Source organism: Pyrus communis, chromosome 7 (genome assembly GCF_041283825.1).
Source record: "Pyrus communis isolate YQ-2024b chromosome 7, ASM4128382v1, whole genome shotgun sequence".
Classification (NCBI taxonomy): domain Eukaryota; kingdom Viridiplantae; phylum Streptophyta; class Magnoliopsida; order Rosales; family Rosaceae; genus Pyrus; species Pyrus communis.
This window is the reverse complement of record NC_142571.1, coordinates 20,491,347-20,546,336: the sequence shown is the minus strand read 5'-3', so window position 1 is coordinate 20,546,336 and position 54,990 is coordinate 20,491,347. Positions and strand designations below refer to the sequence as shown.

At 35.9% G+C, this 54,990-nt stretch overlaps 5 protein-coding genes, 1 long non-coding RNA gene and 1 pseudogene across 11 annotated transcripts in view; 3 read left to right on the top strand and 4 right to left on the bottom strand.

The window, feature by feature from the left end:
* Nucleotides 1-13,152: 13,152 nt before the first annotated feature.
* On the bottom strand, nt 13,153-14,631 carry LOC148695872 (uncharacterized; annotated as a pseudogene).
* A 3,548-nt stretch (nt 14,632-18,179) lies between these two features.
* On the top strand, nt 18,180-21,624 carry LOC137734466 (uncharacterized). Of its 2 annotated transcripts, XM_068473728.2 has the most exons (4): nt 18,235-18,372; nt 18,748-18,917; nt 19,817-20,747; nt 20,899-21,624. In XM_068473728.2, the coding sequence occupies exons 3-4, from the start codon at nt 19,864-19,866 to the stop codon at nt 21,365-21,367; spliced, it is 1,353 nt and encodes a 450-aa protein (XP_068329829.2). In that variant the 5' UTR covers nt 18,235-18,372; nt 18,748-18,917; nt 19,817-19,863; the 3' UTR covers nt 21,368-21,624. The 2 variants fall into 2 exon arrangements, with proteins under 2 accessions (XP_068329828.2, XP_068329829.2); XM_068473727.2 differs by lacking the exon at nt 18,748-18,917 and having other exon boundaries at nt 18,180-18,372.
* Nucleotides 21,625-23,559: 1,935 nt separating this feature from the next.
* LOC137734646 (uncharacterized) lies at nt 23,560-26,123 on the top strand. The gene is made up of 3 exons (XM_068473899.2): nt 23,560-23,812; nt 25,123-25,205; nt 25,826-26,123. Exons 1-3 carry the CDS (start codon nt 23,734-23,736, stop codon nt 25,853-25,855), a joined length of 192 nt encoding a protein of 63 aa, XP_068330000.1. The 5' UTR covers nt 23,560-23,733; the 3' UTR covers nt 25,856-26,123.
* Nucleotides 26,124-26,428: 305 nt separating this feature from the next.
* On the bottom strand, nt 26,429-28,581 carry LOC137734645 (uncharacterized protein At4g00950). The gene is made up of 2 exons (XM_068473898.2): nt 27,766-28,581; nt 26,429-26,900 (listed from the first exon to the last, which is right to left on the bottom strand). Exons 1-2 carry the CDS (start codon nt 28,384-28,386, stop codon nt 26,823-26,825), a joined length of 699 nt encoding a protein of 232 aa, XP_068329999.2. The 5' UTR covers nt 28,387-28,581; the 3' UTR covers nt 26,429-26,822.
* Nucleotides 28,582-35,856: 7,275 nt separating this feature from the next.
* Nucleotides 35,857-40,397, bottom strand: LOC137733790 (auxin response factor 18). Of its 3 annotated transcripts, none has more exons than XM_068472975.2 (14): nt 39,909-40,397; nt 39,526-39,641; nt 39,313-39,408; nt 39,120-39,176; nt 38,668-38,820; nt 38,477-38,561; nt 38,209-38,299; nt 37,959-38,123; nt 37,752-37,865; nt 37,592-37,664; nt 37,361-37,508; nt 36,651-37,258; nt 36,371-36,558; nt 35,857-36,289 (listed from the first exon to the last, which is right to left on the bottom strand). In XM_068472975.2, the coding sequence occupies exons 1-14, from the start codon at nt 39,952-39,954 to the stop codon at nt 36,148-36,150; spliced, it is 2,082 nt and encodes a 693-aa protein (XP_068329076.2). In that variant the 5' UTR covers nt 39,955-40,397; the 3' UTR covers nt 35,857-36,147. The 3 variants fall into 3 exon arrangements, with proteins under 3 accessions (XP_068329076.2, XP_068329077.2, XP_088552613.1); XM_068472976.2 differs by having other exon boundaries at nt 38,668-38,817; nt 39,909-40,365; XM_088696487.1 differs by having other exon boundaries at nt 36,651-37,255; nt 39,909-40,340.
* A 1,909-nt stretch (nt 40,398-42,306) lies between these two features.
* LOC148695871 (uncharacterized) lies at nt 42,307-44,459 on the top strand. The gene is made up of 2 exons (XR_015963878.1): nt 42,307-42,493; nt 42,577-44,459. It is a non-coding gene; the product is annotated as an uncharacterized LOC148695871 (long non-coding RNA).
* A 10,487-nt stretch (nt 44,460-54,946) lies between these two features.
* Nucleotides 54,947-54,990, bottom strand: part of LOC137734064 (exportin-2) — a 5,135-nt gene continuing 5,091 nt past the window's right edge. For all 3 annotated transcript variants that reach the window (XR_015964014.1, XM_068473324.2, XM_068473325.2), the window contains one exon: nt 54,947-54,990. This exon is cut by the window's right edge. The gene's annotated coding sequence lies outside the window, so the exon portion shown is untranslated.

The window sequence follows — 54,990 nt, the reverse complement described above, 5'->3', positions numbered from 1 at the left end:
CAATATACTCCGAGTAGGGCTTCTGGTAGGTGATCCTAAATAGCGGACGAGCTTGTGGTTAAGTATTTTGGACCATTATCCTTCTCAGCTCGGCCAACTCATTTCTGAGTTGCTGGTAAGCCACATTATTATGTGAGGTGTAAAGAGGTCCCCGCTTTGGGCTACACTCATTGCCCGAGAAAGCCTCATTCTGTGGCTCTAGATGCCTCCACTTAGACTTTCATCCCTTATTAGCCAATGAGGGTGGCCTATAAAGGGGAGGTTTGCCCGAAGTTGTGGGCATACCCTTTCCACTGGACTCTCCAACTTGTTGAGTCATTCCATACTTCCGTCCATCTTGCCCAATCTATCCTACAATCTAATGGGAATAGTAGAAGATCGGGCAAACTTATTCCTTGGATTTATTCCTCCCCTGGATAACTGGTTCTAGGCTCTTCCTTCTTCTTCCACCATCATTTTTTTTCCTCAAGCAAAGGAAATAGGGGAATCATTGGTTCTTTCTCAAGACTTGTCTCTCTCATCATTTCCCTGGCATGACCATCTTATGAGGTGGAATATTCCAACTATAATCTCCTCTGCAGACTCCCTGTTAGTGAACAAAGTCTGTTGACTTCCCTTCTAGTCTCCAGAAATATATTTTCCATGTTTTTCAATACTTGCACCATAGTAGCTTGCAAGTCCTCATTTTTAACTTTTCTGCCTGACTTCTTAGATGAAGTCGGGCTTTCCAAAATCGCATGGCCTCGTAGGGATGGAAAATCTTCCAGGTAATCTGTCATGTCTAGTCTTTTTAGACAACGTGGTTGCCCGTACTTTACGTTCCACCTGAAAGTCCGTTCCTTCCTTCTTCTAGGTATACAAAATTATCACGATCCCACCAAGCGTGCCAAAACTATGTTCACGGCAAAGGATTTCCCCTTTGTCACAGCTTCCCTAGGACGTTGGCACTTGGTGTTAGTTGTTGATCAAGTCTCGCTGCCTGGTGTGCTTGTCGGGTAAGGTTGAACTTCTTGTAGCCACTTTTCTTTGAGTTTATAAAGGTTGTAAGCTAAAAGGGATGTATGGTAAACAGGTTTTACACGAGGGAATCGATACTACAACACTAAAGCAAGGTAGCAGAGCTTTTACACTAGACAAAAGATGGCTTTTCTAAGGGAATTATTACTAAAAGAACTTAATCTGGGCGATTTTCAGCTTTTCTGGGTGCAAATCTGACTTGAGAGCAGAGTTTGCATGTTGTTTGTTTGATTAGTTAAGTGTCCTTATCTCTGTTGTCTCTTTCTCCTTTTATAGGCAATTTGGCCCGACTATCTTGGCTTTGTTCTTGGCCGAAAGTCCTCAAGGGTGAGTCATCTTGGCATTACTTGTAATGCCACTAGAAAGTTCTTTTTGGCTGATAGTGAGTTGGTCTCTATCATTTGTCACTTAGGTCATAGACACATGACCTATACCTTAGCTAAGAAGACTTCATTTTGCATCAGGCTTCATGGCTGGGCTTCAGGCAAGTTCGACTTATTTTGGCGTCTTTGGGCTTCCTCAAATACTTAAGCCTAATGTTTAAATATTAAACTAAACAATTTTGAATTGACAGCAGGACTTGAATGAATGAATGTCTAATAACAGCAGGTGTGTAAACTATTTGCAGCAAAAAGGTTTTATATTTCTTGTTTGGTAGTTAAGAAATTGAGGTGACATGTTGAGATTCTGAATTGGCCTCTAGACTTTGGGTGTATAGGGGATGCAATACTTGTAGAATCTACAAAGGTGGAGGCAATTAGATGGATGAGCTCAGGGGATGCAATTATTTCAGGTGGTTTTGTGGAAAAGCAATGGCAGGTTTTGGGAAATTGCTTAGAAGTTTAAAGCAGAGCTGCCACAAAGTATGGTCGCCTCAACTTGGTCTCTCGATGTACCTTTCGCAACTACAGCTTACCAGAGTAAATGCCAAACTGAGGGATTGTCAACTAATAACAATAGGGCTAGCAAATATGGGTTGGTATGTCAAAGTGATGGAAAGTCTAGATGTTTAAATCTGAGCTACATCATCCTCATGCTATCTCAATGATTCAATGGAGGCATAAAAGGCTAACATTTTTGCAACCAAGCACTCAAAGGTTTGGTGGAGTAGTCCAGGTAAATCCTTTGTTCATGCAATAAATGTTGTGACTTAGTTAGATATAGTAAGTGATTTCTGTTATGTCGTAAGATAGAGTGTCAGCTGGCCACCTATACTAAGGTGACGCCATATTTCATGCCGCAGGCTGGTGTCACGGATATAAAACTCGTTTCACATGGTTTTCTTTCGTGTGGTGGAGACGGCACTATAAAGCTAGTTCAGCTCAAATATCACCAACGTTAGACATATTAAGGATGAAAGTGTAAATATCTCCTCAAGAGATAAAACTTAGAGACTTAGTAATTGCTACAATTTTGTTAGGATAGTTAGTCATTGTTGAACTAAGTTAAGACAGTTTGTTAGACTTGGCTTACATGTATATATACTCAAATGTAATCTTATTATGATTAATGAAATGCAAAATACATTTCTAATATGGTATCACCGCCTTTTTTGGTCTAACAACCGCCTTTCTTTCTCAATCCAAACGTTTTAGCTTCCCGCTCTGATATTCTTCCCCGATTATCCTCCTCTTTGCTTGCTGATTTCAAACCGTAGCCATAGGGACTAGTGCGACTGGTGCATCTCCGTCATCTGATGTGGATTCTCATGTTCGTCTCTCTCCTCCGGTGATTCCAAGCTCTAATTCATCTGCCTCTTCTGCAATTACCTCAATCACGATTCAGAATATTGGATCTCTAGTTCCGATTAAGCTCACTAGTATAAATTATCTGACTTGGAGTGCTCTTTTTGCTCCGATCTTCCATCGATATAATCTCACTAGTTTGATCGATGGATCCATAGCGGCACTGCCTAAATTTCTTCTTGATGCCTCAGGCAATCGTACTACAACCTTGAATCCAGAATTTGTGACTTGGTTCGAGAATGATCAGAACATTCTCATCTAGTTAAATTCAACGCTCTCGGAGTCTTTTCTTCATTACACCGTTGGTGTTACATCTGCTCGTGCACTTTAGGCTAAATTGGAATCACGTTTTGCCACTGCCTCTCAGTCGCATATTCATGAGCTCTGATCTCGTCTTCGCAATCTTTCCAAAGGTGAATCCACTGCTACTTAATATCTCCAGAAAATTGAAGGAATTGATGATGCACTTGCCAGTGCTGGCGCACCAGTTGATGATTCTGATCTCATATTTGTCACTCTCCATAGCTTGCCTCCTGAATTTGATTCGTTTGTGGATGCGATACAATTTCGACTTGGATCTACAACGATTGATGAACTTCTTGGCCTGTTGATCATCAAAGAGATTCAACTCAATCATCGTAAGAAATCATCTTCTACAACACCTTTTCAAGCTTATTCATCGTCCGCTGGTATTCTGCCTACACCGCCACACCCAAACCTTAATTCTCAAGCCTTCACTGCTCAGAATTTCTCAAATTCCACAAACAATAGTTGTGGCATGGATCACAATTCCAAGAATTATTCTCAAAATCGAGGCAATTTTCATTCCAACAACAATCATAATCAGCAGCAAAATTCATATCACAACAACAATCAGAGGTAAAACTACAATCATAATCGTGGAGGTCGAAACACTTTTCAATTTTCTAGCAAGAAAGTTTTTGGTCAAATCTGCAGACAATTTGATCATAAAGCTTGGGACTATCTTTATCCCATGAATGCCAATTACAATGCTCCATCTTCTCACTCTACAATGGTGGCAAACACCTCCAATTCTGCTCCTACTTGGATTATCGACTCAGGTGCTACTTCTCACATGACCAACTCATATGGCAATCTTCAGAATCCAGAAGCCTATAGAGGACCTAAACAAGTTTACATTGGTGATGGAAAAGGTTTATCCATCTCTCATTCTGGATCTTCTATTTTGCCTACCGCACATTATAATTTTCAATTAAATAATGTGCTTCAGGTCCCTGCTCTTAAGCAAAATCTATTGTCTGCAAATCAATTTTTGGTTAATAACTGGTGCTCAATGCATCTTTATCCTTTTCACTTCACTGTGAAGGATCTTTCTTCGGGGATGATGCTTTTTAAAAGTCCTGTCAGAGAAGGTTTCTATCATTTTCATCCCTCTTCATCTCATACTGTGCATCCTAAAGCTTTGACTGCAACTGTTAAAGCTTCCAATAAAGTGTGGCATCAAAAGTTGGGCCACTCCTCTGTGAAGATTTTACATAAATTGGCTGCAACCTCATGTATCTCAATTTCTCATAGTAAAAATAAGTCTTTTTGCTCAGATTGTGCATTAGGAAAGTGTTCTAGACTTCCTTTTGTATCTGTTACTTGCTCTACAAGTAAACCTTACAACTTATTCACACAGATGTTTGGGGGCCAGCATATGTGTCTTCTCTCAATGACTCTAGATATTATGTACTTTTGTGGATGATTACACCAAGTATACTTGGTTTTTCCCTTTGAGATACAAATCTGAGGTCTTCTCTACATTTGTTCAATTCAAGAATATTGTTGAAAGCTTTCTGTGTACTAAAATAATTGCTCTACGATCTGACTCTAGTGGTAAGTTCATGAATAGTTCTTTCTCTCAATTTCTTATTGACAATGGCATTCAACATCAACTTAGTTGTCCTCATACACCTGAGCAAAATGGGTGTGCAGAACGGAAACATAGGCACTTAGTTGAAACTGCCAGGACTTTGTTGGCCCTTTCTAGTGTTCCTTATTTCTATTGGGTTGATGCATTTGCAACTGCAATTTATCTGATCAATCGATTACCTACTGCCTACAAATCTTCACCTTGGGAGTTATTATTTCAAAGGTTGCCAAATTACAGTACTATTCGAGTTTTTGGATGTGCTTGCTTCCTTTGGTTACAACCATATTCTCCTTCAAAGCTACATCCGAAGAGCAAGTTATGTGTTTTCATGGGATATAGCTTGCATCATAAAGGCTATAAATGTCTTGACCCTGTAACCAAGAGAGTTTACACATCCCAGCATGTTCTTTTTTATGAAACAAGTTTCCCTTTTTCATAATTTTTTAGTTCATGTCCCTTCCACACCTCATAACTCTCCTCGTCAGCCAATCCCATCATTTCTCACCTTTACCACTCCCACTTCACCTCTACCTACAACCTCTGCCTTATCACCCCCACCTACAACTTCTGCCTTATCCAGTTCTTAGCAGCCTACTTCCCTCCCCACAGAATTACAGACTTTATCACCCCTTACTTCAACCTTACCACCTCTCTTACTTTCCCTCTAATCATCACCCAATGTAGACAAGATCAAAGTCTAAGATATTCAAACCCAAGGCTTTCACAGCCACAAAGCATCCGCTTTCAGATCATATTTCTTCATATTATACTCTTCACACATATTTGCAAGCGTCTAAACATCCTCACTGGCACCAAGCAATGGAAGAGGAATATAATGCTCTTCTCAGCACAAGTACATGGTCTTTAGTTCCCTCCACATCATCTCATAATATTGTCGACTGCAAGTGGGTATTCAGAATCAAAAGAAAGCCAAATGGGTCTATTGATAGATACAAGGGCCAATTAGTTGCTAAAGGTTTCAATCAACAAAAGGGCTTGGACTATTCTGAGACTTTTAGTCCAGTGGCACAACCAGTTACCATTCGACTACTTATCACTCTTGCTTGTCAATTTGATTAGTTTCTTAACCAACTTGATGTTTGCAATGCTTTTCTGCATGGTACACTTACAGAATCTGTCTTTATGCAACAACCTCCTGGTTTTGAGGATTCATCCAAGCCGAATCATGTTTGTCATCTTCACAAGTCTCTCTATGGTTTGAAACAAGCTCCTCGAGCTTGGTATGAAAAATTGAATGGTGCTCTGGTTTCTTTGGGGTTTATTGGTTCCTAAAATGATCATTCCCTGTTTATCAAAAGGGTTCCGCATTTGGTCTTCAAACTGGTCTATGTAGATGAAATTTTAGTCACTGGACCCTCTTCTGCAGAATGTCAAAAGGTGATTACACAATTGAGTAGTTTGTTCCCTGTTAAAGATCTTGGTCCTTTGCATTATTTCCTAGGCATTGAGGTCAAGAGATCATCATCTGGGATCTTTATTAATCAGACCAAATACATTCTTGATCTTTTGTCAAAGTCTCACATGGATGGAGCAAAACCCTATTCAACACCCCTTAGTACAAAAAAGCTTGATCATAAGTCTCTACGTCTTAACAATGTTACAGAATACAGGTCCTTGGTAGGTGCCTTACAATATCTCACTTGGACTCAACCTGATTTGAGTTTTGATGTTAATCTTGTTTGTCAATACATGCATAGTCCCCTAGTCTCTCATTTTCAAGCTGTTAAAACGATCCTTCGGTACTTAAAAGGTTCTATTGATATGGGTTTATGGTTCTCTAAAAGCTCTGTTCCTTTGGCAATTCAAGCATTCTCTGATGCTGACTGGGTATAATGCTCTTTAGACAGGCAATCCACTGGTGGTTTCTGTATTTTCCACGGGAGTTCCATTATCAGTTGGAGTGCTAAAAAGCAACCAACTGTGGCAAGATCATCCACTAAAGCGGAATACATGTCCCTTGCTAATACTGCCGCAAAGTTGTCCTAGATTTCCAAGCTTTTAGTTGATATTGGCTATTCTCTTCCTTGTTCTCCTCAGTTGTGGTGTGATAATATCTCTACCATTTCTTTGGCGAAGAATCCTATTTTTCATGCTCGCACGAAGCATGTTGAAATAGATTATCATTACATAAGGAAGAAAGTGTTAGCCAAGCAACTTGCTGTCAAATTTGTGTGTACACAAGATCAAGTTGCAGATATTTGTACCAAATCTCTGTCCAAGTCAAGATTTACCCTTCTCAGACACAAACTCTCTCTTCAGGTACCTCCGTTTAGATTGAGGGGGGCTATTAAGGATGAAAGTGTAAATATCTCCTCAAGAGATAAAAGTTAGAGACTAAGTAATTGCTACAGTTTTGTTAGGACAGTTAGTCATTGTTGGACTGAGTTAGGACAGTTTGTTAGACTTGGCTTACATGTATATATACTCAAATGTAATCTTATTGTGATTAATGAAATGCAAAATACATTTCTAATAAGACGTGATGAAGTTGATTATAAGTTATGTTTGAACTCGTGGGAAATCATTCATGAACAATATGACTGCAGAAAGCACCAAACTTTGCGATACTCCCCAACATTCCTTGAGTGTTGCTTGTGACTAGCGCATTCTATACTCAATGCTGTGAACGTTTTTGGATCCCTACCGCTTATACGCAAGGGGAATTATGAGGCTCAACTCTCTCGCTAGCTCGAAGGTGACTGCCAGGAGGACCAGGGGAATCGAAAAGAACCTGATAGAAATTTTTTCTGTTTTTTTTTTCGCTTATGAGCCTAAATGGAGGAGAAAACAATCTTATCGGGCAACATTGGTCGGAAGGATGGCATGGCCGAGCGATCAAGGCCTTTTCGAGTGTTTTCGATCTCTTCCCGCTGCTCTGCTGGATCTCTGTCGAGTTAAGGCACCAGGAAGAGTTCCAAATTTAACTGTACAATTTATTTTTTATTTTACTTCCATTTCATGTGCATATATAATTCTGAAAACTGCTTCACAGAGCTATTGTATGTAATGATTGGTGTGGAGAATTTTATAAAGTAAAATGAAATTTGGATTTGCTCTAGCAGCAGCAATAAGTTCATCGAAGAATAACGTTAGGCACAGTAAATTTGTGCCCTAAATAATGTGTAACCAATCAAATTTATACATTGGAACTTTATTAATAATTTTTATGAAATTTATATGATGTTGTATGTGTCACCTTGTTTGGTGCACAAATTTGGTGTATGTAGCACTTAGCGATGGGAAAAATATCAAAGTATGTGGGTAACCGCCCATTTAAAACTCACAGTTATGGTTAGTTTTTTTTTTTTTTTTTTTTTTTTTTTTGAACAAACGATATTATCTATATTAAGGTTGGAGGAGATGGGGCTAAGTCTCACAATGCACTAGAATAATGTAGTTTAAACTTTAAATGTGTATTTAGAGAGAACCAAACCTAAAACATCTTCCTTAAAAATGAAAAGGAATACTACTATATCATAGTACTAAGTGGCTAGTTAGAAGTTGCCTATATGGCACCTCCCCTCAATCAAATTTACCGTTTCTTGATCTCCGTCGGATTGTCTACCCTCCTATTTCCATACTCTCTTCATGTCATTCTGTTTGTGTGGTCACGGTTAAACCACGTCAATATTTTATATTCCTATTACTTTTTGTTTTATTATTTCTATAAAAAAAATAATATAAAATGTTGATGTAATTTAACATTGATCATACATCACAGGAGGATATGAAAAAAAGTATGAAAATGAGAAGACAGACAATTCCCCTCCTTCTTGATCGGGTGGTTGAAAGTTTTTTACTGAAAATGCAGGGAAAAGGAAATGTCAAGGTCTGGAATGACAATTCGATATTCCCTGTGATCTGGAGTCTGAATTGCAGTGGGCAGAAAAGACAGCACAAAATAACACGTGGCACTCCAGAGCTCTATGAAGTGGCACATAAAAATAATTGCAAGCAAATACAAAAGAGTAATGTTAAGAAGATTAAATTTTATAAATAATATAAAAATTGATAATTAGATTATTATTTAACTGTTGATAAATGTGTTCATTTTCTATTACTGACATTTTATTTAATTTGTTAATTTAATTTACAAATTTAATCTTATTAACAGTACTCAATACGAAAAAGTCAAAAAGTAAATAAATATTCCATTAGAAGTTAAAGGATTGCGGTCTCTCTCTAATCTAATTCTATAATGTCTAATCTATTAATTTAATCTAGTCTGCTTTTGGTGGTAACTTTTACCACAAGAATGCTTCTATGCAGTATTCCCATCAATTAGGCACTTACGAGACACATTTTTAAATTAATTAACCTTGTACGTTGTCCATGTTTGCCCATAAATCAATGGGCGGACCCTGATGATCTGTATTGGTCGTGACGCCAATAATAGAATGTGAGTATTAAATTTAATAATAGGTAAATTAAATTGTTTAGTATTTCAATTTAGTGGTATTTTTTTTTATTTACATGTATTTTTTTTAATTGTAAATGAGAGGTCTTAGACTCCTGATCAAATGCAAATTTGAACATAATATTATGGCTTAGCCCAGTATAAAGTTTGGTCCATTCTTTCATCTCTTGGTGTACATAACTTTGTTTGTTTAAAAAAAAATTAATAATAGGTAAATTAACTCTAAAATCTTCTAACACTTGTGTTGTACTTTTATTCTTTGATGTGAGATATGCTAAAGCGTTATTATAAGCTGACTTTGATACATGTCAAAATGTGAACATTCAACTTTAGATTAGTTGGATATGCGTCAAGTCGCACAAAACAATGGGAGGGCACACGCTAAATACTCTTGGCTATCTTAATGATCACTCGATTCAAGTAAAAACGAATCATATACAATTTTTTACATAAATTATACTAGCATTAGTCATGCGTGACACTAATGTTGTCAAAATTAGATTAATCGAAATCAACCCAATTAAGTCTAAATTTTATTGCTTGCAAGTGTACGAATCGTAAAGTAGTATAGTAGACAAGCACAAGATCGTTCCAACTAAGATTGAAATAATTCTAATTATCTTACTTAATTTGTATTGCACTTGAATTGGAATGGAAAAATTGATAATTTGAGAAAGAACTTTGAAACTGTAAACATTAACAAAAATCAAATGAACTTAAATAAATGACAAGAACAACAAAGAAATCAAATTATAAATCAATTTCGAAAAACACTAGAGCATCTGATTCACCATAACCAATCCAACTCAATTCCTACAGCTAATTATTAATGAGTAATCATCCAAATTGACGATCTAGTTCCTCTAATTCATATAGTATTCATGGCATCTAGATTACAATGTATACTCATATGTGCTAACAATCTATGGCATCTAGATTACTAAACACACACGAGTTCATTAACGATTTGAGAACTACTTAAGAAACTACATGAAACCTAGTGTATGGCATCTACATCAAGGAATTCATGGTACCATTTGCAAGACGCTAAAACCGAATTAACAACATGGCATCTGCTTTAACTCGCATCAAATACACTCAACTCAAACCAAAGTGGTGGCCAATCACCAAGATTAAAATCAAGCTTATAAGCATAGCAAAATGATACTCAAAGTGAATGAAACTTCATAAATAATTAAACTGAGAAATTAAGAATTCATAGTTAGTTCCGGAACATAATCGGAAATATTATTGAATTCATTAAAAGAAAACTAAGTTTAGAAAAGCCTGGAAATCTCTTGCTTTGCCGCGCTACACTTCTCTGTTCTTGTTCAGCCTTCTCTTTTTTCCTTTTGAAGCATCTGATTGCTTATTCGTGTACTTCCTTTCTTGAATCCTCATTAATGTCTAGCCCCATTACTGATACCTTAATACCAAAACAAAACTCCTAGCCATTTTTTTTTCTTTGTCTTCCCTCTTCTTCTTCCTTCTTTTCTTCTCCATAACCGACGAATACTTAACATCAATTCATTGCTTTTACTTGTTGTTGATTACTCCTTAGAAATCAATAAGATAGCAGCAGTATTCCTTTTTTTTTCTCTTCTATCCAGATGAAATGATAAGAGCAAACTTTTGTGAGCTTTATGGCCACATGTTCTTCTATATTTCTCATCCTGCATCCAATTCACATTGAAGTCAATTAGCACATGGTGGTCTTGGCTTTTAATATTTCAAATGCACAAATGGTTAAATAGTTGGAGCACTAGATGACCATTTAAAATAAGTACCAGACTCACTTGACTAGCTTTAAATTTAAAGATCAAAGAGTTATGATATATTTCTCCATCATGTTATTTTAGCCATAAAAATACAAATGACATGTACTTCCTTATATTTAAATTCAATATATCACAAGTAAATGTAATTTTCGGGATAAAATAAGTATACAATTTGTGCTCATCAAATACCCCAAACTTACATTTTGCTAGTCCCTGAGCAAAAGAATGAAAAACATGAAAAGTAATAGCATGGAAAATGTTAGCTTCCTTCTATGACCTCAAAGAATCTCAATCAAGAGTTCATAATAATCAAGAATTTTCATAAGCACAAAGCAAGTGAATCAACCATATTCCAAGTGTTATCCGAAACCTTTCAATCATCCTTGAGGTGTAGTGTGTATAATAGCCATGCCAATGCAATTCCAAGCTTTTTAAAATCATCATATGCAAACTCGTGAGCTTCTCACAAGGCATACACTCAGTCACACATATTTTTGGATTATGTATTTCACTCAAATGATCTCATTAAACATACCTCTATATGCTTGCTTATCAACCTAGCTCGGTATCAAGTAATTCCTTGGATCAAAAGGTCTTTTGTCAGGTTGTAATGGGGCTAAGGGTTATTGCCTATTAAAAGAATGGATATGGAATTCAAAAATTTTGAGAAAGTATACATTAGAGCAAGCCAAAAATAGTAGCACCCCATCTCAATTTCGACTGAAAAATATGAAATTTGCATCACAAGCTATCCCTCCAACTTATGCAATCGTACTCAAGCTTTCTACATATGATAACAATGAACATTAAGAATACAAGTATGCTTGTACATAACACATTGCAACACCATAGAACTCCAATTTTCTTTTTCTTTTTTCATTCTTGCTTACAATGTAGCATAGACTCTCCATCCAATTCCTCTATATATATATATATATATATATATATATATATATAATCAAAACCCCAAAAACATAACCTCTGTAATATTTTCTCAAAACAATAAAGGATTGGTATATGCATAAAGGCTCAACTCCAATATCGGAGCATGGTAGGGAGATGTGGTTAACAAAGAAAAGGTTTATTTTAAGGCTCAAAGGGCTACTAGCGATAAAAATAGCTTATAAGGTAGGCATGAAAGGCTCAAATGATCCAAAAATGGCCTATATCCTTTCCAAGTTATTACATGAATTGATGAATGAATCGAGAGGTATAAGGCAAGTTCTAGAGATTCATGTAAGAATGAGATCATAGCATGAGAATAAATGTGATTGATGCATGGTAGTTCAATCATATTAGGCTCAAAAACTCACAAGGTTCATATTTGGTCACTAAATTCACATATGAAGCGTTAAATCATGCTAGTTTCACATCAACAAGACTATGTGCATTTGTGTTTCAAGGATGATTGGACATGAACAAACTAACAAGAGAATAAGGAAATTCACATAAGACGTGCCTACTAATTTCTCGATCACCATGTTTCGCATTCAACCAATCATATCATTGGGTCGAGAAACTAACAAAAACCTAATGCAAAACAATAAAGAAAATAGGAAAATGTTTTTGAATTTTCAATTTTTCTGATTTTTTTTCTTTCAAATTTTCAAATTTTTGGTGTGTTTTTTTTAAAGCACTAAGAACAAAGAAAACTAAAGTGATAAAACAACCTAACTCAAAATTGGCAAAGCAACATAAAGACAACGCAATTCTTGTTGAAAGATATGAAAAAATATATATATATATTTCTTTCTTTATCCTCACCCCCCAACTTAAACTAGACATTGTCCCTAATGTCTTTCAACACATGAAATAAAGAAAGAAAAAAATAACATGAACGAGGAAAAGCATTGGGAGTAAGACACTTCCCTAATTTATGCACCACATGGCAGTCCTTGTGTTCCAACTTGTAAATGCAATTTCCAAAGAAATCATCACCCCCAAACTTCGATGTTTCAGAGTTCTAACTTCTATTGGATGGCAGCAACATGAACCTACAAAAACAAAGGGTAAAAGGAAAGGATCAGTAGCCGAGCAAGAGAGAAACAAAATTCAAAACTAAATAAAATGACAGAAAATAAAAGGAAACAAAGGAAAAATAACGGAAAAGAAAATTTGGGTTGCCTCCCAAAAGCGTTAAATTTATAGTCTTCATCTAGACTACGAAACGGTTTAAGCAGGATCAGTGAGAAGAGGTGCAAAATTGGTGGCATCAGATTTGACATCCACATTCACCTCCTTGTTCAAAACATTGACTTCAAAACACTTCGCCTCATTCTAACACTTAACAGCTTCAAAAACTTTAAACACCACATGCTCTCCTTGTACTCGCAATGTGACTAGGCCCCTTCGAACTTCAATTACAGTATCCGCAGTGGCCAAGAATGGCCAACCTAGGATAATCTAAATTTCACGAACTTCTTCCATATCAGGAACCACAAAATCTACAGGGAGAATTAACTTGTCAACTCGAACCAACACATCTTCAATAATTCTTCTTGGGTATGTGATAGATCAATCCGCAAGTTGCAAACAAAACGATGTTGGTTTCATCTCTCCCAAACCTAATTGTTTAAAGATAGAGAGAGGCATTAGATTAATACTTGCACCCAAATCACACAAAGATTTATCAAAATAAGTATTTCCAATCGTGCAAGGAATAGTGAAACTCCCTGGATCTTTCAACTTAGGTGGCAATTTCTTTTGTAGCACCGCACTACATTCTTCAGATAACATCACCGTCTCATGTTTAGCGAATCTCCTCTTCTTGGTGCAAACGTCCTTCAAAAATTTTGCTTAGCTTGGGATTTGTTTTACTACATCAAGCAAAGGAATGTTAATATGCACTTTTTTAAACAATCCAAAAATGTTAGAAAAGTGTTGATCTTTCTTAGCCTTTTGTAACCGTTAAGGATACATAATAGATGGAGAAACTTTTTTCTCGTGTATTCGCTCTTCCTCTTGCGGTTCAGTGATGCCAGTTACCAACTTTTCAACCGGGTCCACTTTTTCTTCACTCTTTTTCTCTACAATTTTCCCACTCCGAAGTGTGATGGCCTTGACTTGCTCTTGGTTTTTGGGATTGATCTCAATTTGACTTGGAAATTTGCCCTTCTCTCTCTCAACCATTGCATTGGCAATTTGACCAACCTACTCCTCTAGCTTGTATATGGATGCTTGTTGATTTTGTAGAGAAGTCTGAGTTGCTTGCATGAAATTGTTGGTGTTCTAAGCAATAGTGTTGGTAGTTTGAGCTAACTGAGCCATCATATCTTCCATGGAATTCTTTTTGGCTTCATTGTTCTAGAATGGTATAGGTGGGTTCACATGACTCGGTTGATTGTTCTTCCAAGCAAAATTTGGATGATGACGCCAACCAAGATTATATTTGTCTGAAAATGGATCAAACGGTTGGCGATTGAAGTTGTTCACTTGATTGGATTGTTCTTGAATAAACTCCGGAAAAGAACTGCTTATGGGACACTCGATGCTAGAATGTATAACTGCACAAATTTCACAAACAACATCAAATGATTTCACAAATTTAACAATCATCAAATTATCGAACTTTTTATTTAAACTAGAAATTTGTGCAGCCATAGCCGACATGGCATCAATCTTATGCACTCCGGCCTTCTTCAGTAATTCTCTATCGGTACCCCAACTTTGAGAATTAACCGCCAACGTATTGAATAATGCAGAAGCTTCGTCAACGGTCTTTGTCATTAGAGCACCCACACTAGCAGCATCTATCATCCTCTTGTTATCAGTGCTTAAACCTTGATAGAAATTCTGAAGTTGCAGCCATTCTAGTAGACCATGGTGTGGGCACTCAACAACAAATCTCTAAATCGCTCCCAACTCTCATAAAAGGGCTCGCCATGGAATTGAGCAAAAGTCATTATGTCGTTCCTCAACTTAGCAGTCTTGGAAGGAGGGAAGAATTTTTGCAAAAATTTGCTTGCCAAGTCATTCCAAGTTGTGATCGAGTTGGGTGGAAAGGATTGGAGCCAAGTATTTACCTTATCTTCAATGAAAAAGGGAACAAATGCAATTTAACGGCTTCATCTGTCACATTATGGACCTTGAAAGTGTCACAAATCTCAAGAAACTCATTGATATGCAAATTGGGATCTTCGGTTGACAAGCCATAAAATGATGGCATCATTTGAATAAATGATGGCTTCAACTCGAAATTGTTAGCAGCGATTTGCAGACAAACGATGCATGAAGGAGAGGTTGTCACCGTAGGAGTGGAATACTCCATCAACATTCGGTTCTCATTCAAATTAGGGAGAGCCATTTCCTCAGTTGGTCCTTGTGGCTTTGTGTGCGCTCTCCATAGTTGTGGAAAGGTTCTCTCAATTTATGAATCATACGGTACAAGCTCTAGACTTCGAGAACGGCGACCGTGCATAAACCTCAAAAGTACCTAAAAAGAAAAGAAAGCAAAAACAAAAATTAAAATTAACACAAATAACAATGAAAATAAGCTAGAAATAGAACTAATTCAATCTTCGTCGACGGTGCCAAAAACTTGTTGCCAAAATTAGATTAACCGAAATCAACCAAATTAAGTTCAAACTTTATTGCTCGCAAGTGTACGAATCGTAAAATAGTATGGTAGGCAAGCACAAGATCTTTCCAACTAAGATTGAAATAATTCTAATTATCTAACTTAATTTGTATTGCACTTGAATTGAAATGGAAAAATTGATGATTTGAGAAAGAACTTTGAAATTGTAAACGTTAACAAAAATCAAATGAACTTAAATAAATGACAAGAACAACAAAGAAATCAAATTATAAATCAATTTTGAAAGACACTAGAGTATCCGATTCACCATAACCAATCCAACTTAATTCCTATAGCTAATTATTAATGAGTAATCATCCAAATTGACGGTCTAGTTCCTTTAATTCATATAGTATCCATGGCATCTAGATTACTATGTATACTCATATGTGCTAACAATCTATGGCATCTAGATTACTAAACACACACGAGTTCATTAACGATTTGAGAACTACTTAAGAGGCTGCATGAAACCTAGTGTATGGCATCTACATCAAGGAATTCATGGTACCATTTGCAAGACGCTAAAACCGAATTAACAACATGGCATCTGCGTTAACTCACATCAAATACACTCAACCCAAACCAAAGTGGTGGCCAATCACCAATATTAAAATCAAGCTCATAAGCATAGCAAAATGGTACTCAAAGTGAATGAAACTTCATAAATAATTAAACTGAGAAATTAAGATTCATAGTTAGGCTACATCGTAGCCCTAGCGAAAAGAAATTAGTTCCGGAACATAATCGGAAATATTATTGAATTCATTAAAAGAAAACTAAGTTTAGAAAAGCCTGAAAATCTTTTGCTTTGCCGCACTACACTTCTCTTTTCTTGTTCACCCTTCCCTTTTTTCCTTTTGAATCATCTGATTGCTTCTCTGTGTACTTTTCTTGAATCCTCATTAATGTTTGGCCCCATTACTGATACCTTAATACCAAAACAAAACTCCCAGCCGTTTTTTTTTTTTTTTTTCTGTCTTCCCTCTTCTTCTTCCTTCTTTTCTTTTCCATAACCGACGAATACTTAACATTGATTTATTGCTTTTACTTGTTGTTGATTGCTCCTTAGAAATTAATAAGATAGCAGCAGTTTTCCTTTTTTTTTTAGTTTCTCTTCTATGTAGATGAAACAATAAGAGCAACCTTTCGTGAGCTTTATGGCCACATATTCTTCTATATTTCTCATCATGCTTCCAATTCACATTGAAATCAATTAGCACATGGGGGTCTTGGCTTTTAATATCTCAAATGCACAAATGGTTAAATAGTTAGAGCACTAGATAAATGACCATTTTAAATAAGTATCAGACTCACTTGACTAGCTTTAAAGATCAAAGAGTTATGATATATTTCTTCATCATGTTATTTTAACCATAAAAATACAAATGACATATAATTCCTTACATTTAAATTCAATATATCACAAGTAAATGTAATTTTCAGGATAAAATAAGAATACAATTTGCGCTCATCAACTAACACGGTCATTGATGATTATAAGTTGTGCAGTATATCCAACCCACATCAACAACTATGATAGCATCACATAAACGGTAGCACGGCTTTACATATCAGAGCAGGCTAAATCCAGATCTTGATGACTAATTCAAACTAAAACCTTAGCTCTTACACACTTGGGGTCCACCTCATATGCCCCAAAATGGAGTCACTCTCTCAATTGATCATGGGGGCCACTCTAGATGCTAAATTTGGTGAATGTTTTTTGTCATCATCCTCAAGTGAAGTCAATTTGACTATTTTATTTATTGTTGTTGAATGAATACTCATCTAATTATAATAAGTAAAGTGATTGAACAAATTTCACCTCTAAATTTCGTTCCATTAAGTGTATATCTATTGCTTAGAAGAAGCTGAAAGGGTTTGTTGGTTAATTTGGGCGAGCCCCTCACCCACGAGGAATTTTTTAAGTATCAAGTATTCAAACATTATTTCATTTGCTATGAGATTAATGAAAAAATAATATATTTTACAGTATATCTTTAATATTAGAAAGCTCGAAGTAAGTTTTAGTGTCTCAAGGCTTCACCAAAAATAATTGGACATAAAAGCCCCTGAAACAAAATAAAAATTTACAACTACCCATAAAAAAAATAATATAATACCAAGGGTATTTCCGTAAACACATTTATTTTAATTTGTTTTAGATAATAACATAAAACACTAAAAAAATAAAAAATGGCGTCAAAACTGAAACCACACAAAAAAAACTGCCACAAAAAACTAAAATCTACAGCATGAGAGGGGAGGATGAAAACGCACGATGCGATCATGCTTTTCCATAGCAAAAAAAAAAAAAAAAATTGATCGTGCTGCGCTAGACCTAAAATCCACATACCAGTATTTAAGGAATGTATTTAATTAAGATTTTAAGAAATTTTAATACTTTTAATAAATCTAAAAGTATTTAATTTTTACTCATTTAACAACCGTTGAGTACCTACTTAAATACCAGACGCTTTAATTCTCCCACGGTTCCGCCCCACCCATACCATTTTGCCTTGCCACGTGACAATGTTCCCTCCAAAAACACGACAAAACAACACTCCAAATGGTCAAGTCAGCCAAATCCTATCCTACGTCATATATGGATGGACCCATCCTCCACCCTCATCTTGGAGTGAATATCAGTATTCAAACCCAAATTATGAAACATGGGCCCACATGACAAAAACAATGCTGGTATCCCCAAAACGGCGTCGTAGATGTCGCGAGAGCAAGCGTGGCGTGGCTGTGCAAAACTGCAAACCGACAACGTAAAAGGAGGAAAATGATAACTGAAAACAAAAGCTCTTCTCTGACATGGGTCATCTTCTTCTCGCTTCCTCTTAGATTCCCTGTCTGATTTTCCCACTTTACAACCACAAAACGGTTCGTTTCGTTGAACGAATATCTTAGAGGTTTGTTCTGCTTCTCTGTTTTTCTTCTTCTTTCTGTTTGATGGAATTGAATTGGTGGGTGCTTTTGTTTTTTTTTTTTTTTTTAGAGATTTTTTGGTTGGGTTTTGTTTTTCATCTTGTTTGCTAATCTGGGTTTGCTCATAAATTAATAGTGGTCAAATTATCAATCTGGTTTTCTGTTTCATAACTGAGTCTTTCATTTTGTTTAATTTTTTTACGAAGTATCTCTTCTTTTTTTTTAATATATGCTAAACTTCGTGGAGGGGATTCGAACTTGGGTGCAGAGGCGGAGCACACTGCTCTCGTTAACTTGGCTAATTCCTAGTCTGTGAATATTTTTATTAAGTTAGTGGGGTTTGGTGCTTAATTTGGCAGGATTATGGTAAGTGTTATTTGCCGGCTGTGTAAGGGTTATTAAGGTCGTTCAGAACCCTTTGGCATCTGCATTTGGATATCTTAGAGAAATAAAAGAAGGGTTGGATTAACTGATTAAGGACAGGTGAAGGAATATTCAGCTTCTTTATGTTTGTACTGATCCAGTGGAGGTAATGGTTTTTCAACATCTTTAATTGGTATCAATGTTTTTGAAGCTTTCTAATGTTTCGTGATTTCGAATTGTCGTGCAATTGCTAGTTATGTTATCCATTGGTTTCTGTTCTTCTTCTGATTGTGTTGGTGTTTCGATTCGTTTGAACTTCTGTTTTGTATATGTTATGAGTGATAAGGAGTAACATTTGTTTCTCATTGGCTTTAAAGAAAACGAATGATGGTGATTGGGGTTCAGGGTTCGGGGTTTGTGATTCTCCTCGAGTGAGCTTCCCATAAAGTCAAGCGCGTACGCAGCGAGCTTGATAGAAAGGGAAGTAGGTTGTGGAGTTGGAATCTAGGAATTTCCGCATTGATCATAGTTGTGTATGACTTGTAAGGAGATTCGGGGTTTTAAATCAAGATCCTTTTTATGGAAGAATTTGTCACCAGTCAAAGTGGCTGGGTTGACCACCTTATCATGATATAAAGTATAGCAAGCTTTATAATTTGATGCGTATGTTATAGTTTTTCTGGTAATGAAGGATTTCAGCTACTTCTAGTGCGTAAAATCATGATACCCGGTGTCCCATTACTGAACTTCGAGTGGCACCATGGACTTTCAGCAGCTTCCAGAAGTTGTCATTCTCCAAATGAACTGTGAACTTTTCAAATATATTGAAGTAATGATAAACATGGTCGGAAGTAATGATAAACATAGTAAAGTTTTATTTTTGGCTTGCTAAGCCTGCATTATCTTGATCTTAATTTTAGAACCTATCTTGGATGCTTCGAGCGAATAATTGTTTTGTTTTTCTCTTGTTGCTTCTTTAGTGGGATTTCGGTAGTGAAATAGTACGACCCTTTCTGTTGGATTAAAATTCTGATATATTTTTTATTTTTTGTTAACCATGTGTAGTGTATTTTCCTTTTACAAAGTAAAATGTACAAAAGCATAGCAAGCTGATGGCGGCAGCAGAAGCAAGGGCTGTGTGGCAGAGAACAGCTAATCGTTGTTTCGTCCAGGAGGATGCCAAAAGAGCTCCCAAGTTAGCTTGCTGCCAATCCTCGTCTTCGACAACTAGGCAGGTTGATGCTGGGCCTGCAAATGTAGCAGAAGGGCCATATCATCCTGCCACTGGTTTCATGCCTATCAATCGGAATCCTTCATATTCTAGTCTACCCCCGGATACAAGATGGTGGCTGCAAATGCAACCTAGCTATGGGTACCAAAAAGATTTTACATACGAACAGTTAAGTGCATTGGAGGCTGACATGGAAACACTGAGAGCTGGGTTCGTGAAATCAACACCCAAAACTAGCGAGGTCCACCAGCAAAAAGCAGAATTCACTGATGCAGTCCCCGCTGTTTGTATGAAGACAGGATACGAAGTCCAAAAGCAAGATGTAAGTGCGAAATATAGTAAGAACATGCAGGAACCTCTTCAATACGAAATGAAGAAAAAATATGAAATAATGGGGATGGATACCATTGATTGCCCAGTTTCCAATCAACCCAAGGAGTTTTGTTGTGACTATCCTTGGATTGGAGGTGGGAGGGCTGAACCATGGTGGCGGACAACAGACAGAGATGAATTGGCTTCCTTGGTTGCTCAGAAGTCGCTTAACCATATTGAGAACTGCGACCTTCCCCCACCTCAGAAAATGTATCATAAGACACATCCATATGCTGATATTGGATGTTCTGACCGGAATGTGATATTGGGGACATCTTTAGATGCAAAGGCCGAAGCAACTGGTCTTTCCAGTATGACCACTCCTGCACATGGCTATCCTGATTCTGGAAAGGGAGAAGCATCTGGAGAAGGGCACTCCGAAAAGTCATTCAGGTGGTTATTATATATTAGATTGACATTCCAGGTCCTCGTGTTATTTAAGAATTATTCAGATTTTAGATTTCATTTCTAAGAGCACACTTGGTACGCAATCTTAAAAAAAATTTGGGACTAGCAGTCAGATCAGTTATATTTCTACTTGCAGAGACATAATGGAGATACAACAACTTTCTGAGGGTGAGCCTACAAAAGCTCAGCTAATGGAAGCACTCTGCCATTCTCAAACACGAGCAAGGGAAGCCGAGAAGGCAGCAAAGCAAGCTTATGCCGAGAAGGAGCACATCTTTAAGCTCTTCTTCCGACAAGCCTCTCAACTCTTTGCCTATAAGCAGTGGTTCCAATTGCTGCAACTGGAAAGTCTTTACCTCCAGATTAAAAACAATGAACAACCTCCAAGTGCCACTGTTTTTCCGGAGGGACTTCTATGGATGCCAGCCAAAGGCAAGAAACTGCGGAGGAACTGGCGTAAGGGTGCCAAGGGTAAAAGAGGAAGGAGGGCCGAACCCAGGCACGACATTGCAACTTATGCTGTTGCTTTTGCATTGGGGTTCAGTCTCGTTGGTGCTGGCTTGCTCCTGGGATGGACTGTGGGGTGGATGTTACCCCATTTCTAGGTTGTGTAGTAGTTCTGAGTTGTGACCATTTCATGCCTCTTGTAATGATTGTTCAAAAGGGAATGTGTGTTTTGGGTTAGTTTCTTTGTGTATTTCGTCCAGGTTTTACGTAGATTTCGTATGTAAATATACCCCGATGTTTTGGGTTAGTTTCTTTGCGAGGAGGGATGAGATTTTGTATGAATTTTATTTGGTTACTCTTCCACCTAACGTTTGTAAATTATCACAAGTCTTGGTTATTTTTCCTTTTGTTTTCAGGACTTTGCACTTTATTTTTTTTCTTTAAAAAGGAAACAACTGGTAGTAAATTACGGTTGTCCACTACTTCTGGGCTTGAAGAGGTTATGGGAAATATCACCTTACCCATGACCACAGTCAAGCAGACTCACTAGATCAGAGCATCGAACCCGAACCTTTCACATTTTCTTTGTTTTATTGGGAGTGGTAGTTCGCGCATTTACCGTTAGACCACTTGCACTTTTGACTCTGGTGGTATGATGGTTTAGGAGACTTATCCTGTAAGTCTCAGAAGTCAATGGCGTCTCAGCTATAAATTTTGAAGGGAGAATTTTGCCGTCCTGTCCCTGTTGAATGAAGAGTTATGTCTGCCATCCAAGAGAGAGGAGGGATTTTCTTCGGTGCTATAGAAGACTACTTTGTAGTTCGGATGTTTTAACAGTTATATCTTTGTTAAAAGATATAAAACTCAATATTTAACGGTTAAAACACATGAAGTACCGGGTACTCCAAAGCATCTAAGAATTTTTGGAGAGGAGAAGTAGTTCGTGTGATTGTCACGTTGCCACGTAGCCCTATAACCTATCTATTCATATTATAATAAGTTCAACATTAAAACTCGAGCAACCTTATCGTTTACTCTTATTATAACTTTGGAGGCAATCTGAATGCATCGAACTTTGACTTTGTTAAGCGGAAGACAAAAAATAATATGCATTTGGTTCTTACAGGTAGGGATGGGCAACGGTTATGGCGGGCAGGTAACCGCGGTTATTTACCCATAACCGTTTATGCTCATACCTGTATAACTGTTTACCCATTGGGTAATTGCCTAAATGGTTATACTCATACCTATAATCATTTATAAACGGTTAACCATACCCATAACCGCATACCTATTTAACCATAACCGTTTAATACCCGTTTACCCATTTACCCTTTTTAACCCATTTATCTTTTTCTTTTTTTACCATTACCCATTTTTCACCCGTCTACATGTTTTTTAACAAATTGAAAATTTAAAAAAAAAAATTGTCATAATTTTTTTTTTTTTGACAATTAAACACCGTTATAGATACATTCATCATACATTTCCATATTTTAATTTTTTTAAGTCTTTATATCATTCCAATAATTGAAATAATAATTTACGGACGATATTTTAAATTGATAGAGAATGAAAAAGCAAGAAAATTAGTTTTAAAAAACAAAATTGGAATATAGGATATATAAATTACAGTAACAATGCTAAGAAAAGTGAGGGATTAGCTGAAATGGCAAGTTGCAACATGTTTGAGGAATAGGTCTTGGGTTGAATTGAGTGAGTGGGGCTGAGGGGAATTGTTATTTATTTTCCTAATCTTTTGGGAAAATTATTACTACTAATCCATGTTATCAATGAAGGTAATATAATATTTGTTAAGTATTTTTGGTTACGAAAATTGTTTAGAAGACAATATTCTTGAGTTATTTAACTTATAATGTAAAGTATTAACATAATATATATAATTAGCTATATAAACCATACTCTATAGTCAATAGCATTGATCTAAGTTTTGTTCGATAAAGAACATGGTTTGTGTTAATTTTACATATATAAAATAAATGGGTAAACGGTTATTCGTTTATAACCACGGTTAATATCCATGACCACTTATTTAAATTTCACGGATAAACGGTTATACCCATAACCGTTATAACCGTTTATTTATCTAAACGGTTACCCATAACCGTAATCATGAAATTTAAATAAGCAGATAACCGCGATTACCTATATCCGTGGTATTTTGTCCATCCCTGCTTACAGGTGTTCAAAGTGAGTATCTTAGGATAGCAGGACCGAACTTGTAGAGCAATAACAATAATTACCCCTCGGAAAGTTGCGTCTCCATGTGGGAACCAAATCAAGTTATCCAACCCAAGTTAATTTAAGAAGCCCAAGTTTGAGCCCTAAATTAAGTACTGAACCCGAATCGCTAAGAATCAGCTCCCTGCACCCGGGTCAGGTTTGCAAAGCAGATCCGTTTCTGCTTCCATTTTGTTCCAGCTTTCAAGCTTCTAGGTTGTTGCTCAGACGACGGAGAGGATCCCTCACTCACACAAAACCCCAAAACACAGACACCCGAGAGATGGCAGTGATGGAGAAGCTCAGGATGTTCGTCGCTCAGGAGCCTGTCGTCGCAGCTTCTTGCCTCATCGCCGGCGTTGGTACTCTCTCTCTCTCTCTCTCGCGCAAAATCCCTATTAAATTTAGGATCAAATTGATGGGATTCAAATTCCCAAAATTGGTGCACAGATTGAAATTTTCATAACCTGGGTTTTGGTTTCGTGTGCAAACTTTCCGATTTGGGGGAGTTTTGCTTTTATGCTCAGATTAAATAATGTATGTTGTGTGCACCACTGTATTTTGATTTGAATGTTTGAGCCGTAAAGGTGCAGTTTTTGCTTTTGTACAGCTCTCTTATTCCAATTCAGTCCTGGCATACATGTTCTGAGGCAAAGTTCGAATATTTTGGCTGAAATTTTGAAGTTTTCGTTATATCTTAGTGGGGTGTATTCAATTGGGATTTTGAGGGATTTTAATTCTTTTAATGAATCCAAGGGTATTCAATCTGGATTTTAAGTGATTCTCTGAAATTCAATGTGTATTCAATCAAGATTTTAAGATAGTTTATTAAAATTCTATAGAAATCCTTAGAAATCCGGGTGTATTCAATTAGAATTTTAAAGAAGTTTATACCATTCCAGGTGTATTCAATTAGAATTAGAATTTAAAGAATTTGGAAAAGTTGAGGAATCAGAGGGAATTGAAGAAATTTTGTAGTCTTTTTAAGCATCCACAAATCTGACCTCTCCCTATGAGATTTTGAGGTAATTGAATCAAAATTTTGCATGTAATCTCTACAAATTAGTTAAACTCAATAAAAATCCATGAATTTATAAATCCATTAAAATCTCTCAAATTCCTAATTGAATACACCCCCTTAATCTCTAATGAATTACAAGTTTAGATTACGCTTATGCTGTTGTGACGGAAAGAATTACATATTTGTAGCTGTGTGCATTCATTTGTCTGGGAATGGAAATCTAGGACTTGAGTTCTTTTTCTCCAATAGATTCAGCCTGGTAGAACAACAATATGCTTCCAAGGCTGGAACAGTCATTGCCAGAAAACAGTTGTGGGCTCTGCAGTTGGGATACTCATTTTGATAATCGTATGGAACTTTTTACATTCTCCGTGAAAGAAATATTTCCTAATGGATTAGAATTGTATTTTTCGATTGGGAAGTTATTCCTCCTATAGAACTTGTAATATGATAAGTGATCCATTTTACTCGCGAGAAACTATGATCAATGTTGCTCGTTGAGACTGAGGTCAAATTTGGTTCCTAATGTTTTCAAGTTAATAGATCAAGCATTTTAAGAAGCATCTAATTAGTATCTGTTAAGGTTTCAAGGGCACTCCTGTCGGGCTTATGGCTATATTCAACTGACTGGTTATTATGATGGAATTTCAGGTCTCTTTCTTCCAGCTGTAGTAAGGCCAATTCTTGATTCCTTTGAAGCTTCTAAGCAAGTCCCTCAGCCTGCTTTAAGCGATGTGAGTGTTAAACGACACGTTAGTTAAAAATTTCATTCATTCTTTGCCCAATTATGCACTTTACATAGAGCACTTGGATGTGTTATGTTGTTCATAAAGAAAATGTTCACAGTTGGTTCATGCCTTTATGGATTTGAACTTAATCTAACTTGGATATAGTGACTGCTCAACTCATATCTTATCAGAGTCCATGGTGTTCTTCATCGTCATAGTTAGATTGGGGGTCTGCATGGAATTCTTATGAACCTCCAAAACTTGCGCCCTCTCCCAATAGGTCTAAGTGGGTTGGCTATGTGCTCTTACACAGCCATGACCATGTAACTTGACAAGGATAGGAAAAGAAGATAGAAAATTGGATCCTCTCAACTTGCTCTGTCATGATTGGATTTTGTCCATTTATCTGCTCAATTATAGTTCATATTGATCTATTCTCAAATAAAACTCTATATCCATCTGGAGAGAGAACAGGACCTAAGTTTGTTTCAATATAGATTTCATGGCCGCTTATTCTTTTGACCAGAAATTGTGCGCCCTCACAAGTCGCAACACTCTAACAAGATCTTTTATCTTGTTTCTTTACTATCACTCGTATTTCTGAATTACCTGGGTATTTTTCACAGGTGGTTGCAGGTATGACAGGTAAAAAATAGGGGCGATATGATTCATTGGTACAGGCAAACGATTGCCCTTTTTTTATTTTTTCCATTTTTCATGAGCATTGAAATAAGCCTGACAATCTTGTGTGGAGAACATAGCGATGCTGCATGTTGAATATTATCCTTTTTGTTGTAAGCATGTGACCGGTTTCCTTGTCACATTAACTTCGACTAGCCGAAGCTGCTGCTGTTCTTGTTGATTTGAAGCCCAATTTAAAGCATAATGAATGCATGCCGAATATAAGTGCCTGCTTCCATTTTATTCTTTATGCTTGCTGCACATGAATTCAATTTTCTTTCAATTGTCTTGTATAAACTTTTCATTTGTCCCGATATAAAACATAGATTCACAGTTTTGATGCCTTTCTGATCCCCATGTTTTTCTCGTGTTTTAAATTTGGCCAATTTGGTCTCCTGAGTCATCTGTTAACAATTTTGGTCATTTCCGTCTCGTTTCAGTGTTGATGCGCAGACGTGGAAGCTCACGCAAGACCGATTAACATAAAATTAGGCAAAATGTACTAAGATTGCTGACAGGATATAAAGCACATAAACCAATTGGTCAAGTTGGAAACTGAGATCAAAACATTACTTAAACCAAAACACAGTTACGAAAACAGCATTTACAGAAACCTCTCCAGCAAGAGAACTTTACCGTTGTCGAAGCTACCGGAGATGAATGGAAAACAGTAAAATAAGGGCTAAATTTTACACAAACACACTTACAGCCTTTTTTCATTTTACATGTCCTTACGGGGACTAACCCTAAACCCTTAACCCTAACCCGTAACAAAGTCCCCCACAATTCAGGACCATCCCGGTTTTCAGCCCCCGCGGGCGACGCCGTGTTTGTTAAGTCTTAGCTAGAGTATGGAGAACGTAGAATATTACAGGACTGGAGCATTTGACAGGTAATTGATTTGGATACACTCTACCGGTGCACATAGGCAAGTCTAAATCATCATATCGCAAACCCATCTTTCTTGAATTTTCTGCTCTTCCATGGAACCGCCTGCTTCAAGCTCTGTTTAATTGTTGCCTGCAAATATCAAGGACATTTTTACTTCAAATACAAGTAACTTCAACATTTCTAAACGAAAATTTAGGCGTCTGTTTGGAACTGCTTTTTAGAATGCATGCACACATGGCTGAAATAATAAAAATGTTGTTGCAAAGATCATTATATAAGACTTTGGAAGAAAGCAATTCCAAATGCTTCTAGATAAATCGCTTATGAGCAGAAGTGCTTCTTACAAAAGCATTTTGAAAGGGTTCCGAATTTGGATCATCTCCAAACCTTAGTGTCTAGAGCCCTTGGTTTGTGTGAGGTGTGCTGGCAAAATGAGTTAATTGGGACCGTTAGATTCAATTTGAGTGATCCAGATTGCCTAGTCCTTGAGTTTCGGACGGTAAGATCCGAAGTGGATCTCTGTCCGGCCGTAATGACTTTTTCTTAAGTACATACACTCGTGGCCTTGGCCAAACCAGCAACGTAGCATGTCCTCACATTCTCATTCCATTCCTTTGCCTACCCTACACAAGCCAATCTATGTTGTCGTACTCAGAGACCTGCTTAGTTGGGCACACATGGGAGGTTTTGGGCATCTCTGAAAATTCGACCACGTTCGATGTATGGCCTACACCGGATGAATAGAGGACTGGATATGCGCCAAAACTTCAACAATCAAGATCTAACGACTAAATATCCCGGTGTATGCCAGAAAAATCTGTCTCTTTCTCTAGGAAATAGCTACATCAATTTGCCTTCCGAAAAGGGCAACTCCTCGCACCCTCACAAGGCTTTGGATTAAAACCAACTAGAGTTCCTACTTTCTCCATCGAACTCATACAAAATATAAAAGCGAACTAAAAGTAGAAACCAAGTAAAGGAAAGAAATATTTACCCAGAAATGAGGCTTGGCATGAGAGAGACTAGAAAAGCTCCCAACCCTTGTAATCCCTGTCATCTTCTTCTTCATCTTCAACCTCCCACTCTCTCCTCCCACACTGCCCCCACCGTCACTCTCTCCATCCACAGAAGATGGAAAGACATAACTAGCCCCACCAACCTCTCTTTTTCCCTTCAACACCCTCCTCCCCCTCCTCCCCCATGAGTCAAACCAACCTCTCTCCTTCCCTTTCCTTCTCAGAACCAGAGCACCAAGCTCCCCTCCTCTCTCAGGGCTAAAACCGCCATAACACTCCATCCTGAATGAGGAAGACTGAAGCTTTGACCTGCCCACATAAGGACCCTCCAACACTGTTGTGGGAGAAAGCAGTTTGGCTTCCAGAAGAAGCCTTGGAGGGAGCTCTAAGCACTTTCGGGAAAAGTCGGTTGGGTTTGGAATGGTGGCCAGGGCAGTGCAGGGCCTTGGCTTCCCGGGCTGCTCTTCCCAGCGGAATGGGACTGAGACTGAGGTGTGGAGTGGTGGAGTTAGGGTGCCTGAAGGCTCATGGGAGTGAAATGGTGGGGCAGAAAATAAGGGCAGTTGTGGCGGCTCTGCCTCATCAGATCCCAGCCCCATTGCTGTAACAGTTTTGGGAGTGAAGGGGAAGGGTCAATGGAGGAGAAGGAGAAGACAGAAAGAAAAGTCCTCAGAGGAAAAAGGAAAGCCAAAAGCACTTATAAGTCACATCCATCTTTTAATAGAGGATTGCTTTGTTTGGTCTGCTCTCGTATTATTGCTCTGCTCATTGATAGGAAATACCCAACATATGGTAATTGATGGCGTGCCCCCAGTGCACCTACTCTTTTGTTTTTTATTAGAATTACTGTTGGGCATAGGAAAATGTTAGAGGATCAGTCGCAAGTGCACTTGTGAATTGATTTGAATCGTGAACTCGCAAAATATGAATGACTATATCAATTTCATGTGAGTTTGCTATAAAGATCAGTCTTGCTAATTGAACTCACAAAGTAAGAAAATGTCATATCAATTCTGCGTGCGTACTCACAACGAATGATCGGGTAAAATCAATTTTATATGCGTTTGTGACTGTTCCTACTATTCCCCTTGGATAGCATTAAAAGCAAAGCATGCTTCGGTTGAACTTGTTTGCGACTGATTCTAGCATTCTTTTTAAGTAGTAGTAAAAGTAAAATATGATTGATCATGATTATTTTTATATGCGTTCGCAACTAATTATATCTTCTTAAAAAATAATCAAAGCAAAAACTGGAATGACCAATATCAATGTCGAACACTTAAGCGACTGATTTTAGCATCCCTCTTCAGTCTTAATAGTAATAAAAGCAAACCAACTTCTATATTATCTCCTCTGTAATTGGGAACACCAGAACAAACAATTTGACGACTTTTATCTTATCTTCACTGTACGCTGTGGTAGTCCTGTGTACTGTGCCAATCAATGGGGACATTTGGCAGAAAGCATGGGAGCAAGTTAGATATTTTCTACCAAATTTCAAAGCCACATGGTGAAATTTGGTGCACATGAGAACATCAGATTGGTGTTATGAAAGCATAGGATGCCAACCTGTGATGGAGAATAAAACCCTTTTCAGAAGTACTACTGACCCTGTCCAACCCTTTTCAGAAGTACTACTGACCCTTTTTTTGGACTTTAGTTTGTCGATCAAAGTTAAGTTCCCTCCAAAAAGGTCATTTCCTCTATGCCACTAGCCCTAAAAATCATCCCATCTCAAGGCAAATGCAGATTATGTCCTTGTAAACCTGAAGGTTCAAAGCATGAGAAACACATATTCAATTAGTGCTAAAAGTGTTTGAAGTCTGAAGGGTTGGCACTAAGAGAATGATACCAGCTGGCTTGAAAGACTTAACAAAACCTGCCTCCAATTGACCGCAGATGTAATAAGGGGGACTCGTGCATAATTGGACATGTCTTTTTCTGTCTCTTTCATTATATGATTAATATAAGAAAAATAGAGAATAAAGATATATCACTGATTGCACCCAAAACTTTTTCGTTATTGAGGAAATTCTTCTGTATAAATTCGCATGTTATTAAGAATGTGATTTATGTCCTTAAATTGTTGGACTCTTGATTAGGATATTGATTAATCAAAATACATTAAATTGTGTTGCCATTAACTAAGGATTAGTAGTAAAGATGCACCTAAGGATTCAAACTAATAATAGGAACTTTTTTTTTTTTCAACTCTAATGAAATTAAAGTCAACTGAACAACACAAAATCTTAGTTTATTTTGGAGCACATTTTTAGGCATTGTGTGACACAGAGCAAGAAGTAATATAATTGTGAATGCAAATTTCTTATAAGGTTGATTTGACAAAAATTCCACCAATAAGAGAACACATGCCATTAGCCTAATTGATGAATACCCTAAAAAGGGAGGAGAGTGCCCACCAATGGATATCCGATGCCTAAGTCAAAAAAGTAGTCGAGAGAGAAATAGAATATACTTGAGAGTGTTGTGAATAGTAAGGGGCGATTACTTTATTCTCTTATTGACTTGGTTTTTTATAGGGAAGAAACCCTAGCAAGCAGCTATGAGGGAAGGTTGCAAAGCATACTAGACAACCATTAATGGTGCAGGCTAGTCTTTGCAATCCTACCTACTAGTAGTCTTAAGATCCATGTAGGTAAAAGTGTTGGTTCACCGGACTTCCAAGGGGAGACTCTGGAGAGTCGTGGCCCTGCCATCATTGGATCGGATATGGCTCGATGGCGTGACGTATTATAGGCAGCTAGAGAGCCCATGGTTCATTAGTAAAAGCCCAATTACTTTAGGGCTGATTACATCTTATTTTCTTAGAGTAATTTTGTGATTTACTCACGATGTCAAGGGTAAAATCGTTATTGAGCGTTTAGTTCACGTGTCCTTCTTTTATTGGATTGGTTAATTTAGGAAAAATTAATATCCGGCCCTTAGTTACTAATGTTCATTGACTGAAACATTATTAGTTTTCAGATTTTGATCCAAGTTCCTAACTGTCACATCCCCGCCCGGGGCGGATCACTTCCCGGGCCCGCTCCACCACCGTAGCATGATATTGTCCGCTTTGGGCTTACCATTCCCTCATGGTTTTTGTTTTTGGGAATTCACGAGCAACTTCCCAATGGGTCACCCATCATGGGATTGCTCTAGCCCCCTTCTCGCTTAACTTCAGAGTTCCTACAGAACCCGAAGCCAGTGAGCTCCCAAAAGGCCTCGTGCTAGGTAAGGATGGGAATATACATTTAAGGATCACTCCCCTGGGCGATGTGGGATGTCACAATCCACCCCCCTTAGGGGCCCGACGTCCTCGTCGGCACATTTCCGGCCAGGGATTGGCTCTGATACCAATTTGTCACATCCCGCCCCGAGACGGATCACTTCCCGGGCCCGCTCCACCACCGTAGCACGATATTGTCCGCTTTGGGCTTACCATTCCCTCACGGTTTTTGTTTTTGGGAACTCACGAGCAACTTCCCAGTGGGTCACCCCATCATGGGATTGTTCTAGCCCCCTTATCGCTTAACTTCGGAGTTCCTACGGAACCCGAAGCTAGTGAGCTCCCAAAAGGCCTCGTGCTAGGTAGGGATGGGAATATACATTTAATCAATCACTCCCCTGGGCGATGTGGGATGTCACACTAACGTTAATGTAATAATGAATTTACATGTCAATTACATAATTTTTTAAAATAAAAATTAATAATTGATTTAGGATTTTAATACTCACACCTTTATTAAACTCCTAACTAATTTTCAATTCAAAATATTTCCAAAATAAATAAAAAATTAGAATAAGTTTGCACCCATTAGCTTTTTAAAAAATGTTTTCAATTTTTTAAGTGTATATGCGCCTATTCATGTTTTTTTTTTCTTTTCAATTTTTAATCTTAAAATGTACCCATTCTTAAATATACCAATTTGTTATATGTAAAATGTACCCCTTTGTTTTTATATAAAATCTACTCAATTTTTTTCTAACCAATTTTAAACTTATATGGGTACATTCTTTTCTTTTGAATTGAGAATGTATCCATGTCAAGTTTAATCAAAGAAATTTACTTATGTTATTAAGCCTAATATCTATTACTTTTTTTGTGTGGTTTTGAAGAATGTACCCATGTTTTGGTACAATAATTTTTTTGTTAATTTTTATGAATGTACCCATATTTATATATACATACACACAATAGTATAATTTATATTCTAATAATTTTAATCCCACAAATTATGAATTTTTATTTAAAATCTCATTAAAATAAAGAGAGTTTTAACAAAAAGCCCATGATACTATTCACTTTAACGAAAAATCACATTTTTACACTAAAATGTCAAACCTGGTACTATTCACTTTACCCTTTATTTTGTCCTTATCCTTAAAACTCAAAGATTTCAAGTCATTTTTATTAGTTTTCCTTAATATAAACAACTATAATTTTTAATTTAAAAAAAATATATAGTATCATATAAAGAAATAAAGTATCACATTAATTTCAAGAAGTTCGATAAAAAATTGAAAATCAATGAGGCTTTAGTCAAAGAATATTGATAACTTTTTATCCAAAAAAAAAAAAAATATTGATAACTAAGAACCGCATCCAAAATCTCTTATTAATTTATGAATAATAAAGGAATGTTTACCTATAACCCTATGAGAAATGACAAATCTGCTCAAACAATACTAATGCTTTTTTTTTTTTTTTTTTTTTTTGTTCCAATGATGACATTTGAATTAGGATAGTGGCATTAGGAGTACTTGTGTGGCTAATAGGTGTTGTGGATGGCGTGTTAGTTGCTGCGATGTCATCCAGGAGCAAAAGTCAAGGGGGGAAAGCAGAAAGCATGTCATTTTCAGAATTAGCTTTGCTCAAAAGCAGATTTGTGATTTCACAAAAGATCGAAGCCCCTTATCTCTCCTGTGACCATATATAGTATAAGCACAATTGCAATTGAATAAATTCATAAGTACTTATTTCCCTCCAACTCACTGCTAAAGCAGTAAAACTTGCATGTAACAAGAATGTATATTTATTTCTCATTACATCAACGTTACAGCTAACAAAAACAAGATAGCGTAATTGCAAAATGCTCATAGAAGTCTTAGTTTTTGTAAAAGTAAATTGAAATACGTTGTATCATAAATCCCGATTCATAAACTAAATTAGCATAATCAATGCCGATGTAATTTGCTTTGTCTTGTTTGGCAAAATTACTAAAAACTCACTAAACCCATAATTATTGCCAAAATCCAATAAGTAAGAATCTAAGACCAAACCCAACCCTGAGCTAAATGCTATTTTTTTTTGTTTTATTCCCCTCCCAAACACAACCAAACTCATGCTAAATGTGTGTGCTAAAAGCTAAAAGCCAAATTCCCCCAGGATTTAGCCCAGAAAATGGTGTGGGCACCACCAACGAGACCCCACCCACATTGGCATGTCTTCCAAGATTTATTGAATCCAACGGCTGAGATCGAATATAATCAAATCTAACGGCCCAAATTTAAATCCAACAGCTAAAATAATTAAAAAAATTATTTAACTCAAAATTCACCCAAATTTAGTGATTTTTCAATATTTATCTAAATTTAAATATTTTTTGGTTAAAATGTTCATAAGATTAAATTATGATAGTGTACATAATTTTTTTTTTATAATTACTTTAAAAGAATAAATTAGCCTAAATTTATTCTTTAATAATCTCATGCTAAAAAATTTAGGCCAAAATGATTAAAGCAGAAAAACTGTTTATGGGCTAAAACCTAAATTTTATGGGCTAAAAATTTTAAGTTTTAGCACAAGGGTTGGAGATCATCTAAGGATAACAATAATTAAAGTGTAATTATGCTCTAAAAAGTTATTAAAAAAATAAAAAATAAAAAAATAAAACAGAAGCAACAAACAAGTTTTTCCAGTGGAAATGAACAAGTCATAAGAATCTAAGATAACAATAATTAAAGTGTAATTATGTCATGCCTGTCTAAAAAGTTAAAAAAAAAATAAAACAGAAGAAACAAACACACACGTTTTTCCTGTGGAAACAAACAAGTCATGCTTACGACAGAACAAACAACCCCCCAAAGTATTTACGCTAATTAATAAGGGCTTCTTAGCATTGGGCTATTATAATCCAGAAATGATTTTATGGGTTCTCTTCTTTTGAGTTTAGGCCGACCCTGTTTAGACAAAGATGAAATGAACAATTAATTGTATGTAAATGAAACACGTGAGATGCAGTTTCAGTCGGTTAAGGTATTAGGTTAGGCTCCTGTATTTAAATTTGAATCTTTTTTTTTATGTAAATTAGAGTAGTCCAAATAGAATATCGTTGTCATTCACTATTACTGATCTAATGACAAGGGTTTTTGGCACCCCGGGAGGGTTGGGTGTTTAGATTCGAGTTTCGTGTACAACGAATCTAAATTATTATGGCAGAATTGTTGTATAATTTACGACCCAAATACCCTATCTTTAGTGTATATCATTGTATTAAAAAAACATAAAAATAGCCAAAATTTCTTTCGTATTTATGGGAAAAGAGAAGTGAGCATATAGATCTTGTAAAACACTAGAAGCCAATCCATTCATCTCACTAATGGATGAATTCTGACAGCTTAGGTGATTGACCAACTATATTATTTATGTTTTTTTTACAGGACGATAAATATTTTATACAACTTCGAACTTGAATAAAAAGGTTATAAATTGACCTGATCAGCTGACCTAACTAATATTATTATGACTTATACATCACTTGCTCGAAAGCAAATAATTGCTTACTCTTTGCACAACTAATATAAGCAAACATGGAGCTGTGACACAATCTTCCCCAACTTCATTTCCCCTAAAATCAGGCATATACAAGATACTCTTTTATATTAAACAATTAAATTCAAGTTTTCGTTAACAGTTTGAAGATATAACACGTTAATAAAAGGACAGTTCCAATATGTATAGCATGTATACCAAAAAAGCGTAACTTTTGTATTGACTATCAATCTTCTATTTACGTTGTTTGCTTCAACAAGGCAACAAATGTTATGATGTTACATGTTCTTCACCACGCCATATTACATGAAAAATGTTCAAAGAATTTAGCACTCATTAGTACCTTCGAAGGCTAAGGATGGTAAGCCGTCGAGGGATGCGGATTCAATTTTAGATTTACACCGATCAACGGCTGATAGCTCATGCAAATACTAAAATCATCAATATTAGCAATGGACAAAAGGGTCTCTTCCAGCCTTCTTGAAATGTGTTGAAGTTTAGACTAATGTTTGGTGCATTTTCCCTAGCTCCTTCCTATGTTATCATGGATACTAAAATACTTTAATTCTTAAATACCCTTGAGCTTAAGTTAGCAAATAATCTGACATAACAGCAATTGACAAGAAAAAGATCACATAAGCCAAGTTTGGAAAAGTTAGGAAAGCAATAAGAAAAAGCATGAAAACCCCACATCTTTTCTTTTCACTACAAGCGACAGACGAGAGGGAGGAATTGGACTCGAGAACTCAAGTGCAAGATTGAACTGTTAATCAAATTTTTAGTATCTTTGTTTTTCAATGTGTGCGTTACATTTGAATCGGAAGAGTGGCTTTCTACCTAACACTTCCATAGAATTTTTTTTTTTTTTTTTTTGGTAAAGAGAGTTGGTGAAGGAAATTTTGAAAGACAAATAATGATGATAATCCTCTCATATCTTCCATGTCCTTGTCAATTGGATTTTACACCTTTTGATGCTTTTTTTTTCACCCTTTCCCCACTACCACTTAGCAACAAGGGGTCTTCATGAAAACAACATTTGCCTCCATATTTCAGACATCTTAGACCAAAAGTTGCTGCCTCCCCACTTCTTGCTCTACACATCCACACCTTCTCGCCATAGCTTTTTTTTTCCTTTTTTCTTCCTTTTCCAACACCTTTTTTTTTCCGCTTTAGCGTTTGACCGCACAACGGGGATGCTACCGTGACAGTATGTGAATGGCTTAAAATATCATCTCCGTCGGTAGGTAGGTTTCCCCCTAAAGGGCTTTCCACAAAACAGAACCAAGGGACTAAATTGAAACCAAATGGCAAACATACATCTTAATGTATTATGTGTTTTTTACAGGCCAACTCATGCTAACCACAACCACACCAAGTATTGACAGATTTCCATTTTCTAATCCTGATTAAGAGTAGTTGCTTTGCTAACCCAGAACCAAAACAAAACCCAAAATCCCACCTAGCCCTTCTGTTTTCCTACAGCATGCTCTAACATTATTATGAGAAAAACCAACTACCAGCTACCTTTCCCAGAAGAAGAGGGAGAGAATAAAACCGCAACACGAAAAAAGGGAATTTGAACCAATCATGTTTCCAATCGATGCTCAGAATCCACGCTAACTGTCCCTTCGCAATCCAAAGATGAACTCTGAAGCTTGCATCTGTTCATCTTCTGTACCTCGTCGCTTGAATATATAAATATCTTCTTCACCAGCTTACAGAAGTCCCTGCATTTGGAAAAAGTTTTAAGTAGTTAGAACCCAGTTTATTTGTATGGAATTCAGAAGACCGAATGTTAGGTTACTTACGGCCACTGATCATCGCCCATAAGCATCATGTCATTTTCATCATCCGTAAAAACAACCGCCCATTTGTTCTTTGGACGAAGCTCTCCTTTGATCTCAAACATTTTCTCTAGCTCATCAATTAGATGATCATAGCCTTTCAACGCAGTCAAGTCCACAGCACGACCAACAGCAACCCCTTGCATTTGCACCTTCTCAGTAGACAAAACAATTTACTCATCAGAAACAACTGATTTTCACTAGTGGTTTGATAAAATAGAACCAGCAATAGTCCACATTTTACCTTAGTGCGAGTTCTCGTTGAAAGAGTCGATCCTTGCTTGCCTTGTGTTTCTTTTGGTGATGCCTCCAAGATTACTTGTTTCTGCTCCTTTGACAGCTTTGAAACATCCAGACCCTGATCAGATTCAAATGCATCAGCTGGAATTGGTCCTTTGGCACCAGACGGCATTGTTTTAAACACTGGCTCTATCTCTTCGGGGCAAGTTGTTTTAGTGTTGTTTGACAAATTACAACCGAACAACCAAAAACCTGAACTATCAGATTTTTTCCCTTTTTCCACCTGGGCATGTATCGGGACATTATTTGGCTTTGACGAAATTGGGGAGGCAAAGCTAGAGAGCACAGACCCCGTAATTACATTCTTGCAGCTTTCCTTTGAGTCCGGAAAAAGGCTTAAAGAAACGTCCACGTGCGGGGAAGAAGGCCAGATGCCCTCTGAGCAGACCCTTGCGCTAGAGTAACTGCTAATATTGCTTTCTTTCTGCCTCAGAGGCCAGACAACCTGACTACCAGAGGTTTGGACTTCCAGAACACCAGCTCGGTTTAACTCCGCGGTCTGGGGTGAGCTGTGATACCAAAAAGCTGAAGCAGCTGAATTGGTGGTAACTTCTACAGTCCAATTTATGCAAACAAGTGAAGACATTCAGAACCACCAACAATTTGAAAAAGAATTTTAATAAATAAATAATCCAGTGCGGTTATTTCTCATACCAGATGAAGAAATTTCTACAGGCCGAGGCCTTTTGCTCTTTACTACTGGTTGAGCAAGATTTGATGGAGCCGAAGCTACAAAAGGTTCTATATCCCAAGGAGAAACCCTGTCTGGCCTTTGAACTGCAGCATGCTCATCCCATTGAACCTGAAAGAAATACAACTAAAGATAAGTAGATGAACGGGAAGAAATAAAACAGCATTTGATCTGTAACTTGTTAGCATCTTAACCTTCAATGATCGCCATTTAGATTCAGTCCACTGAGGAGATAAATCCCCAACCTCAACTATTGTGCCTGTGAACCTGAGCAATTAAAATATGTAGAAATTTACAATCAAGTTGAGTATTAAGAACATTAGTGACCATAACCGGTGACAGACATGGAGACACCTTCTTTCGGGAGATTCGTCACCCTCAAATCGCATCCTGAAGCGCATCCCAAGTGAGAATTTATTGTTAATGGCCTCCAGATATTTGCTTAAGCCAATAATGAACTGGCTAGTCCTGAGAGAAAACAGGAAAAAGCTATAAAATAAAAGGATTTCCAATTAATTGAAGAATCTTGTATCACAGATAAAATGAAACCGTTGCCCAAACCTTGGCTTGGAATACACAACAAACAGTGTTTTGGTCATAAGAGCATGTGAAGCAGTTGCAAGCACTCCAAGATGCATGCTCTGGCTTGATATCACTGACGAGGGCATTTGACTCGGTTGACGAGCTAGACGCCGAACCCCAACTCGTAATTCCCCGTTGTCACCCCTACAAACAGGTTCGTGTTAACAAAAACCCATTCTACCATGAAAGCATTCCTATTAATTGTGATAAACGAATCATAAGCAAATACCTCAAAAACACAAAGGCGTCACCAGCAACCAATCTTTTTGAAGTGACGAATGTACTCCATCCTGTGGTAAGTAAATGCCTCCGGGGTTGACCTAACATTCAAAATTGAAGTGAAATGTAAGCCCATCAATCATACACAAAAAAGGATAGTTCCTAGCATTCAACATGGCTAATAATACTAGTGCTTTCAATTAGTTTATTTCAACAGTCAAATATAAAACCACATTCACATTCCATCACAAACCAAGCTTTTGGTGCAGAAAGAATACCTCTAAAGATATGCTTAAATTTCCACTCGTATCCATGAAGATCTTTGGCAATTAACTCCTGAGTTGGAGTTGCTTGGTTCATGTCCTAATGAAATAAAAATACAAGTACACATGAAAATATGAGAAGAAAATGCTGGCTGACCACTAGCATAGTAGAAACAACAAAAATGCATGAAAACGAGAGTAAATACCAATGGAGGTAAGCACTCGGTGGCATGCTTTCGAAGGACTGAGAACCCTCCATGGGTGCTTGTATCGGAAGCGGTCAAAATCTTGCAAAACCAGTGAACGGTTGCCTTTGGAGCTTCGGGTTTGCATGGATCAGGACTTGTAGGTTCACACTGCTGTAAAACCAACCAAAAGAAGATGAGTAAGAGAATCGGGAAAAATAACTTGCCAGGCTTCTCTCGGAGTTGGAACTTCAAAGTTTCATTACGAAACACTTTCAGTTACTACGAAAATTGTGCAAAAGGTTAAGAAAATGTGAAATCTCCCCTATTCGTATTTGAGATAATATCCCAACTGATTTTAAAAGACTTTAACATTAGTGACTATGTATTCTTTTCCCCATCTTCTAAGCAACCAAACAGAGGAAGTTGGAACAAAACATAAAATAAGACAAAAAAGAAAACATGTTTCTCACATCTGCTTCTGGATGCAAAGTGATCTGAGCATAAACCTCATCTGTTTCTTGTTCTGCCTGTAAGTAAAAACAAACTTCAATTAACCATCCCAAAAACCAAAAAAATAAAATTAAAAAAAAACTTCAATTTCAATAAAAAAAAACCGCCCAAAACCGTGGATTTACACGAAAACTACATTCCAAAACGCATTACCAGTAATCGAATATGAACCACACTACAAAGGATCTTTGAGGGAAGATTAAAGAGAGGGATTTGCTGATTCAGTTCCTGATTTGTTGATGATTCCAACTACAAAAAACCAGAAAATATCAAAACCCCGGATAAGAAAACAAATTAAACAAAAAAAACCACAGATTTTGATCCATTGAGAGACAATTAAAGCAAAAGGGATGGAAAGGATTGTACTTGTTCCATGTGACCCTGAGGGAAGTAGTACACCTTCTCTCCAGGCCTTGGCACATCCACCAGAGGTCCTGCACACAACTTCCATAGCTCTGTATACAGATCATCACCTCTCAAATCTATCAAACAAAATGCACACCGTTGAAAAAATAAATAAATAAATGATAAACAAACAAACATATTGTTCTAAAAAGGAAAACCCAGAAATTAAAACAGGCTAAAAATGCCAAAGATTAAAACTTTATAGAAAATTAGAGACTTCAGTGAATGCATTTTTGTGTTTGCTCAGAACCCAGAATCCAAAAATGGAAACTTTTTAAGCATTTGCATTTCGTTTCCAATTTATCCCAACTCTGCTAAACTTGCCAAGCAGACAGCAAACCCACCCGTTTCCGCACGAGAAATTGAGGAGTCACACTCAAGTTGTGCCATTCAAGAGCTCAAACGACGTCGTTCAGGGCAGCGGAGGAGCAGAGAGCAGAGGAGTGAGTTGTAAGAAGAAGAAGAAGAAGAAGAAGAAGAAGAAAGCTCAAAAGAGCAGGGTCTTCGGTGCTGAGGCTGGGGCAGTAATGGGTGAAAATACCATAATAGCGTGCCCCATTTACGAACAAGAAGCAACCCAGAAGAAGGAGAGTAAAAAGGCTAAACGGACAGAACGGTTATGCAAGCAGCCATTATTGCTAGTGCCTCTTGTACTAGTCTCCTTTTTTTCTTTATTTTTTCCTCTCTTTTTCCCTGTAACGACTGTGATTTTTAATACCCCTGGTGTCCTTCCTCACTCCTCCCTCTCTCTCTCTCACTCTCTCTCTCCCTCCTCTGTGAGTGTTTTTGGTTTTTTCAAGCGACTGAATCGACGTTTCCAAATCCCCAAAACTACTTTCTTTTTTCAAGTAATTTTATTATTATTATAATTACAAAATGCTTAAAAGCCCAATGTTATTTTCCAATTCTCATATAATTGGGGGGAGTTGGGAGTGGGATGGGATCTATCTATCATATGCCCATTTATTTTTTCTTTCCCATTCTCTTATAAATTAGTGGGATTTATTATATTATGACAGTACATCCCACTGCAAAGAAGTAGAAAAATTCAAGAAATTAATTAAGTAATTAATTGTGCTTGATAATATTCCATCCCACTATGAGTTGACTGATGTTTTAAGTTGGGAAGTGATTTTTGTACATTTTAAATTCTCAAAGTTGATTAAAACAAAAAAATATATTGTTAATCAAGTGACACGAATACATAAAGTTTGTTTGAAAATTATTTCTTTTTTAGGTCGCATATCACGACATGTTGTTACAGTCTTTTGTAGTGATGGTACATGGTAGGTGACTAATCATCCAAATGAAACCTTGGACCGTACAAAAGAATTTATATAACAAAAACTCAATTGTACACTCAAAAATATTTCTTAAAAAAAAGATGGACCTATACCTCTAATGAAAAAAAATAAAAATAAAATAAAATCCTAGACCAATAATTGGACCACCCCACAGTTTGTGTGAGATATTGGGACTGCAATGGTAATTATCAGTATATGGTGTGTGGGTATGGTGACCCAATAAAAAATAAAAGGAATAAAAGTATTGTACCCATTTGTACTAATGTTGGCCAAAAAAATTGTTGTGACATCGCACATCGTCTAGGGAAGTGATCCTTAAATGCATATTCCCATCCTTACTTAGCACGAGGCCTTTTGGGAGCTCACTGGCTTCGGGTTCCGTAGGAACTCCGAAGTTAAGCGAGAAAGGGACTAGAGCAATCTCATGATGGGTGACCCACTGGGAAGTTGCTCGTGAGTTCCCAAAAACAAAACCGTGAAGGAATGGTAAGCCCAAAGCGGACAATATCGTGCTACGGTAGTGGAGTCGGGCCCGGGAAGTGGTCTCGCCCGGGTCGGGATGTGACAATTGTACTAGTGTAGGCATTTGGAAAATAAAATCCTTAAAATAATTATTACAGGCAATTATTGTTGAATTAAAAAAAAAGTATAATGTGTTGCATCTCCTTCTTTGTATTACACAACGAAATAAGAATTTACCTAATCATGATTAAGATTGAGAGTTTGGCAATGTAGCATGCCTGGCCAAAAATTATAATCCACAATTTAGTGTTATGGAAATATGGTACATCTGTAAATTGGTAGTATGCAGTCAAACAAAAATTCACATATTTAATAATCTAAATTGACAATCTGGCAATATAGCATGTCAAACGTATATTTTTTTAAGTTTAAAGTCTTTTTGTTACGACTCATCCATGATTTTATTTTATTTTCAATGTCCCTAGAGGCAAGAATGCTGACTTTTGTTGACCACCGTGTTGTGACACGTGTGACTTATCCTTTTAGTATATTATTGTAGTGCTCGCTGATACAAATGTGCGAACATAAGCAGAACAGAATTTGGAGTTCAAGGGTATTTTTGTAATTTTATTACATTTAGGGACACTTCTATTATTTTATTCTGATTGGGTTTTTGGTCACTGGGACCCACTTTCTCACTCAGATTATTTGTCTGCCTTCTTATTTTCATATTCTTCTCATGCCCTCCTGTGATATGTGATTACGGTTAAGTTACATTAACATTTTATATTAATTTTTTATAGATATAATAAAATAAAATGTAATAAGAAGATAAAATGTTGATGTGGCTTAACCGTGACTACACAAACAAAAAAAAGGAAGAGTATGGAAATGGAAGGAGAGACAATGCTCATCCTCTTTCTGTCTCTTTCTGTCTTCTTCTTCTTTTTTTCCCCGACCTGCACACATAAAAACTATGGCGAAGCCGACGTTCTTCGGCAAACCAATCCCATTAAACCATCACTATCGTGACCTAATCTTTCCCGTGGAGCTAACCGTTGTCACTTCCCTTCGAGATTTGAAGCCAAGATATCGATTTGAGAAGCTCTAATGACTAATGAGGTCCGAACTTCCTGGCAAGTTCCTGCCCTTTATCGGTGAAGGTAAGGTCTAAAACCACCACCAATCTTCTCCTTATGTTAAGTAGTTTTTGTTTCATGTGCGGATTGGTGAACAAATGATGCAGATAGAAGAGGGAGGAGTTTTCCCTAGTTTTCGGCAAGAAAACCGAGGGCTGATAAGGGGATTTCGAGAGAACGGCATGGAATCAACCCACGAGACCACCATTATCGTGTTCATCTAAATCCCAATAGTTCTAATATGCCCTTGGATCAGACGTGAAGAGTAGGCCAGATTTCGACAAATCTAGATATGGGTAAACCCGGTACCGATATGGTAAGCCAACCTTTTTTCAAATCCGAGTCAAAATATTCTTAGGTATATTCCCTATCAGAATCTCATCAAATGCCTGGTGACTGGAATCTTTCAGATTCCAACCAACGGCGACATAATATTTTACCGCCGGCGACCATTACCTATACCAGCGCGTGACGGCGCATGCCAACCTCCTGCCGGTGCGTGCGACGGCGCATGGCAGCGAACCTGGGTTTTCGAACGCTTGAAATGGTAGTCTTCGCAGTATTCAATTGGTTTACTAACTAGATAAAGGTTCTTTTACTTTGAGTGTTATCCTCAGGATTACAAAAAGCATGCAGGGCAAGGTGGTTACAACCATACAGTGTATCTATGAGTAAGCTTTTGCATTTAAACAATATTACAAAGGGAACTTTAACAAAAAACTCCTGGTACTGTTTATTTTAACGAAAAATTATATTTTTACATCAAAAAGTCAATCCTGGTACTATTTATTTTAGCCTTTATGTTGCCCTTATCGTTAAAACTCAAAATTTTCGAGCTTTTTTTTTATTAGTTTTCCTTATTACATATGTGTGTGTATATATATTTTTTTGGTACTGGTTTTATATGATGCTTTTATATCATTCTTTGCTTTTACTTAGAATATGCAATTAATTATTATGACGACCACGATGTGATTTATGAGCTTGAGAACCTCTATTGAGAAATGTTTACTACCGTGCATTATTTTTGAGAATTGCAAAACTTTATATGCTCTAATGATTTGTGACGCTTGTGATTTTGAGCGTTCGAAAGCCCATGTCCACAGCCAGGCGCCGCCGCACGGCAACGAACGTGGGTTTATCCATGCATGTTTATATATGACTTATCCGCTCATCATGTATGCTTACACAGTGTGTATAGTACTGTCTGGAGCTAGGACCAGCTTTACGTATATGTTCACATGCATCATTATGCTCACATTAAATCCATTATATATGTCAATCTGTACTAATTTGCATTAGGTAACTGTTAACGCAAGGTCTTTTTCGACCATCAAAATAGTACAGGCCGAAAAAAAGACCGAGAATAGCTGAAGAGAGATCAATGCCCAAAGAAGAAAAAGAAGTCTAGGGCCCAATGGAATTAGAAAGGAGCATTTCTAACTGCTATAGCCGACTGCCCGCCAGTTTGGTTTGACTAAGCAACATAAAGTACTTTCTGACTGACAATGATATATGGGTAAATTGACAACTTTATGGCACAGGGCTTCTGGAACAAGTCTACTCAAATACCAACTCAGGCCACATGTCGGTCACCGTTTGAAGGTAGAAGCCTAGGACAAGACGTAATGGGCAATTGGATCCTTACTCAAGGGGACTACATTTGACTAGTCAAGGTTGCGCTTAGTGCTCGGTCGCTTTGGCCCAGAAAAACATATAATATCGACTGAACAATTGTCACTTCATTACCATGTGTCTTGATGAACGAGATAATAGCCAGCACACTAGTCTATGTAAGTTGCTCATTTAATGCCAGAATAGTAAAGTAGGTGAGCCTCAGACTTTCTAGGCACGCTGAGGGCCTATATAAGGGGTGAACATCTCTTGCAAATGGGTCGGACGAATGAGCAGAGAGAGAATTTAGTCTATAGACGATCATTTCTTGTAACCTGCAAATCATATATTACGAGCAACGCAGATCAATTGAAAAGAAGTAAACCCTTAATAGAACGCCCCCTTATTCACAAACACAACCAATGAAAGTTATGAAACCCTACTAATTATTCGAAAATTACTTAAAACTCATATTAAAATATCATAAGCTTAAATAGAACCAATGTTGTAAATAATATCATAAGCTTAAAGCCTACTCGCTACAAAATCAAACCCAACTGCATCTAACAATCACTCTAAATTAAATTTTGGATTGAGATTTAAGCTGTGAAACGCACTTGGTACAAAGAGGGCATTGGCCAATGTGGCTTACTAAATTTGTTTGGTTTTTTTTTTTTTAAAGGAAGACAACTTATAGTAAGTCACGATTATCCATCCCTTCTGAAAACCGAAAATACTCATAAAGACATTTCAACATGTACAGACCACAAATCTAGCTTACTAAACTTGTCAAAGAGATAAATTATAACTGAAGTATACCTTTTTGATCAGAGATGGAATCGATCTATTTGGCGGTCCTACTCCCAGAGATGAAAAAACATTAATATATGAAGTACTGTGTGTGGTCTCACCGTACACGTCTCATTAAGCTTAGCCACGTGGTTTGTACCTTTCCGTACCCACGTGTTCATGAGCCAACTAGTATTTCCTCTCCCCAATGCTCTCTGGATTCTTTTGATAAGGATCATTAAGATTCATAAATCGTGTTCGTTTATCGTACATTGTACGATCAATTTTTATCAGATACTGCTTGTGTTTAATTTTAAATAAAAATATTTAAAATGATTTCTGACTGCATAATATACGATGAATGAACACTATTCACAAATCTGTGAAATTTTCACAAAGATACGGATTCTTCCTCTCCGATGCAGGACATTCTGTTTCCAAGTCATTGGACAAATAAAATACCCAACAAATAATTTGGAGGAAAAATAAGACATTTTTATTTTTTTTTTAAATTGAAGAAAAAAAACTTAAAATTTGGACAATGGATAGCTAGCATTTTTTGGAGATGCTCATACTAAACTGGCTAGTTATAATAACCAAAACAATAAAAAAAGACAGTATTGGTGTTTTCCAACCGAAATAACAATTCCTATGTAGAATGACATGAAATGGCAGCAAGAGAGTTACTGTCAAATTTGACAACAGCTTCAAATCAATTTTATGTGACTAACTTTTCATCATTCTATTATTATTTTTTGTTTTAAAAATACTTATTACAATTATTAAAAATAAATAATGTAATAACTAATAGTTCAAATTTAACATATCGGGTGGAGTAATGTCATCTTTCACTCGAATTGAAAATCGTTTAGTCATCCAAGTAACATATTTATGATAAACTATTCATTTATTTGATATATTTGAAAGACTAAACGATTTTTGATTCAAAATGATTTTTTGTATAGATGTAAGAAATTGAACATTTTCAATTATAGAATTCATGCAGTGAGGATACCTTATTCGCAAAGGATGAGATATGTGTATCCCCTGTTGGGGGTATGTGTGTGCAAGTATTATCCTTGGTGAATTTGGCTCTTTATTGTTTTCCTTGGTGTTGCACTTCTTTGATAATATATGAAGTTAATGGATGTAGATTAAGGGATTAATCTCCAATTACACGGATGCACGTATGCTATATGTTCAGCAAAACAAATACTTCAGGAAAAAGAAAAAAAAAAAAAACAATGCTATACTTATCAGATTTTTTATATCACATTTGTTTTTTAATAGAGGTAGGGTAAAAAAATTGTATAAATGTGGTAAGACTAACATGTTTGTTAAAAAAAAAAAAAAAACAAATGCGCACTCAGTGGCAAAGCCATAAATCCTTCACAGAATGGGCCTTCAAGCCAAATGAAAGAAATTAGAAAGAAAAAAAAAGAAGTTACAAGTACAATTAATTGGAGAACAATCAAAGGGATTTTTTTTTTTTTTTTTTTTTGTATTATCATGTAAAATTTTAATCGAACAAGATAGATGGACCTTTAGAATTTGTATGCAAAATTTAGTATTATGATGATTATATCATAAGAACAGAGCTTGTTTATGAGGTTTAATAAAAAAAAACTAACACATTAGACTTGAAAAAAAATTTAAAGTCATGGTTAGCTCAAAACTATATTATGAGATTTTTCCTTCAACATAATTGGATCATCCTATAGATTGTATGGACTTTGTTTTATATGGACTGACCAAAAAAAAAAAAAAAAGAATTGGTTATGAAAAATCAAAATGTTGTTGGCAGAAGGCTTATATGGTAAAACGAAAGGCTAGTTATAAGGGTTAGATATGGTAATAAAATCATAAAATTGTTTGCATAAACAAGTCTCAAACTCATGAGTTGTTGAAAACTTTAAACTCTACTCCACTGATGGACTATACACTCTTTATTGTATGAACTAGCAAACATTATATATAAATTGATGAAATTTCAGGATGGACCCTAGCTTATTCGACATTCTTGTAGCTTCGCCCCTGTGCGCACTTAACAAAAAAAAGTTAGTGATAAATTTGATTTCCTCACCACTACACATGGATCAAGAAAAAAGGAAATAACTCTTGGACATGGTTTGCTTAAATACTGGGCACTTCATAACTAATAAATTCGACAGTGATCAATCGATGAGAAACACAGGTTGACAGGATATATATATATATATATATATATATATATATATATATATGTATGTATGTAATGTAATTATATAGAACTAATGTGCGTATTATGTTGTCCCAAATCGTCGGACGTACTGAGGTACATTTTCTTTAATCTAACATCTCAATATCTTATTTTCGTTGCAAATCCAATATTAAAATGAAGTTGATGCTGATAAACCACAGACAGCTCTTGCAGTGGACCGCATGCCCTAAACTATAAATTTTGACCTATATTTTTCTACCTTCCTCTAATTTTTATATTCTTTGGCAACTTGTACAGAGATGAGAATTGATTAAGATAAAAAAAAACAAATTAATATAAATTAATTTCATACGATACCGAATATAAGAATCAATTGGCAAGTGACTCCTTATCACAGTGGTAGAAAAATGTTAAACCTTGTATGACGGAGTGAGTTTAAACCTTGTCAGTGACTAATCTAACATCTACTGTAACAAAAAATGTCGTTCAACTATATATATATATATATATATATATATATATAAGAATCAATTGAGAGAAAAATGCCAAAAGCAGCATGAGCTTTTTCAGCTGACTTGTAAGAACATTTTATCTCCTGGAATATTATTGCTTGTTTGGATGTAATGGAGAGAAAAATGCCAAAAGCAGCTTGAGCTTTTTCAGCTGACTTGTAAGAACATTTTATCTCCAGGAATATTATTGTTTGTTTGGATTTACTTTTAAAATGATTGAAAACAGTTTTGGTGAAAATATTTTTGGAATCAATCCTTAGTAAAAATGCAAGTAAATTCTGCAAAAACAATTAAAGTGCTTATTGGAAGAAGCACATAATTGGTGCTTCTTGCAGAAAGCACCTTAAGTGTTTTTAAACCAAAAAATATTTTATCTAAAAACGCTTTTAGTCATTTTAAAAGTATATCCAAACAAGCCATTAATTAATCATGATCTTGCCATTTTTTTCTTTAAATAAATAATCATAAATCTGCCATATAGTCCAACTTTTGTTTTTTTTTTTAGTATTTAGTGATATTATGAAATGAAAGTAATATATTATTTGAATATATATAATACGTGATCTTCTCAGCATTAAGGGACGATTTCACGTTGATAATCTGATAACATATAAATTCGCCAGTTCTGCACAAAACGTCACGTTGTGTGAATATATAGATAATATACAACGACAAAATAATAATAATAATAATATACAACATATAATGTTTTTCAAATATTCACCAATTAGATGCTAAGAACCCTCTTTATTCTTCTTAATTAGCTTCCTGTATATTTGGAAAATGATTGGTGGGCGTTGCTAGGGTTTTCAAATTTGAAGACTAAGTCACTCAATTAAAGTACGGAAATTTAACGAAAACAAGTAAGAAATTCTACAACAGTCAACAGTGTTCTTATGTCATGGAAATAAAATTCAGATACTTCTAAGATCTTATATATAGGTTAGTTTTACACGTTTGTAGTTTTTTTTTTCTTTCCAAAATGATAGATTTTTTTTATCAATACGAATAATAGTGTTTACATCCTCAGCAAGAATATTGAGTAAAAATTCAGAAAACAGTAATCCCCATCTATGAGCCCCTCATACGGATAAATACGAAGCCACCGAGTGAGCCGCCCTATAGCAAGCTAACACGTTTGTAGTTGAACGTGTATACGTATGCATGCACGTGTGAGATTTATGTTTGTTTTGCCCTTGAAATGTTCTTTGACCACACATAGGGAAGGGAAGATGAGCCATGGAGGGAATCGTTATTAGTTGCTTAGCCATTATTTTTTAGGCTTTTTAGTCAAAATAGTCCTTGATATTTGTATAACACATCAGTTTAGTCTTTGAAATTTGAAATCAATAGAAGTGGTCCCTGAGATTGTCCACCATCAATCATTTTGGTCTTTTCATGCAAAATTATATTAAAAGGATCAAAATGACAAATATGCCCTCAATTTAATAAACAATAAGTCAAAATTATTTGACAAAAATTAAAGGTATTTTGGTCATTCTATTTTTATTTAATGGAGATTTTCCAAGGAATGACTAAAATGATTAATGGTGGACAAACTCATGGACCAATTCTATTGATTTCAAATCTCATGGACCAAAGTGAAGATTTATGCAAATCTCAGAGACTATTTTAGCTAAAAAGCCTTATTTATTTAATGTAATTTTGAAGGTTAACGAGAACCATTGCTTCCAAACCAACCACTAAATATTTACAAAATATTATTATATAGCAAATAATGACCACGGATGAGAATATTTTTTTTCATACATTAAGAAAAGCTCATGGTGGAGTAGGATCCAATTTATAGTCTATGCTCTACACTATTGTTTTATTATATAGCACCAAATGATTCTTATATTATGCTAATTATTAATTTCACTAATCTTTCATATAAGTATATTGTTTTTCTCCCCATCTCTACTTATTTTTTTGAATGTGGTTAGGTAAAGCGACTCCAGCTATATTAGCAAGCATAAAAAACATAACTCTTAAAATTGAATGAAAGAAAAACCCATAATTTTTGGCATTCTTCTGTCGTTTTGGGATGCATTTGATCAACGTCAAATGTTTATTTCTTGGTTTTTAAGATATCATTAAAGTGGCAAATGAAAGTGATGCATCATGTATAGACTCATGTGTATGCATTTTTGGGTGGATAACAATTAGATGATATTGAGGAGAAATTTTTAGTGTGCTAGAAACATGGTCCGGTACATCAAGTGTCATAATACAACTGGTTGATCAAGCCGTGTTTCCAACACACTGAAAAATCATTCGATAATGACAGGGTATATGTTTTAAGAAACCAACTTTAAATTAAGGCAACAGAAGAGGATTTGATTCTTGCTATGCATCTTCTCAAACATTAAGCAAGCTTTTTGACTCATAATCTTCATTCCTCGATCCCCACTAATCCAAAGAACAAAACAATTAGGGAAAAGTTTTGACACTTGAAGTAACAACTATTAATTAATTTTCTGATCCTAATTATTCCTGACTGGGAAACGCTATGGTTTACAATATTAATTTTCTGATCAATAATGATATTTAGGCTTAAAATAATAAAAATGACTCTTCCCACCTCTTAAGGGTTAAGATCTCCTCCATTACTAATAATTACTCCAATAAAAATAATATTTAAAGTTGAATTAACCCTAATCGAATAATATTATCCATCAGATCTGCAGATTCCATTTGGATTGGAGATTAGATCCCTCCAATTTGACAAACAAAATTAAAACATGGATGATCATTGGTGACTAAATGCTAAGAAAATGGCTTATTCTGTCGTCGTGATCTTTACCTAAGCATCTCCTTTGCTTTCATTTGACACAATTTTTTTGTATAAATAGTTGGTATCTTGCCAGAATCTTCTGAATTGTTTTCATTTCTTTGGGTTAAAATTAAATAATTAGTCTTTTCTTATAGGAGATCATGCTAAAGTTTAAGAGCGGTTTTATCGAAGCATCTATTTTTATCTTTCATACATTTTTTTTTTTTTTTTAGTAAAAGAGGATGTTTTGATAACACCACATCGATAATTGGCATGCTAAACTTGAGAGAGAGAGAGAGAGAGAGAGAGAGAGAGAGAGAGAGAGAGAGAGGCCTTAAAGTTAAGGGATGTGCCCTTGTTGCGAGACATATAATATTGAGAAGAAAGCATGATTGGTGGGACAATTGTTTTCGACTGCAAACCCCACATGGAGACCAATTCAGTTTGTGTTTCTTGGCTTGCCCTAAAGCCTAACACATTATTAAGGAGGTACTTTCACTCCAGAGGCGTGGGTACCCTAGTCCTTTGCCCTTTTTTGTGCTTTGATGTAGGTGCACCCTAAATAAAATAATTGAGAATTGTTAACTAAATTAATCCGAGTGCCAAGATAAATTTTTAAAAAGAAGTGAGCATTTGAGGTTAGAATTCATGTGAAAACAATAACGAGTAACTAAATTACGGTGAGTTTAATTGTTTATGAATATGTCGGTGTAATGCTCTTTATGCAATGAATGAAAAATCTTACGTTCAAAAAAATTTAATGAAATCCCTTTATATAAGTTAATCACAAATAAATTATGTGCAGTGTTACGTATCATTGAAGATTATATTGATTTTTTTCGTTTTGAAAAAACGATATTATCAAGAGTGAGGGAATGAGCTAAGCCTCACAATATACTAACAATAATGTGGCTCAAATTCGTCTTTGGTAAGAATTGAATCTAAGCCTACTTATAAATAAAGAGAAATATCACTAGACCGCATTACTAAGTGACGTATTGTTTCTTAGTTGTGAATCATCTTTCCTTAACAAACAGAGTAGGGAATAAATTGGGTTCAAAGATTGTCGCTTGTCTCATATTATTCTTTGTACCTTAAATTAATAGGGGTTTAATAAATAGCAATAAAACCTAGATTTACATATCTAAAAGAAACTTGCACTTTCAAAAGGATAATTATTTTTATGGGAACGACATATTTTCTATACAAAATGAAGAACATGATCCCTTATAGAAGGATACTTGCAAACAAAAATATGAAATTACAAATAATATCCTAGATGTAGTAAGAAACTGTGAGAGACCGAGGAGTTCATAGAAATCAATGCATCCAGGGTTATAAGATCATGTGAGAGATGAAAGTTCTTAAACCAATTGGGAGATATGAAAACGTCATACTTTTATCTAGACTCTGCAAAGAAGAATATCGTGACTCTAAAATGCCATATGTTTATTAACAAATCATTTAACAATAAATCCGACTAACTCAACAATTTACCTCTGATATTTTGGTGAACCATCATACTGACAACACAACCAAACTCACCTATAGAAAGACTATCAGACTCACATAAATACCAAACTTGCTTATTGCGAGACCAGACAACTCATACTGAAATTCTTGAGTTATTATAAACATAAAACCCAAATAAAACAAGAAAACAAAAAATAACACATAATTTATTACTTAACAAGATTCTCTCATTAACAGCTCGCAATTGAAGCTGATCGGATCATTATCGTTGCTTAAATTAGATCCAAACTTAATTCCACAATGCACTGATCGAGCCGACGAGTCCAACATGTTAGAAAAATGAGTAATGTGACTACCTATTTGTACTATCATTTGTTTCATCTCTTTAATAGAGGTAGAGCTCGCCAACGCATGTTGGTTCCATATTTATTAGACAAACAATATAAATGATGATAAAAATGAATAATAAAAGTGACATTTTTATAGACGATTGGATAGAAACTACATGACCTTGATGGAGGTTCCCAACTCTCTCCAATCACACAACATTTTAAAAACAAAAATATACAAGGAAGTTTGAGTGAGATTTTGGTCCATTCTGGCCGTACAAATCATGTTTCACTTTTGACAAAGTTTGGAATTCTGGTAGCCGTTGGATTAAATTTCTTTAGTCAAGAATCTTTGAGATCCTTTGGACCTCGTATGCTTTCTCTGCCCTTTCGACCTAGTTATATGTACTTTTCGGTAAGAAAGCTCATTTCATTTCACCTTTACGTAAGTAGAAGAAAAGGAGGTGAGCCCTTTGTGGAAATTGCCAATAAAAAATATGCATGTGGGGCCTTCTTCCCTTGTCTTCTTGACTTTATTTAGGAAACCTAATATATTTGGAAATGAAATAGAGACTGAGAGCAGCTGCAAGAGCTTGCACATTTTTAACCTCAAATTTAATGTACATTGAAGCAAGAAATAGATGTCAATTTTCAAATATTGTTAAAGTTGAAGAAAGGGGGTTAGTTGAAAAGGACCTATCATTCTTCATTAAATATAATGAGTTATCCAAGCCAAGTCAAATTTAATTTTTGTTGCCCAAATTAAAAGAAGAAGATGAATGAGTCATGAAAAAAACTTATCCATTTCCATTGATTACAATGAGTTGTCTAAACTAATTCAATGTTGGACACCAAACAATGCATGTATATACATGTTATGCAATCAAGTTTGTCAAAATGTCTGAAGACATCCTAAGTTTGATTCGCTTACTCAACAATATATATAAAATAAAAATCATATGATCTCCAACAAAATTAATTTAATACCTTCATCTACGATAAAGGTACGACCCATCAGTACAATTAAGTACTACCTTTATTAGAAACGTGATACTAGTCTAGTCTACTAAATGTGTTCTCCCAAACATTTTCAATTTAGTAATACTTCAATTTGTGAGATTGATGGACATGTTTGTGTTGTTTCCTAACACCTAATGTTTGGAGTCTAATGATTCTCTAACATAGTCTTAACTTGATATGCATTGTTGTGTTGATCTCCAACAGTTGAGTTTTGTTTTTGGTCTAATGATAATCTAACAATTTTGATTAAACAATAAATAGTAATTAGCTACTATCATCATATTTTGAGATTTTTTGATATATCTATCTTATGAGGTCCAATGTCTTGTTTCCACCATGCAACAAAAATGCCTTGGAACATCACACTCACTCAACATTTATCTTGAAAAACAATAAGAGTATAAGCCATCACACATAGATGGGAAAAGATTGGTCAAATTAGGTAAAGTCACCACTAAGGTAAATTACCCAAAAATTAAAATACTAAAAATTGAGTGGCTTCTTCTTATTGGTCATTTGATCAATTGGCCCTTGGACCATCAATTTAGTGAGTGATGATGGTAGGTTAACATGGTGGGGTCCTCCCATAGACATGAATATCATGATTTTATTTGGATCCAAAGTTTGGATTGGAGAAGGCTTCTTGGTAAGAAACACCATACAATTATGTCAATCATACACTAATGAGAAATGCTAAGGAGATCATCTCAAAAGCAGAAGTCTTCATAGATTTATTGTCACCTTATGTTTTTGGCACAGTGTTTAATAATGTTGGCACAATAATTAAGTTAAACTATGAGGTGACGGAAAATCTATAGAGAATCCCGCTTTAAAAGAGCCTCATTAGCATTTCTCCTAACTAAGCAATCCTCAAAGAAAATAGAGAATAGAAGAAGAAGAGAAAGAAAAAAATGATTTAGTGGATGTTAGGCAGGAAGCCCAGAATAATTCACAACATAGGCTGATTACTAATTTAATATTATGTACAGTTTTTGTTAGACAATGCTTAGGGTTAGCATCATTTGTATTACTATTTAAATGGTTATTAGGATGTACTTAGTGCTTGTGTAGGAAAATCAATAGATGATTAAAATTTCTTCGACAAAACGATATTTTAATCTATTGTAAATTACAGAGGAACTTCGAGTTTACGGGAAAGCACTATGTTCTAGATAGATTAGATATTCAATACAAAAAGAGAGAAAATCTAAGTTCGAATCTCCTTTTTCCTTTTGAACAAGTTGAAAAAAGAAACTAAAAACAAATAACCAATTATCTATCGACGTGACACCATTTTTGGGCCTGGTCCAATAAGATTATGAATTTGCTTTCTCAAGAGTCATGGGCCAAAAGTAAAAAGTACATATGTTTGAAATATTTCACATCTTCCTCCATTTATGTGTATTTTTCGCGATCTATAATGTTCTCTTCATTTCAATTAGTAAAATTTGATATTCTGTTTGTTCATTGTAAAAATATTACATGCAATATTACAGGACTGGCACAAGAGAGATTGCAATATTATTAAATTGACACAAAAGAAATAACATTTGGAGTGTACTCGTGTCATAAATCTTTTTCCTGATAACCAAGGATAGTTGGATTAAGGTTTTACAGTTTCTACATCTTACGCAGGCATGCCATATGCATGATGTCAGTGGAATCATATGTTTAATCAGAGTAGCAAACTTAACAAGGGTTTAGTGCTCAATTATAATTAAGTCAACCAACATCACCTGCAAACTTTGTAACAAGATTCCATCGGAACAAACATGTTGCACAATCTTTTGTGTGCTCTCGATATATTA

Coding starts and splice junctions, on each gene's coding strand:
- LOC137734466 (XM_068473727.2), top strand. CDS start 19,864: ATGGCGGCAGCAGAAGCAAGGGCTGTGTGGCAGAGAACAGCTAATCGT. Junction 20,748..20,898: donor CACTCCGAAAAGTCATTCAG/GTGGTTATTATA, acceptor TTCTACTTGCAG/AGACATAATGGAGATACAAC.
- LOC137734646 (XM_068473899.2), top strand. CDS start 23,734: ATGGCAGTGATGGAGAAGCTCAGGATGTTCGTCGCTCAGGAGCCTGTC. Junction 23,813..25,122: donor TTGCCTCATCGCCGGCGTTG/GTACTCTCTCTC, acceptor ATGGAATTTCAG/GTCTCTTTCTTCCAGCTGTA. Junction 25,206..25,825: donor CTCAGCCTGCTTTAAGCGAT/GTGAGTGTTAAA, acceptor TATTTTTCACAG/GTGGTTGCAGGTATGACAGG.
- LOC137734645 (XM_068473898.2), bottom strand. CDS start 28,386: ATGGGGCTGGGATCTGATGAGGCAGAGCCGCCACAACTGCCCTTATTT. Junction 26,901..27,765: donor ATGCCAAGCCTCATTTCTGG/GTAAATATTTCT, acceptor TGATATTTGCAG/GCAACAATTAAACAGAGCTT.
- LOC137733790 (XM_068472975.2), bottom strand. CDS start 39,954: ATGGCACAACTTGAGTGTGACTCCTCAATTTCTCGTGCGGAAACGG. Junction 37,665..37,751: donor GACGAATCTCCCGAAAGAAG/GTGTCTCCATGT, acceptor TTAATTGCTCAG/GTTCACAGGCACAATAGTTG. Junction 37,509..37,591: donor CTAAATGGCGATCATTGAAG/GTTAAGATGCTA, acceptor TATTTCTTTCAG/GTTCAATGGGATGAGCATGC.